This window comes from Marmota flaviventris, chromosome 12 (genome assembly GCF_047511675.1).
Source record: "Marmota flaviventris isolate mMarFla1 chromosome 12, mMarFla1.hap1, whole genome shotgun sequence".
Classification (NCBI taxonomy): domain Eukaryota; kingdom Metazoa; phylum Chordata; class Mammalia; order Rodentia; family Sciuridae; genus Marmota; species Marmota flaviventris.
Genome location: NC_092509.1, coordinates 49,758,074 through 49,830,162, shown reverse-complemented (window position 1 = coordinate 49,830,162; position 72,089 = coordinate 49,758,074). Strand labels below are relative to the sequence as shown.

The 72,089-nt window shown below is 39.5% G+C and overlaps 2 pseudogenes; one reads left to right on the top strand and one right to left on the bottom strand.

The window, feature by feature from the left end:
- Nucleotides 1–11,914: 11,914 nt before the first annotated feature.
- LOC114087016 (short coiled-coil protein pseudogene) lies at nucleotides 11,915–12,158 on the top strand (annotated as a pseudogene).
- An 18,433-nt stretch (nucleotides 12,159–30,591) lies between these two features.
- Nucleotides 30,592–47,740, bottom strand: LOC114087091 (melanoma inhibitory activity protein 2-like; annotated as a pseudogene).
- Between the last annotated feature and the right edge of the window lie 24,349 nt (nucleotides 47,741–72,089).

The window sequence follows — 72,089 nt, the reverse complement described above, 5'->3', positions numbered from 1 at the left end:
GATTATCACCTCCCTTTCCATTCATCACTATAGGGAAAAATGAAGTGAAATATGAAAATTCAAACTACTCCTGAAAATGAACTGTTGAACCTAGAAGACCCAAACTTGGTTGGCCTAGTGGGGTTAGGTGATGGATGAATCCCTTTTCATATCAAAGAAAACCGACCAAAAAAATTTGCAGCTATTTCAGTACATGAGTATTTGTCTGCTTTCTTTTAAAGCACTCAGAGATAAAGGTATTTCTTTCCACTTTTGCTTTGGAGTACTTCAAGATGTAACAAATCAGAGAGTGCACACTGAGAAATGATTGAGTGAGTGAAGTTTCAAGCAGCTAGCAATAACCCTGTTTGATTTCCACCTTGTTTTCCATTCAGAGCAAACATAAGTGAAACACTGAAATTCAAACTTATTCTGCTAGTGAACCAGTGAACCTAGAAGACCCAAACTTGGGGATCTGAGTGTAGTTAGGTAAAGAATGAATCTTGCCCAGTATCAAAAAAATCAAACCAAAAATTTTTGCAGTGATTTCAGTACATGTGTAATTGCCTGCTTTCTACTGAAGCACTAACACATAAATCTGTTTCTTTCTAACTCAGCTTAGGTCTACTTCAACAAGGAACAAGCCAGAGAGTGTGCACTGAGAACTGATTGAGTGAGTTAAGTTTTAAGCAGGCAGCACAAACTCTGTTTGATTTCTACCTCCATTTTCATTCATCCCTATTAGGACAAACGAATTGAAACATGAAAGTTCAAACTGTTCCTGACAGTGAACCAGTAAACTGACAAATCCCAAACTTAATTAACCTACTGGGCATAGGAAAATAATGAATCCTGTGCAGTATCAATGAAGTCCCATCAAACTTAACCCTAACCTGAATGCAAAACCTAACCATAAACATAACGCTAACCCTAAACTTAACTCTAATCTATTAGCAAATCATTGAACCTAGAAGACCCAAACTTGGGGAGCCATTGTGGGGTTAGGTAAGATGAACCCTGCCAAGTTTCAAAGAAATCTGACAAAGAAAATTTGCAGCTATTTCAGTACATGACTATTTGCCTGATATCTCCTAACACACTCACAGATAAAGCTGTTTCTTCCTATTCAGCTTAGGGCTATTTTAACAAGGAGAAAACCAGAGTGTGCACAAGAGAACTGATTAGTGAGTGAAGTTTCAAGCAGCTAGCACAAAGCCTGTTTGATTTCCATCTCCTTTTTCCTTCATCCTTGTAGAGCAAATAAAGTCAAACATAAAAATTCAAACTGTTCCTGACAGTGAATCATTGAACATAGAAGTCCCAAAGGTGGGAAAACTAGTGGGCCTAGGTAAAGAATGAATCCTTCCCAGTATCAACAGAATCTGAGAAAACTTAACCCAACCCTAAGCTAATTCTAACCCTAAAACTAACTCTAACACTAACCCTAATCCTAACCTGTTAGCAAACCATTGAACCTATGAGACCCAAACTTGAGGAGCCCAGTGAGGTTAGGTAAAGGATGAATCCTCTCCAGTAAAAAGAAATCCAACCAAAAATTTTTTTGCATCTATTTCAATATATGGGTATGACTTCTCATAAAGCACTCAAAGATAAAGCTGCTTCTTTCTACTTCAGCTTAGGGCTAATTCAAAAAGGAACAAACCAGACAGTGTGCATTGAGAACTGACTGAGTGAGTGAAGTTTCAAGGAGGTAGCATAAGTTCTGCTTGATTTACACCTCCCTTTCCATTCATCCCTATAGCACAAATTGAATTGAAACATGAAAATTCCATTTTCTCCAGAGAGCAAACTTTAAACCTAGAAAACCCAAGCTTGGGGAGACCAGTGTGGTTATGTAAAGGACAAATCCTTTCCAGTATCAAAGAAAGCTGAATAAAAATATTTAACACGTATTTCAGTACATAGGTATTTGCCTGCTTTCTCCTAAAGAAGTTATAGATAAAGCTGTTTCTTTCTACTTGAGCTTTGGGCTACTCCAACATAGAACAAACAAGAGATTGCACAGTGAGTACTGATTGCATGAGTGAAGTTTCAAGAAGCTAGCACAAACCCTGTTTGATTTCCACCTACTTTCCATTCAGGTCACACTGAAGTGAAACATGAAAATTCAAACTGCTCCTGAAAGTGAACATTAGACATAGAATACCAAAATTTGGGGAGCCCACTGGAGTTAGTAAAGGATGAATCCTGCCCAGTATCAAAGAAATGAGAAAATTTTTTTCAGCTATTTCAATACATGTGTATTTGCCTGCATTCTCCTAAAGCACTCACAGATAAAGCTGTTTCTTTCTAATTTAATGTAGGGCTACTTCAACAAGGAATAAACCAGAGAGTGTGCACTGAGAACAGATTGAGTGCGTAAAGTTTCAAGCAGCTAGCACAAAACCTGTTTGATTTCCACTTCCTTTGCATGCATCCCTATATGGCAAAATGAATTGAAACATGAAAATTCAAACTGCTCCTTACGGCAAACCATTGAAATTAAAAGACCCAAACTTGGAGAGCCTAATGGGCTTAGGGCAAGGATGAAACCTGCCCTGTATAAAAGATATACAACCAAAAAAAAATTTACAGCTATTTCAGTACATCGGTATTTGTCTGCTTTCTCCTAAAGCAATCATAGATAAAGATGTTTTATTCTACTTCAGCTAAGGGCTACTTCAGCAAAAACAAACCAAGGAGTGGGCACTGAGAATTGATTAAGTGAGTGAAATTTTAATCAGCTGGCACAAACTCTGTTTGGTTTCCACCTCCCTTTCCATTCATTTCTATAGGGAAAAATGAAGTGAAACATGAAAACTCAAACTGCTCCTGACAGTGAATCATTGAACCTAGAAGATGCAAACCATTGAACCTAGAAGGGGCGCCTAGTGGGGGTTAGGCCAAGGATAAATTTTGACAAGTATCATAGAAATCCAACCAAAAAATTTTGGCTGATATTTGAGTATATGTGTATTTGCCTTCTTTCTCCTAAAGCACACAGAGATAAAACTTCTTTCTACTTCAACTTAGGACTACTTCACACAAAAAAAGAAAAAAAAAACAGAAAGTACACACTGAGAACTGATTGAGAGAGTGACGTTTTAAGCAGCTAGCACAAACACTGTTTGATTTCCACCTCCCTTTCCAATCATTCCAAAGGGAAAATGAAGTGAAATATGAAAATTCAAACTGCTCCTGACAGCAAACACTTGAAACTAGAAGATCCAAACTTGGGGAGCCATGTGGAGATAGGTACAGGATAAATTCTGTCCAGTATCAAAGAAATCTGACCAAAAAATTTTGCAGCTATTTCACTAAATGGGTTTTTGCCTGTGTTTTTCTAAGGCACTCACAGATAAAGCTGTTTCTTTCTACTTCAGCTTAGGATTTCTTCAAAAAAGAAAACAGGATAGAGTGCACACTGAGAACTGATTGAGTGAAGTTTCAAGCAGCTATCACAAACCCTGTTTGATTTCCATTTCTCTTTTCAATCCTAAAGATTAAAATGAAGTAAAACATGAAAATTCAAACTGCTCCTGACAGCTAACAGTTGAAACTGGAAGACCCAACTTGGGAAGCCTAGTGGGATTATGACAGGATAAATCCTGCCAACTATCAAAGAAATCCTACCACAAAAATTAGGCAGCTTTTCCAGTACACTGGTATTCGCCTGATTTATCCAAAAGCACTAACCGATAAAGCTATTTCTTTCTAATTTAGCTTAGGGCTACTACAACAAAAAACAAATTAGAGAGTTCACACTGAGAACTGATTGAGTGAGTGAAGTTTCAAGGAGCTAGCACAAATCCTATTTGTTTTCTACATTTTTTCTATGCATTCCTATAGGGCAAAATGAAGTGAAACATGAAAATTCAAACTGCTCATGACAGAGAACTGATAAACTTAAAAGACCCAAACTTGAGGAGCCTAGTGGGGTTAGGTCAAGCATGAAACCTGCCCAGTATCAAAGATATCCCACCAAAATTTTTTTGCAGCTATTTCAGTACATGGGTATTTGCCTGCTTTCTCCTAAAGCACTCACAGATACAGCTGTTTAGTTCTACTTCAGCTTAGGGCTACTTCAACAAAAACAAACCAGGGAGTGTGCACTGAGAATTGATTGAGTGAGTGAAGTTTCAAGCAGCTGGAACAACCCTTGTTTGATTTCCATCTCACTTTCTATTCATCCCTATAGTGTAAAATGAAGTGAAACACAAAAATTCAAACCGCTCCTGACAGCAAACCATAGAACCTATAAACTTGGGCATTCAAGGGGAGTTAGGTAAAGGATGAATCCTATCTAGTGTCAAAGAAATCCAACCAAAAATTTTTGAAGGTATTTCAGCAAATTGGTTTTTGCCTGTGTTCTTCTGAAGCACTCACAGATAAAGCTGTTTCTTTCTACTTCAGCTTAGTTCTACTTCACCAAGGGGAAAAAAAAACAGAGTGAGCTCTGAGAACTGATTGAATGAGTGAAGTTTCAAGAAGCTAGAACAAACCATGTTTGTTTTCTACCTCCCATTCTATTCATCCCTATAGGGCATTTCTAAGACAGGGTAGGGTCACCTTTATTTTAATGTGTTTGAAAAACTTGCACAAAACTCCAAGTTTACTAGAAACTCTCCAAATATTTTTTTCCACCAGATTTTGTTTATACTTGGCAGGAATGATCCTTACACAGGTCTCACTTTACCACTTAAATTTGGTTCTCCTAGGTTGAAGTGTTCATTTGCAGGAGCACTTTTAATTTTTATGTTTCACTTCATTGTGCGCTATAGGGATGAATGCATTTGAAACTGTAAATCAAACACAGTTTGTGCTAGCTGCTTGAAACTTCACCAAAGAAATTAGTTCTTAGTGGACACTCTATGTTTTTTTCTTTTGCTGTTAAAGTGACCCTAAGCAGACACATTTCTCAGCCAAGGCAGAAACACCTTCATTTGAAAGCATTTGGGAAGCTTGCACAAAGCTCCTAGTTTACTGAAAATTCTGCAAATAATTTTTAACTGAATTTTGATTATACTTGGCAGAAAGGATCCTTACAGAGGTCTCACTTTAACCCCCAAACTTGCTTTTCCTAGGTTGAAGTGTTCACTTACAGGAAAACTTTTAATTTCTAAGTTTTGCATCCTTTTGCCCTAAAGGAATGAATGCATTTGGAACTGGAAATCAAACACGGTTTATTGTAGCTGCATGAAACTTCACCCACATAATTAGTTCTCACTGGGCACTCTATGTTTTGTTGCCTGTTGAAGTAGCCCTAAGAAGAGGCATTTCTCAATCAAGGCAGGATCACCTGCATTTGAAACCATTTGAGACGCTTGGACAATACTACGAGTTTACTGAAAAGTCTGCAAAAATTTTTTCACCGGATTTTGTTCATACTTTGCAGGTCTGAACCTTACACTAGTCCTACTTTGCATCCCACATTTGGCTCTCTGAGGTTGAAGAGTTTGCTTGCAGGATCACTTTTAATTTTTAGGTTTCAATTTCTTTTGCCCCATACAGGTTTATGCATTTAGAACTGGAAATCAAACATGGTTTGCACTAGCTGCTTGATACTCACCCAGGCAATTTGTTCTCAGTGGGCACTCTATGTTTTTTCCCTGTTGAAGTAGACCTAAGCAGACACATTTCTCAGGCAAGGCAGTAACACCTTCATTTAAAACCATTTGAGAAGCTTGGACAAACTCTGAGTTTACTGAAACCTCTGCAAAAAAAAAAAAATTTTTTTTTTTACTGGATTTTGTTGATAGTTGGAAGGAAGGATCCTTACACCATCCAACTTTGGTTCTTCTTGATTGAAGCATTCACTTGCAGGATCACTTTAAATTTTTAGTTTTTTTACTTTGTTTTGCCCCATACGAGTTTATGCTTTTGTAACTGGAAATCAAACACGGTTTGTGCTAGGTGCTTGAAACTTCACCCACACAATCATTTCTTTGTGGGCACTCTATGTATTGTTCCCTGTTCATGTAACCCTGAGCAGAAGTATTTCTAAGCCAAGGTAGGAAAACCTTCAACTGAAACCGTTTGAGAAGATTGAACAAAACTCTAAGTTTACTGAAAACTCTGCACATATTTTTTCACCAGATTTTGTAGATACTTGGCAGTAAGGATTTGTACACAAGTCCCACTTTGCCAACTGAATTTGGTTCTCCTAGGTTGAAGTGTTTTATTGGAGGACAACTTTTAAATTTTAGGTTTCATTTCATTTTGCCCATTATGGGTTTATGCATTTGGAACTAAAAATCAAACATGTTTTGTGCTAGCTGATTGAAACTTTACCCACACTATTAGTTCTCAGTGGACACTCTGTGTTTTGTTCCCTGTTGAAGTAGCCCTAATAAGAGGCATTTCTCAGCCAAGGAAGGAGCACATTTATTGGAAACCCTCCTACAAACATGGAAAAAACTCTGAGTTTACTGAATACTCTGGAAATATTTTTTGACCTGATTTGTTGATACTGGGCAGAAAATATTTTTACACAAGTCCCATTTGACCCCCAAAATTTGGTTCTTCTAGGTTGAAGCTTTCTCTTGCAGAAACACTTTTAATTTTTAGGTTTCATTTCATTTTGCCCAATAAGGGTTTATGCATTTGGAACTGGAAATCAAACATGGTGTGTGCTAGCTGCTTTAAATTTTACCCACACAATTAATTCTTAGTGGAAACTCTATGTTTGGTTTCCTGTTGAAATAGCCCTAATAAGAGGCATTTCTCGGCCAAGGAAGAAACATGTTCATTTGAAACCCTTTGAGAACCTTGGACAAAACTCTGAGTTTACTGAAAACCCTGTAAACATTTTTCACTGGATATTTTTGATACTGGGCAGGAAGGATTTTTACACCATCCCACATTGCCCCCCAAATTTGGTTCTTCTTTGTTGAAGCATTTGCTTGAAGGAACACTTTTAATTTTTAGATTTCATTTTGTTTTGCCCCATACATGTTTATGTATTTGGAACTGGAAATCAAACATGGTTTGTGCTACCTGCTTGAAACTTCACCCACACAATTAGTTTTCAGTGGGCACTTTTTGTTTCATGTTGAAGTAGCCCTAATCAGAGGTATTTCTCAGCCAAGGCAGGAACACCTTTATTTGAATCCCTTTGAGAAGCTTGGACCAAACTCCTAGTTTACTGAAGAATCTGCAAATATTTTTCAAACTGTTTTTGTTCATACTTGGTAGGAAGGATTCATACACTAGTCACAATTTGTCCCTCAAATTTGGTTTTCCTATGTTGAAGCATTCGCTTGCAAGAACACTTTAAATTTTTAGGTTTCACTTTGTTTTGCCCCATACCGGTTTATGCATTTGGAACTGAAAATCAAACATGGTTTGTGCTAGCTGATTGAAACTTCACCCACACAATTAGTTGTCAGTGGGCACTCTGTGTTTTCTTCTCTGTTAAAGTAGCCCTGAGCAGAAGCATTCTCAGCCAAGGCAGGAACAACTTCATTTGAAACTCTTTGAGAAGCTTGGACAAAACTCCAAGTTTACTGAAAACTCTGCACATATTTTTTTCATCAAATTTTGTGATACTTGGCAGTAAGGATCAATACACCAGTCCCACTTTGATGCCAAAATTTGTTTTTTCTAGGTTAAAGCATTCGCTTGCAGGAATGCTTTTAATTTTTAGGTTTCACTTAACTTTGCCCCATATGGGTTTATGCATTTAGAACTGGAAATCAAACATGGTTTGTGCTAGATACTTGAAACATCACCCGCACAGTTAATTCTCAGTGGGCACTCTATGTTTGGTTCCCCATTGAAGTATCCCTAAAAACAGGCATTTCTCAGTCAAGGCAGGAACATGTTCATTTGAAACCCTTTGAGAAGTTTGGACAAAAGTCTGATTTTACTGAAGTATCTGCAAATATTTTCAACCTGTTTTTGTTGATACTTTGTATGAAGGATCTGTACACTAGTCCCACTTTGTCCCTCGAATTTGGTTCTCCTAGGTTGAAGCATTTGCTTGAAGGAACACTTTTATTTTTTAGATTTCACTTTGTTTTGCCCCATATGGGTTTATGCATTTGGAAGTGGAAATAAAACCCGTATTGTGCTAGCTGCTTGAAACTTCACCCACACAATTAATTCTCAGTGGGCACTCTATATTTGGTTCCTCATTGAAGTAGCCCTAATAAGAGGCATTTCTCAGCCAACGAAGGAACACCTTCATTTGAAACTGTTTGAGAAGCTGGGACAAAACACCAAATTTACTGAAAACCCTGCAAATATTTTTTTATCAGATATTCTTGATACTTGGCTGGAAGAATCATTACTTTGCCTCCCAAATTTGGTTCTCCTAGGTTGAAGCTTTATCTTGCAGGACCACTTTTAATTTTTAGGTTTCACTTCGTTTTGCCCCATATGGGTTTATGCATTTGGAACTGCAAATCAAACATGGTTTGTACTAGCTGCTAGAAACTTCACCCACACAATTAATTCTCAGTGGTCACTCTATGTTTGGTTCACAGTTGAAGTAGCCCTAATAAGGGGCATTTATCAGCAAAGGCTGGAACACCTTCATTTGAAACCCTTTGAGAAGTTTAAACAAAATTCCAGTTTACTGAAAACTCTGCAAATATTTTTTACTGGATTTTGTGGATACTTGGCACAAAGGATCCTTACACATCCCACTTTTCCTCCCAAATTTGTTTCTCTTAGGTTGAAGCTTTCTCTTGCAGGACCACTTTTAATTTTTAGGTTTCACTTCACTTTACCCCATATGGGTTTATGCATTTGGAACTGGAAATCAAACACGGTTTGTTTTAGCTGCTTGAAACTTCACCCAAACAATTAATTCTCAATGGGCACTCTATGTTTGGTTCCCTGTTGAAGTAGTTTTAATAAGAGGCATTTTTTAGCCAAGGCAGCAACACCTTCATTTGAAACCTTTTGAGAACCTTGGACAAAACTCTGAGTTTACTGAAGAATCTGCAAATATTTTTCAACCTGTTTTTGTTGATACTTGTCAGGAAGGATCCAGACACTAGTCCCACTTTGTCCCCCAGATTTGGTTCTTCTAGGTTGAAGTATTCACTTGCAGGAGAACTTTTAATTTTTATGTTTCATTTTGTTTTGCCTCATACAGGTTTATTCATTTGGAACTGGAAATCAAAATGGGTTTGTTCTAGCTGCTTGAAACTTCACTCACACAATTAATTCTCAGTGGGCACTCTATGTTTGTTTCCCTATTGAAGTAGCCCTAATCAGAGGCATTTCTCAGCCAAGGGTGGAACACCTTCATTTGAAACAGTTTGAGAAGCTTGGACAAAACCCCAAGTGTACTGTACAGGTCAATGGAAGGGACTGTTGGACATTCGGGCCCAAAGGATTTCTGGACTGGACCTGTACCCAGCAGCAGCAGCAGCAGCAGCAGCAGCTCCCACTGCCTCCACTGCCACCATTGCCCCTGCCACCAATGTGGGGCCTGGCTGGTGCAAAGGGTGCACTGCGTTGGAAGTTCCCTTGCTCTCTGGCTCCTTCCCTCTGACACCCATGTTCAGGGACTCCCTCCCTCTGCCATCCCTAGAAAGCAAGGGGGCCCACCCACCTGCCCTTAACCTTCATTCTGCCCGGGGTGGCAGTGATCTCCTGGATTGGCTTTCTAGGAATGGCTGGACACCCCAACCAAGTTAGTGGGATGTTATTGAGCTCATAGTTCCCACAACCCACCGAGCTGCCTTGGATACTTCTCTGCCCTCAGATGTCTGCAGCAGCTGCTCCCTGGGGCTGGGTGAGCCAACTCTCAGCAGAGCCAGGACTTGGAGGAGCAGGACAGGAGGGCAAAGCTGCTAGGGCTGGTGCTACCTGTAGTGATCCTTGCGTCCTCCCCATGCTTGCTGGACCTGCAGAGCCCCCAATGCTGGCGCCAGGATAAGGGTGTCAGGGGCGATCCGCCTGCCTAGTGTGACCAACCACAGACTGCGCCTCCTAGCGGTACTGCAGGGTGGTGCTGGCAGGAGAGCGACAGCTGGGTCCCAGGGACCTGGAAGGAGCAGGAGTGCCCAGAGGGCACATTGGACACGCCAGCAGCAGAACTATGCTCTACCTCAAGGGGCTGAAGGAGTTGGGGTCGCATGTGTTGAAAAGAACATGCCCTCATGGGGTTCAGTTCCAAGGTCTCCCCTCTTAACATGACCGCTGAGCTGCTGCTTGTGTTGGATCTTCCTGGGATGCCACCAGAACAGGAAGCACCTTGGCTGGCTTGGCACATGGTGACTTCATTGTGTTGTCAGTCCCTCTGTCCTGTGACACCTGCAGGTATCTGGAGAGTGGCCAGATGGCAAAGTAGCCACTCAGCAGGACCCTTGGTGCACAAGGCCCAGAAAGACCCACAGGGGACACAAAACAGTGCACTCTCCTGCCAGAGCCTAGGATCTCCAGGCCTTTGACTCTGAAGTGGATGGATGTGGGACGCTTCCACTCTGTGTGCAGGACTTTTCCCCTGCTCTGCAGACATTTCATGGGAGCATTGTTCACACACTCAGGCATTTCCTTGACAAGAATAGAAACCAGGGTGAGAGGATTTTTGAGAGGAGTGCATATTGAGATGTTTGGGGACAAAGACTGGAAACTCACGTCATCCCTTTTGTGGGTTGCTGAAAATCAGAACTTCTGGAGGATCAAAGTTCAGTGAGCCTTTTTGTTGTTCCTTTTCTTTTCTTTTTTCTTTCTTCTTTGTTACCACATATTGTATCCAGGGATGATTGTCCACTGACTGTGGGGTGTTACTCTGCCTCTTCTTGAAGAAGAAAGGATGCTCACAATTACTCCATGGCATGAAATCAAAGGAGAACCTGCACCAGTATTTGTTCTGGAGTACCTTTCTGAGGCAGGCTCCCTGGCTGTATGTAAAATTAGGTGGCCTAACACTAGTTGTCAGCATGGAAGTCCAATTCCATGTGAGCTGAGCAACCTAGAGGTGATGACAAAAGAAAGCTGGTCCTCGGCACTGCCTTTTCTCCCTTTCCTCTGTTTAGAATTTGTACCATTTGATATTTCTTTGAGAAATGAGGAAGAGCTGGTGCAGGGATATCTTAGTTGTTCTCATCGGACTGAGCAGCAATGGCAGGTATTGACAAAGGTGGCTTGTTTGTAACATATTCATCTGGTCACAACTCTTTAGATACATTTTTATATAGTCTTTTGTGGTTTTGTTGGATATTTCCCAAACATGCTGTGTAGTGTTGGGTGTAGGAGGCTGTTTTCTCCTCTGGTAAATACTTCTTAGAGTCTTTGGATAGTAGAAGTTAATTGGGCATTAAGAGCCTTAACCCAATCTGTGAACTACTGACCTGCTGGGATTGGTTGACTGGTAACTGAAGGCAGGTGGGGTGCCTCCAGACCTGGAGGAGGTCTGTCTTTGGGGTCAAGGCTGTGGGGTGTCTATCTGTATGTGGAAAGTGGAAATATCTTTCTCTGCTTCTTGATGATCCTGTCAGCTACTTCCCTCTGCCACACTCTTCTGCCATGATGTTCTGCCTCTTCTGAGGTTCCAAAGACTGGAACCTGCTCTTTATGGACTGAGACCTCTGAACTCGTAAGCCCCCAAATAAACTTTTGCTCCCCAATACATTTGGGGCCAGGGGCTGTAGCTCAGTGGTAGAGCACTCACCTTACATGTGTGAAGTACTGTGTTCAATCCAGTGCACCACTCAACAATAAGTAAATAAAGTTACTGTGTTCATGTACAACTAAAAAAAATACATTTTGGTATCTGTTCCTCCATCAATCTCTCCATTGATCTATCCATGCAGACATATTTCCAGATGGTTAAATAGACCTCCATATACATGGATATTTAGATAGATAAGTAGGTACACAGGTAATGGGATGTGGTGTACGTATTCAGTGTAAGAGGTCATTCATTGCAGCATTGTTTAAAATAGCTGAAGTCTGAATATTACCTTGAAGACTATGAAAAGAAAACATGGACGCAGTTGATATGAAAATCAGGTGGATGTTGAAGATAAAAACATGAATTTATTAACCAAATGTTGGAACTCCAACACACACTTGAAGATCTCTCTGCAAGAGTGGTTGCAGTTGAAGAAAAAAATATGAAGCTAAAATCAGAAAACCAGGTTCTTGGACAATATATAGAAAACCTCATATCTGCTTCTAGTGGTTTTCAAACAACTGACACAAAAAGCAAAAGAAGGTAAGGGATTTGTTTCCCTTTTCTTTTATGGAATTGCTGCTGACTACTTTTTTTCCTTTTAAAACTTGGATAGATTCCAAATGTTACAGTACCTTTGTTTGTGTCTTCATCAAATATTTATGAGGATAAAGGCATATCTAGGCAAAATTAACTGTACAGCAAGAGACTTCCATGAGTTTGTTTATTAGGTTAGTCTATGAAAATGTGCAAATGTATTATAGGGACTTTATAATTAGAACTGCATATATTTATGAGACTTGAAGATGAATGTTTTATCAAATTTGCTTTCTTATATAGGTTTAGCACTGTCTTTTATTATGTAGGCTTAGTAACATATATAAGAAAATAACCACCATGTTGTGAAAAAGTGACCAAAATCATGTACTAAATGCACAGCTTTATGTATGTACCCTGTTCACCATCTTGTGCCTACCATTTCCCTTTCACTAAGGAAAAAAAAAAGATTTCACATTTTAAATGTAATTTTAATAGCTAATCACTTATGAGAGTAACCTGACTCTAATTGTTGAAACTTAACCAAAATAAGATACTGCTTTAGCTAGGGCTTGTCCTGTGTGATATTTAATAGTGTGATATGATTGTTGGCTTCTCTTTAAGCGATTGAAGATAGACTGTAACTATAAAAATGGTCTCATACTGGGAAGATTTGTTTAAAACTTTGTTTTGCGCAGAATAACCCACTTGGTATCGGAAAAGATAGGAGTTCTGGTCATGTGTGTGTTCAAGATAGAAAATCTGAGAAAAAATAGAAATGGGGCAGGAAAGAACTTGGTAAGTACTAGTAAGCAACTCCGAATTCTTTCACTCCAGATTTGTGTTCTCTCTGGCGGAATAGACTTTTGGTGGACAAAAGCTATATGTGAAAGTGCATTAAGTTTGAATAAATTTATGTAAGCCACATATTAGGGAGATCAGTTACCATTTGGTCTCAAGAACATTTACCCAGTAGGTCAACTCTTGAAAAATACCTTACAAGAGTTTATTAGTAACAGAATCATGTACACATGGTAGAATATACATGTACAATAATGGCAATTTTAATCTTAGTATTTGAACTCACCTATTCTCCTAGAATTTTCTGTAAATTCAACCATTTATTATTCTTTAATAATTTTTTACCAAATTCCATTTGGTAAGGGAATCAGTATTGGAAATAATATTAAGATAAGAGGAAAATAGACCCACTATTATAGCTTATGATTTTTAGATTTGGGTTACTTTTAATCATGGAATAATCTTATGTATTAGTGTAAGATTCGATATGTGACTTTATCTGTATGAATATATAATTAAACTGCAAACATTTTGTATTCCTTTTATGACCTAATTTACAAATATTTGAAATTGTGTTGCAGTTCTGCTTTGTTGTTTAATAAAAAGCTATTACAGGGGTGGGAAACATTTTGACATTTCCACCTTATAGAATACTTAAAAAACAAAACAGCTTTATGTGAAAGGATAGTGATCTTAAGGTTGTATTATCAAATCAAAAGAGGAAGTTATAGAGAAATACCTCTTGTATACTCCCATTTGTGGGAAAGGCAGAAACCCCACCAATTATGTATGTGTGTGCATGCACATGTGCACACACACAAACACACACACACACACATGCAGACTCTAGGCAGATGTTCAGATGTTGATAAACCCAGCCTAATTCCCTCTTAAAATTGGGAGCCATCTCATCAAAAGTCATAAAAAGTACATTTCTGTTTTTGGTAATTACCTGGTTTTGTATATGGCCTGGCCAGATTTTGATGTTTTAAACTTGCTTGGAATGCCTGCCTGTGCCTTGAGCTCACCCATACATGGCTTTCCCTGACCAGGTAACAACCCTCTCTGAAAACTTAGTGGTGCCTCATAAATGCTGGATTTCCCTGACCAGATAACAACCCTCTCATAAATTCAGTACCTCATAAATTCTGATGTTGGGATCTGAATTTATTTCCTAACTTGAAGTGTTGAACCATGTAGATCATTAACCTACTCTCTGCTTTTGTATTATGCTTGTCAAAATCTTGTTAGCTGTAAGTTCTCAAGACACCACACTTAGCAACTTTTTGCACTATAAAACCTCTTTCCTGGAGAACTGGGGTGCTGATCTCTAGCCCATGTTGGGAGAGACAGCTGATGATCAGCTCTTTTTGTGTACACAAATACAAGCTTGCTTTCATTTGAGTTAAAAATGGAGTTGGTAGTGTTTTCTTTGCATGGGGATTCAACAATGTACAAGAACCAGCAGCAGTCCAGTGTCTCTGGAGAAGGAAAATGCACTAAACAGAAGGACCTGGGGGAGATTTATCTATCCAGTATTTCCTTTTTGTGCCATTTCAATATTCAGGGTCTTACACTTCATTCAAAAGTAAAAAAATTGAAAATAAAAAAGGTTTTGTTTAGCTTTAAAACAACTGACTAATGCTGTGATTTGAAGTTGGATAACTATCCCCTTCACAGCCATTAGGTTGGGTTATCTGGACACAGGGAAGGCACCTGTACCTCATGTTTACTTTTGTTTTTCAGGACTTTATTAGCACTAGGATGTCATGTGAGTATATTGGATGAATACACTGAAGAAATGGTGAAAAAAATGAAGCCCTCCCCAAGAAGTAAGTTGAGTGACAGGCTGTATCCCCCCACCAAGGTGTCGTTGGTGCAGCCCCCTCCAGGGTGTCGTTGGTGGAGGGTGACCTGGGTGCCTTGCTTGTACTTGACCATCCACTGCAGATTTAAAAATTCATATGAGTTTAATCACATGTGCTTCTTCACATCTGTAGTGGACAGTAGACTCTCAGGTTGCTAAGAGGAGGAGAAAAGCTCAGTGTGTGTTTGAGAGTGTTTCATAAAAAGAGTCTTATTCCTAGTATTTGTGTGTATGAGCACTTATATCCAAATTTATGACTTTATGTGAGTTTCTGTTTCTTATCAATTATTTATGATTTTATTTACTTTTATAAAGAAAACATGTTTGAGGAATAATTATAAAGTAAATTTTGTTATCCCTTTTTGAAGATGAGAAAGCCAAGCAGACACATGCTGTCTGAGTGGCTCTGCCTGCAGTGCTGTGACCTGTACCTGTGGCAATGCTTAGCCTTGTAATCCTCTACATCCTCACTGCTAACAGTCCTTGAATGTACCTGCTTCATAGGAAAGTGTTAGTTACTAAATGAATGGTAGCTATTTTGTGATGTTATTATTTTCTTATTTATATTTACTTAAATATTCAAGCCACTATTTGCAATTCACACATTATTTTTTCCCACTTTTTTATTGGTACATTATATTTGTATATAATTATGGGATTTGTTGTTACATATTTGCACATGCACACAATATAACAATATCAGTTGGCCAATATCACTCCCCAGCATTTCTCCCCTACCTCCACACTTCCCACCCCTTGGTCTCTTTCCTTTATAGATATCATTTTGATTTTAATGAGATCCACTCCCACCTTTTCTTTTTTCCTCTCTAGCTTCTGCATATCAGAGAAAACATATGAGTTTGATTTAGTTCACTTAAAATGATGGTCTCTAGTTCCATACATTTTAATGCAAATGACATAATTTCTTTTTTCTTTATGCCAGAATAAAGAAAAATTTATATTAAATTTTTGTATATTGTGAGGCATGGTGGTGCATGCCTGTAGTGCCAGCTACTTGGGAGGATGAGGCAGGAGAATCGCACATTCAAACCCAGTCTCAGCAACTCAGTGAGGCTCTGAGCAACTCAGCAAGACCTGTATCTAATAAAATATTAAAATAAAGGGCTGGGGATTTTGCTCAGCATTAAGTGCCCCTGAGTTCAATTCCTGGTAACAAAAAAGAAATAGTAAGTGTGTATAAATACCACATTTTCTTTTTCCATTCATCCATTGATGAACACAAAGGCTGGTTCCATAGCTTGGCTACTGTGTACTATACTGCTATAAATATGGGTATGCATTTTTTGCTGTAGTAAGTTGACTGCCATCCCTACTGAAGAGTTGTGTAGTGGGGTCATATGGTGGTTCCAATTCTTAGTCTTTTGAGGAGTGCCTCCATACAGATTTCTATACTTGTACTAATTTGCAATTATACCAACAGTGTAAATGTGTTTATTTTTCTCTATATCATTTCTAGCATTTATTATTATTTTTTTGTCTTGATGACTACCATTCTGAATGGTGTGCAATATTAATCCTATATCAGAAATCTGCTAGGGTAGCTAGCAGATTTTCTCCCATTTTGTATGTTCTTTCTTCACTTTATTCACTGTTTTAATTTGCTGTCCAGAAGCTTTGTAATTTAATGCCATTCCATTTATTAACTCTATTATTTCCTGAGCTTTAGGGGTCCTATTGAAAAAGTCATTGTGCCTAAAAATTGGAGTATTTACTCTATGTTTTCTTTTAGGAGTTGCATAATTTCTGGTCTAATTTTTAGGGCTTTGATTGACTCTGAGTTGATTTTTGTTCAGGGTGAGAGATACGAGTCTTTTTTTATTCTTCTACATATGAATAACCATTTGTTTAAAAATTCTGTCTTTTCTCCAGTGTATGGTTGTTACCTTTGTTAAGGATCAGATAGATGTCTTCAGATGTGTGGGTTTGTCTCTTTTTCTGTACCATTGGTGAAAAACACTCGTTATTAGTAGCAAGTGTAGGAATGTGGTAAATAATACCATGGAGATGAAAACAAAGTATCCCCTGATTATCTCTGTTGTACCCCCAGGCCTCAGGCTCCCCCAGATAAACATGAAACCCAATTGGAAATGATGTACCTGCTGAAAATGCAGCCTTGCCAGCCAGGGCCTACCCCAGCAGGCTGCATACACCAAGCTCAGTGCTTCCAGAGAGAGCTGATGGAAGCTGTGCCAGGACCTTGCACATTCTTATGTTCTAGACGTGTTTTCCAAATGTGTGAACAGTCTCAATGATGTAATTTTATGGTATATTTTATACATTTATGTTTTGAAGTAATCCTTTCTGCTCAGTTTCTAGAGTATCTAATGGTAAGAGATGAGCTATCTGCCATTAGAATCTACTTAAAAAAACATAAGAAAATATTGATAACTGGGAATTTTATATTGCTTATTTTTCTCTGAACTGTATTTCCAGTTCATTTTCCCAACTCTAGATCATATCTTTGGGTGATGTTCTTTTGTCCTGCAGTCTTTGCCTTTGAATCAAATTGTAAGATCAGTTGCAGTGTTTGTTCACATACACAATTTTTGTTATTAAAAAGCTCATTCTATTCAGTGAACCAAAAATTGTTGCTCTTTATCACAAAAACTTCCTGTATAATGATCTTTCTGGTGACAACTCAGTCAAGCCTTTGATGAATTTTTTTAAGAACAAAATAATCGGAAACCACCTAACTTGCAAAAGAATTCATTATTCTCTCATTAGAGCCATTTATATTCTTTCAGGTTTGGGGAATATATATATGAAAAGGGCATTATTAGTGCTAAAAAGTTTTAAAAAATAAAAACCCAAACACAACAAATAAGTACTCCTGTTTCTCTTTCACCTGATAAGAAAATGAAATTATTAATTTCATGTTATTTTGCAAACATAATATAGTTAATTTTTATACTGTTCTCTGTGAGTGTACAGTGTGTGTTATGTGTGTGTTTGTGTTTCACTAAAACCTTGGGGTATAATTTACCTTGTTCCATTAGTTAATTTTTCCCCCATGTAACCTAGTTGGTAAAAACTGGCTTTCACTTTCAAAAGAAATTTTTAAAATAATTATCTTTTGTCATAAAAAAAATCTTTGAGTTTCTTTCTGTTGAATCAAATGTGTTAATATATGTCTATGTTACAACCATCTCGGTTCTGATTTCTAAATTTAAGATAGTGTTTGCAGTATGTCTGCTAAAGGAGACCAGTCCTTTCCCTGTGGTATTAAACAAGAACTCCTCTCATCTGTTTTTGGTACTATTTCTTAATTCACCATGAGACACCATTTAATTTTTACTCCATTTTCCACAGTTAGGGAATTAATAGTAACTGGCATCAACATGGATGCAGGTCAGCATAACCTGAAAAGTTCAAGAGTTTCAGAACCATTTTAAAGAATTTTGGCATCATCACACAAAGTTGTACATTCACACACTTTCTTGGCAGGCAGCTTCACCCTTGGAGAGATGCCCTGGAGAAAGGGTGTTCCAACAGACTTGCAAGTATTGCCTTAGCGATATTATTTGCCATAGCAAAAATAAATAAATAAAGGCAGGTTATTGGGGTGGGTGGAATATTCTTCAGTAGAAAAATGAATGATTTTCAATATAGTCTAATAAATGAATGAATTATAGTTATAAATGTCAATATAGATGAACATAAAATATAGTGTTGAGGGTAAAAAAAACATCTCACCAGATGATATAAAGTTGAGGCACACCAGACAAAGGCAATCACAAACTACATATGTGCACATATGGAAATTTGTTATACACTGAATGTGTTCTTGCAGGTAAGTAGGAAAATGATGGACTACTCAATCAGTGGGGCTCAGATCATTGATTTCAAAGTGGCAAAAGTACTAAATTTCTCCCTTGAACCATACAGATATTTGCAGGAAGAGATCCAATTGCATAAGGCAGAAGTTTTTGAAGACAACAGCATAGGCTATCTTTATTACCTTGGAGTGGGGAAGGATTTTTTGAAAGCAGAAAAAACACTCATCCTCATTTCATTTAAAACATTAATTCAATGAAATATTCTTGGAGATGCCTTTTCTCTATATTCTGTGTAGTGTGTGGTCATTTCTTTTGCCTAGCTTTATCTTTCCAATTATACTTGTGATGTGGTGACACTTATTTGCCTATTTTCTACCTTGGCTTACTTCTGTGTAAAACCCCATGCTTGTAATTAATGGCTCCACAGATATTGTTGAGTAAACAGAAAATCTAATAAATTTGACTATATTGAAAAAGTTATGTACATCAAATGAAACGATAAACTAAGTGAAAAGACTTGCAAAACAATACCAAGGCTCCTAAAATTAATTAGATGTTCTGACAGAATAATTAGCAGAGGGTACAGATAATTCACTTCTAATAAACATGAAAGACACTCAGTCTTACTAATATCAAGACAATGTATGATAAAATCACAATGAAAAGCTATTTTGCCCCCACCAGGTTGGCAAAAACTGAGTAAATTGGTGGGACTATTAATTAGTACAATTACTGTGAGAACAAATATAGCCTGATCTCATAAAGCTGGAGAGGACCCAGTTATTTCTTATCCAGATATGAGCCATAGAGAGGATTTTGCATACAAAACAAACCTGAAAAGACAATTATTGTAGCATAGATTGTAGTGGCAGGATATTGGAAAGAACTTAAATGTCTACTGACTTGAGAATTTAAAACTAAATTTCAGAAGTGTGAATTGGAATACTATAGAGTACTTAAAACAAATTCATTATAGCTAACTAGCAGAACCAATCTCAAATACATTGCCTTGAGAAAAACAAAATGCTAATGGTGGGCACACTATAATGCTGTTTAAATTTTCGGAACATGACATGCAGCTTAGATCTGTTTCTCAGAGCCCAGTATGCCTAAGAAAATTGCATCTAGTGTTCAACCCTGACACAAAGAAAAGTCCACCAACTCCAATTTTAAATCAAATTAAAGCAAGCTTGCATTGTGTACACACACAAAAAAGAGCTGATCAGTAGCTGTCTCTCCCAATCCAGGCTACAGATCAGCACTCCAGCTGTCCAGGAACAAGGTTTTATAGCACAAAAAGTTGCAAATGGGGGTGTCTTGAGAACTTATGGATAGCAGGATTTTTGACAAGCATAATACAAAGGCAGGTAGTAAGTTAATGATCTACATGGCTTAATATTTAAAGATAGGGCGTACATTTAGATCCCAACATCAGAATTTATGAGGTGCTGCTGATGTTTCAGGGAGGGTTGTTTTCTGTTCAGGGGGAGCCAGGATTATGAGGTGTCACTAAGATTTTAGAGAGGCTTGTTATCTGGTCCAGGAAAACAAGGCATGAGTGAGTTCAAGGCATAGGCAGGAACTGCAAACAAGTTTAGAAATCACAGTAATTTTTAGTAAAACAGAAATTAACATTTCATGACTTTGTGATGAGATGGCTTCCAATATTAAAATGGAATTAGGCTAGGTTCATCACTAGGAGTACTCAACTTCAAATTCAGGGCATTGTAGATATGTATGGAAATGTCATGAGGTACCCCATAAACAATTATTTTTATGTGTCAGCTTAAAAATAAATTTAAATGTGAACACTTGCTACCAGCACATTATTCTCTTTGGTAGTCTTGCCAATCAAAACCATCCTCAATACCAGATGGTTTTGGGCTGGGATTGTCACTCAGTTGTAGAGCAGTTGCCTTGCACATGTGAGGCACTGGGTTCAATCCTGAACACCACATAAAAATAAATAAATAAAAGTATTTTGTTCATCTACAACTTAAACAACAACAACAACAACAAAAAATTACGGTTGGTTGCCCTGTTCTCAGAGGTGAAGTTTCCTATACATTTTTGTACCACTTCCACATGAAATATTCCTCAGTTGAAATTTTCCTACAAACTCTAATGTGTCTGTCAGGCAGCCAATTTAGCAATTCATTCTAAAAAATACTCTCTGACTTCCAACTATAGGTTAAATTAATGTAAGGTCTGATTTGTATAGTGAATATCTGTGTTTTTAGTGCCAGATACTCTGTTTCATATTGTATGGCAGCTACAGTGATGATAAAAAAAGGAAACTAGATGAGGGGCTGGGGGTGTAGCTCAGTAGAGCACTGCCTAGCATGTACAGTGACTGTAACTGCTTCTATCTAAGGAGACTGGATGGAACGTTCTGGGTGTTTTCCTATTCCTCACAGCTTAATATGGTCATTCTGCTAATTTTTAGTTATGTTTTATTTGCTAGTTAAAAATATTGAAACTTTTTCTCAAGCTGAATTTCTATACATATTTCTAAGTAATATCTTATGGAATATGTTCAAGTAATTTGTATACTAACAAATATTGTCTTTTTAATTTATTGAGATATATTAAAATATCCCATTGCATTGTGGATCAGATCAACTTTATAATTTTGCCAAGTTATTCATTTAACTTTATTCATGTGCTACCTTGTTAAAAATAGTGGCCTCAAGAATGCTGAATGTGGTGTTGTTTATAATAACACTTTTCATTTTCAACATTATTAGTAATTTTTATTCCTTAAGCTGAGTGGAAACTGGTCACATGCTTATTTTATTAAAAATGAATATTTAAAGATCACTTTATGTATATAAAATGTTTTACAAAATATGAATATGCTTTTAGCACAATAGGATAAAAATAGTTACTTTGTATTAATAAAATTATGCATTTTAAATCCCTTTTAACATTTTCTTTGTGAAATTTTATTTCTTTTTCACTTGGAAGAAAACTATTTTGAATTTAAAAAAATTACAGTAAATAATCATGAAGAGGTTAACATTTGGGTATTTCAGCTGTGTGATGTCCCTTGTGGGGCAGTGTTTCTAAGCTATAAATTAGGACAGGTGGGCCACTTTGTTCTGAAACCTCATATTTACTAAATCTTCTTTTCTTTTTCAGATGAGAAATTTCACTCCCACCATCCTTTTTTGGCCAAAAGAAAAATTATGTAAATTTCAAAGTAAAGTATAAAATAAAAGGCAGCCTTTGTTTCATTTTTGCTGAAGATCAGCTGTAAGTAACAGCAGAACCTTCTCCTGGGGAGTCAAAGTACCCCTTCACCCCTGGCAAAAAAAGGACTCTTTGGGGACAGAGTGGGGTAATATAAAGATGTCACCAGAGCCAGGTACATTGTTTATGAATTTCTATGCTTTTTGATACTTACTTTATAAAATTTTAAGAAATACAATATGTTATGAGAATTATATCACTGTTTTACATTTGTGACTGTATTCTATTTTGTATCAATCCACAGTGAAGGTGGTGCTGAGCAAAAATTTAAAATATCTGACAAAACAATTAATGTTAGTGATTGTGTACCTAGAAATCAATGGAATATGTTTGTAGATCCAAAATTCAAAACTATTTTCAATGCATTCATGAGATTTCACTTTTATATTAAAAAGGTTGATATTTGTATACAATTTTTGTCTTCTTATTTTAGCAGATATCTTAAGAATTTATCAAGTTTGGAAGAAGTATTTTTAAATTCAATTCAATTTTTTTCTTTCTTTTTGGAATTTTATTTTGTTCACTATTATTGCCATTGCTTCCAAGGAATGAGATTTTATTTTGAAATGGATGAAATCTAGAATGTCATTTTTTATGATAAGTTCCCAGCTTCTTGATGTCCATGTCATAATTCTTTGTATTTGTGAAATTATAGAAAAACTATCCATTTTCAGGAAAGTAGTCATTGAAAAAACCCACCAAGTAAATGTATATATATGTATATATGAAAATATGTGGTGTTTTTGTTAATATTCAACAATATATCATGTGAGCATTAGAGACTGTGGATTCCTGGACATCTCCACCTGGGTCAGGACCATACTGAGGGCTGTTTCCAAGCTGGCTTTCAAGAACTTCAATGTTGGTGATTGTGACTGTGCTCATTTGGCTCATTTTTAAGATTGTGGTACAGTGAAACTGTGGTTCTGATTCCTGGTGTTGGAGGGTAAGATGATCTGGAACACCACATGGCCAATTGGATCAGGCAACCTTGAAATATCTGTAGCAGAAAGGCTGTGCTGCTAGCTTGGGATTTCATAAGGTGGAAATGTCTTTGATGAGTGTAAGAAAACAAAGGTTGGGACAAAGTATGGAGTTCCACAGTCCTGGAAGACTCACTTGAATTCCTCTGGTTAATGAGCTGCTTGTAGCCTTTTTTCTTCAGTTCATAAAACTGAAATGAGAATCCACCACAAATTAGGCCTTCTGGAAGCTGAGGTAACTAAGAAGGAAAGAACCTGGTCCTCTCTTTATGTAGATTGCAGCGTGCTAGCAGACAGTGTTGCTTACATAATCTCTATAGTACAGAAATGCTCCATAGGAGCTCCATGCTCAGGCAGTCTTCTCCTGTGGCCTTGAGACAGGTCCAGGAGCCTAGTTCTACAGTAAAGTTCAGGACCTTGGCAAAGCAAGGGGGATAGGGCTTGTCTTTCAGAGATGTACTTCTATGTGGTGGCCAATGGCCACATAAGCCTGTGTAGGTTTAAATTAAAACCCGTTAATAATTGCACTTCTCCATCACACTAGCTACATGTCAAGTGCTCTGTGTCCATGAGTGGCTGGTGCTGTCTTTAAGTTCTAAGTTAAGTAGCTTTCAGTTGGGAATCATTGTAATAAAGCTGCAGTGAACACTTAGTACATCAGCCTTTGTTAGTACCTTATTTGTTTCATGATCCACCAGAGGTGGAATTACTGCATACATTCTGTTTCTGTTTTATGGTTCCCTAATGATCCAGAGTAGAGGTGTCATATATAAATATTTTTCAAAGAATGGTAAAGAAGAGGGCAGGTCTTACTGAATTCTCACCTTCTAGACTTGAATACTTGGTCTGAATCCTTGCTAAGTGGCTAGGCAAGAAGCACTATTTCATGTCCAATCAGATGCAAGGTCCAAGTCAGATGCCATGCTCACAGGTCCATGACTACTGTGGAACAGCTGTGGAGACTTCCTTCTTTGGGTTTTGATGTGGATCATTTACCACCACAGTATTACATTTGGGGTGAAACTAGCTATGGAGGGCACTGAAACTGTACTTGCATTGACACTTGCACTCTGCTCTTTTATGACTATTTATAGTACCACTTCTTTAAAGTGTCACTTCACAATACATAGAAAGAAACTGTAGTCTGTACATTCCCTCCACCTGACTCCTCCTGTAGATTCTGATATTTACTCTTATTCCTCCAGGTCCTTGGTCTATTGTCTCCTTTTGCCTGAGAGCCTCAGTGCTGAAGATGCATTACCACCATACATTTGCCAGTACATCTCATACATGGCTGGCCTGTGATTTTCAGGTCCCAAAATGATGAACTACTTAATGGAAATTATCTGATGGACTCACTCTCATAGAACTTTAACTCTGGTAGGGAGGGCCTGGGGATGGGAGGGAGGATTGATGGAGTGAGATGTGGGTGTCCTTCTGTCTTCCAGTTGCCACCTGGGAGGCATAAGTGCTGTGAAGCTGTTCCAGTCCTGAGGCTTACAAGTAAGTGGATCATTTTGTTTCCATTCTCTTTTCCTTGCTTAAGAAACTCCACTAAATGTAACATGCCTAGGGAGTTTTCCTTGAACCTTAAAGTATGGGGTAGAAATTAAAAGCTTATTAATTTTCATGTAATTATGAGTCTGTGATATGTACATTTAAGACTATTCACATCTTGAAGAAATCTAATATTTAAAATAAAACAGTGTTTCTTATTAATGTTTGTGAAGCCAGTATGCTCTGTGAGCTATGGCATGTAAAACTGTTATGAAATTTTGAACAAAAGTTAAAATACAAATACAATTGTGGGAATACTTACATACATAAAATATGTTTCAGAGAAATAAAATTTGCATGATTGTCTTTGCAAATTTTGAGAGAAAAAGTGAACAGAATGAGGAGCACTTCTGCCAAGGAGTTGATCCTGATAGAAAAGGAGCAGAAAGTTCTGTGCACATAGATGAATGGGTGATCAATTTCCAGAGATGAGCAGGTGCAGGGTACAGAGTTAGCTCTCGTAGAGTTCTGAGTGTTTGGGTAGGAAGGCTCCAGGTGCCATCCTAGGAGGAAGGACCACTTCAGGGTCTTGGGGAGGTTCACACAGGAAGCCAATCTATAGGGTTTCAGTTCATTAGCTGCCCACACTTCCCCATGCCATCTCAAGCCTGCCCCCTGCCTCAAAGGAATCCCCTTAGCAGAAAAATTGGAGTCCAAAGTGTCAAGGGCCCTACCTATACAATTAATAACTGATTGCTACATGGATGGATTAGAACATAATGTGCTCCTGTGCCCCTTTGGATGACATCCTAGGAAGAGATCAGTGTTGTAGCCACCTGGAGCTATGCACTTGAGGGGACTAACAGTCCATTTTGGTTCAATGAGCCTGGGTCTCTGGTCAGTCTAGATGGACATGTGCTTTGTAGCAACTAGGGTGTCATATGGCAGAGGTGCTAATCTGTCATGTGGACACAGAGGGATGGGCATGAGTGCTCAATGGAAGTGGAGTCCTCAGGGCCTGAGGCCCAGAGACAGCCCAGCCTCTGGAAGCATAGGCTGCACCTATAGCTGCAGGTGGGCACTGTACAGTGAGCTAGGAAGGCTGGAGAGAGCAAACCTGTCACCAAGGAGCTTTTATGGCTTCTTATCCTGAAGAGCAAATCATGAATGAATTTTGGCAGAAAACCCTTATGTGTATAGTCAATATTATGATGTGCTAAGGCATCACCCAGAATGCATGGGCATGCCAATGATGAAGAACCTTTTCAACAAAGGATGCTGTGAGAACAGACAAACACATAGAAGAGAATGGAGTCAGACTCCCTCTCTCACTTCATACACAGACACACAGACACACACACACACACACACACATAAAAAAATCACACACTCTCAAAATATGTCACAGAACTCAATGCAAAATTAAAACTACAAACTCTCAGAAAAAACAGGAATACATTGTTTTGGCCTTACATTTTTTAGTAGTGGTTACTAATATAAGGCACCAGCTAAGTAACATAAGAAGTAATAAGTAAATTGAACTTCATTGAAAATAAAAGTTTTTGAGCATTAAAGAATTCACTAAGAAATTGAATTGACAACTCACAAAATGGAAGAAAATATTTGCAAATCGTAGGTTATAACTCAGAAATGATGGTTACCCCAAATATAGAAAGAACTGTTACAATTAAACAACACAGAAAATCCAATAAAAAGTGTTCAAAGACTTGAATATGCAGTTCTCAAAAGATCATTATGTTTGCAAAACAGTCATCATTTATCATTTATCATTAAGGATTTGCAAATCAAAGTCATAACAAGAGACCACTTTATGATTAGAAGGATGGCTACAATCAAAGACATGGACAATGGCATATGTTCTCAGGGATAAGGACACACAGTGACCTGGGGAAGGAAATGTAAAGGATGTGCCTACTTTCTAGCACAGTCTGGCAACTCCTTCCATGTTAGACACAGACTTACTAAATGACCCAGCAATCCCACTCCTAGGTGTACACCCAAGAGAAACAAATGTAGACATGCACACGAAAGTTTGTATATGAGTGTTCACAAGCAGTGTTATTCAAATAGCCAAAAGTACACGTGACTCACTCAACTAACAAAATAGATTAATAAATATGGCATATCCATCTAATGGAATATTGTTCTGCAATAGAAAGGAATGGAGTACTGATAACATGCTACAGCATGAATGAACCTTTAAAATATTAGGCCAACTCAAAGAAGCCAGTCACAAAAAAAGACAGGGTCTCACTTAAGGCCCTGATTTCACCCTTGATGAAGGAAGTGTCACTTGGCACTTTGTCCCATGTGCAGGCAGCCACACACCTCTCCAGGCACATTTAAGAGACAGGCTTACTGAAAAGTTTCTAGGAGAAGCCAGGTTTCACAGCATACTTTGCATGGTTCCTCCTCCAAATTCCCTGGTACCACAATTCATTTCAACACCTGTTGCTCCATCAGGTTCTCCAGACAGAAGGCAGCATCTTCCAGAATATTCTTTGTCATGCCATGCCATTTTCCTGCCCAGACTTCTCCATTCCTGCCTTCTTCTGGACCTCACCAGAGAGCCAATTTCAAGTTTTCTCAGGGCAGATCTCACTGCTCTCAGGCAGCAGACCCTGCAGCCTCCAGCTGGTCTCCTTAGAAGCATGGGCTAATGGAAGAGAGGGGACTCAGGAAAAAGTGCATCATGTAATTTTTATCACAGAATTTTCCTATGAGTACATAAAGTATATTCATGTTTTGAATAGAGGTTTACATGTCCCAAAGGAAGTTGTCATTTCTTATTCTCAATAATCTGTCACTTTAAAACACTCTAAAAATAGGAGGCCACACTTGTCATATTTTTGACCTTCATAAAGTTGTATGTTGAAAAAAAAAAGACAAAAAAATAAAGTTGTATGTTGTCCTCTGACCCAATATTGATATAGCTAATGGCATAATGAGTCATTCAACCAAAATTTCAGGCAAGGATTTATGAACAGCATGCCATCACTAACCAAGCCCCCCCAAATGAATCCTCAAATGGACACCTCACCAGACTGGATATCCCAGGATGCAGCTCTGTTACTGCTGTTTACCGGTGATGAGTCCTTGCTTCCCCAATGTTGAAGTATAACACCAGAGAAGAACGCTGAGGCACGTTTAGAATGGAAAGTAGAAGCTTTATTATAGGACAGCAGAAAAGACTTCTCCCAGAGGAAGAAGGGGACCCAAGAGGTGGAATCCTTGGAAGGGCGATGTCTTCCCCTTTTTATAGCTAAGGTCTTCATTCAGCTTTCCCACATTCCTGTCGCATTCCTGTCCTTTGTTCTGTTAACTTTCAGTGATGGAATGTAGGTGGGAATGCCCAAAGGGTGGAGCACAGGTGGACCAAAGGAGTAATCTGGGCAGGAAGGACTTTTGGATAAGCATCTCCATGTTTGCTGGGAGGTGTTTCATTAACATTTCTTTGGGAGGGGTTCTGGGTCTTGGGACATTAACATTTCAAGAGTTGTTCTGCTTTTCTTGGACTCCATCCTCAACATGGCCTTCATTTTTAATTTTATTTGATATTAGACCCAATTTATCTAACTACACTGACTACCTATCTTTAAATCTGGCTTCAGCACCATCTGAAACACCTATTGAAATCAGGCCACATGCCATCCTCACTGAGAACCCACTTGTCTGTTCCTTTAGACTCACAGTTCCCTCACTGGTATCCCTCAGTTGTTTTCCATTTTAAATATTTTATTGTGGTTAAAATATACATGATGTAAAATTTGCCATGTTAACCATTTTTTTAAAAAAAAATATATATATTTTTTGTTGTAGATAGACTCAATACCTTTATTTATCTATATGCAGTGCTGAGGATAGAACCCAGGACCTTGCACATTCTAGGTGAGTGCTCTATCACTGAGTCACAACCCCAGACCTCAAATTTTTTTAAACACAATCCTTTTACTCAATATTGATACTCTCAGGTCCATAGCATATTTAAGGAATATTGATATCCCTGAATATATGAATTTAATTCATTTCAGCAAAATTCTACCACACCCATTTCCTCTATTGTAGAAGAGTAGATGCTGGCCAAGTGCTAGGACATATTTCAGGCCTTTGGTAAAACCAACATAGAATCAAAGAATCCATTTAATGAATAGAACATTAAAAATAATTCAGGTCTAGTTGTTGTTGGTTATCTATTTGGGGCTTTTATTTCTTTGATAATGGAGATATACTCATTTCCTTTTTAGATTATTGTTAGTAGTTATTAAAACATAATCATGGCTGGGGTTGTGGCTCAGTGGCAGAGTGTGTGAGGTACTGGATTTTATTCTCTGTACTACATATAAATAAATAAATAGAGGCCAATCAACAACTAAAAATTGTTTATAAATAAAACACCTAATCATATACCTATCAGTTTAATTCACTCATTCTATATGTAAAAAAAGTCTATTCCTTTAATTATAACAGCTCAAATATCAGGAGGATTCTTCTTTAGTTGTGGGAATTTTGATTTTTACAATAACAGCTGAATTATTTAGGTAAAGTGTATATAAATATGTACTGTATATATGACTTCATTTTTGGATTTAATATTTCCTTATTTTTCTATAAATTGCCAATTTTTAATATTGTTTATTTTATTTAAATGTCATTTTTTAAGAGCTGTAAACAATGTTGGAACCTGATTCAATAAATGGTGTCATATTTAGAAGGGCCTTTCAGGTTTTTCTTCTGAAGCTATAACTTTTTATAGGACTGTATCATGGTATTTAGGCATTTCAGTTCTGTTTTTAATCTGAAATGACCTTATTTCCAGTTTCTTGCTGTAAAACAAGAAATATACTAGCAACTATTTTCCTGTAGTGGTTAGGGCAGAAGTAGTTCTGGATCAACATCAGTGGGGGATCATCAAGTCCATTTTATACACACCATGGATGTAGACTGCCATCCACTCATTTAGAGTGAGGAATGTTTTATGATGGAAAGTAAAAATTATTCATATGATTGATTTAACAACCATGTTACTCTCAAGGGAAAACAGATTAGATTTATTGAACTTTTAGAGTTTCTTTTTCAAGGCCCAACATTTTTCTCATTTAAATTAATTGTGGGCTCAAGTATCATTGAATGTCTTCACTGGCCATCAATTTTGATAAAGCTGCTGCTTATATTTAAGAATAAAGTTATATTACTGCATTTGTTTTAGAGTTAAATGTATACTCTTTACAAAAAAACTGAAGAGCATATTTAATACTTGAAAAAAGCTTTAACCACTAATTCTTAATTAGGGTATTTTTAATAAATGTTCTTTCTTGGTTTCTATCAGGGAAACATTGTGTGAATTGTCATCTCTGGACTGGTGCAGTTTTGCAAATTGTTATTTACTTGCAATAATCTAGAAATTGAGATTAAAAACTTCAAACACTTATAGTAGTTTAGCAGAGTCATTTTATAGCTATCAAATCTAACAACAAAATTTGAAGTTATGTCTTTGTTCTTCATTTTAGTGTCCTAATAATCCATTTCTATTTTACAAATGTCTCCCTGAAAACAAAACAAAGACTAGGACACTCCACATATCAGTAAACCACAGAAAAATGGGTATAAAATATAAGACTGTATATGTAAGGGAAATCAGGGACAGAGTGAACTTAAATTATGGTTTCCAATTTCTACAAGTTTTCTAAGAACTGAATTTTTTCTTTGTTTGTATTTGAAATCTCCTAATTTCCATGACATGTATAGTTGCTTTTTTCTGATTTACTCTTAACATGCTCTAGTTATTCTTTTTTTTATGGAAAAAGTAGCTGATTTTTATTATTATTGCCAAACAAGACTTTAAATCAATTAAAATCTTTCATTATGCATAAAGTTACTTTCACATTTGTTACAATCACAGTAAATATGTTTCTTTGTATAAAAAGATAGCCTTTATTTGAAGTCTAAAATATCCCCAACTGCAAGATTACATATATAAAACTCCATTTGTTTCTCATATAATAGTGCATTAATCAAATTAAATGTTGTACTCTCTATAATAAGATAAAATGGAAATAATTTACTTATAATATTTATATTTAAACCATCTTTATTTTCAAAATACTATCCTAAAAAATATTTCCATTAAGCTTCAATTGGAGCAAAAGTATAATCACTTAAATAAAAGCAGTTACTTAAACTAAAAATGAGAGATAAAATACTTTTGAAGGCAGATAAATGATATTGTCAGGTTTCTTGCTGTTCTTCTGGATGTTCAGTAGCAGGCTCATTTGAAGGTGGAATCAATCCTAAAGGATACTCACTTCTACTTTCAGGATGCGGGGGTGAGTGGCAGGGGAAGAAATACAGATCTTGGGGGGAGATAATGAGGAAAACATTGTGGTCCCATTGGGAATGGAGGGGGTGGTGGGCCCAGTGGAAAATATTCTAGAGATGCTCCATACATGTTTCCTGGAGGAGGTGGAGGAAAAAGAGGTCCTTTTCTCATAAACTGACTACTTGGATCCACTGTATACAATGGACTTCTTATTGGAGGGAAAGGTGAGAAAGCAAAGCCAGAGCCAGTTGCTTCATTTTCAACAGGGAGAGATGAATCAGGCACATTGGAATCACCAAGATCAAATTTGGTATCATTTCTACTGGATTCAATATCTGAAGAAGTAGACCCATCCATTTTATACAAAGGCAGCATAGTGGAACTTTTGAATTCTGATCCAGATGGTCTACCATGATTAAAATAACATCCATCTTGCCTTTGTAGAGGAAGCTGTGGATCAAAATATGGTTGGCCTGGTGGAGGGATCATTATATGGGCCTGTTGACATGGAGGTGCCAGGGGCCCAGTGTCAGAAGGTGCTCTTTGAGGATCAGTTAACCTACCACAGTTTGATTCTCTTCTTTCATTGCTAGTCAGATGGTTCAGAGAATTCTCTGGGCCCCTTGAGGCTCTTCCTTCTCCCACTGGCACGAAAGGTTAGAGTCTGAGTGGACCATTCTTTTCCAAAAGTGGAGATCTCATTTCAGATGAAGTTTGACCCAATGGTGAGGGACCATTTGGGGAATGCTGTCTGCCAGAATCTGTATTTGAAATATCAAGTGTAGAAGGATCTTTTTCTGCAAGTTTAAATTTGAACTCCATTTCAGTTAATTTTTGTGAGTATTTTGTTTTCTTAAATCATTGAGGTATCTTTCAGTGCTCTGAGCTGCCAACTCATCACCATGTGCTTTTTTCTCATAGTACATAATATGCCCCTGATAAAAATGAATGGTTTTCTCCAATTATTCTTCAAGATCTTTGGCTCACTTTCTATAGGTCTCCAGCAGTATAGTTGTATGGCTGATCTTTTTTTTTTACACTTTGGAAAGTTTCTCCTCTTGCTCTACCTGGTAATTTTTCTCTCCTATTAATTTTCTTTGGAGTTCCATTACGTTTTCTTGATATAGTTCCATCATGACTTTAAATTTCTGCTGAAGACTCTGATTCTTATTTTCAAACTGTGTATTTTCTGCTTGCAAAGATTCTTGTTCTGTCTTAAGATTTTTAATGTTTTATAACGTCTTCCTTTGTTTCAATTACTTCAGATAATAAAGCAAAAATTTGATTTCTTTCTCTTTCTAAGGTTTTAAAAGAGGCCTTTAACTTAGCAACATAAATCAGTTTCTTCAAAGCCTCTTTTGGCTGATCTTCTAAGTGAGCACAAATTTAAGATTCACTCTCTATTTCCAACTCCAAGTTACACATCATTTGTTAGGACTTCTGCAAGCACAGGAGCCCAATCTTTTATCTGCAGCAAGTGTTCAGTCAGAGACTTAATGTGATTTTCTTTATCTCTTAGAACTTGTTCTGCATGTACTTTAGAGTGTTCAAATGTCATTTTCTGTTTATTGAGTCCATTCACTTTTTCTTTCCATACCTCAACTTCTTTTAAAAGCTGTTTCTGACTTTCCTGAAGTTGGGAATTTTCATTCAAAGCCTCTTTTATTGCTACTGCAACTGCTTCTTTATTCATTTTAAACATTCTCAAGATTGTTTTAGCTTGAAATTTGAGGGATTTTGACTCATCTTCTAGGGACTTAATTCTTTTTAATATATCCACCATCAATTCATCCTGCTGAAAATGTTTAGTTTTCTCTTCTTTTCGCTCTTTTTCTAAAAAGAGTATTTCATCCTCAAGTTTAGATACAGACCTATCCAGGTTTTCATATATTATCTCCAAGTTTTCTGTTTCTACTGACTCCTTCTCCAAAATGGCATCCTTTAAAGATGACTCTAAGCCTTCATACTCTTTTTGAACAAGGCTAACTTTTTCAAGTAGTTCACATTTTTCTTCAATTAGTCCAGAAAGTTTTAGAGCAAGCTTTTCTTCTCTTCTCAAGTAACACCTGCTTCTCACAGGCTGATAAATTCTCCACAAAAACAAGAGAACAACAAAAAATACAATAGCTGTACATATCACCAACTCCGACAGACAGCCATAAGGACTAGGGTGTGTTTCCATGTCTTCTGACAAGGCAGACCACAACTCTGCTTACTTCTTCCAGGACCACCTCCATGTTTGGCTGAGGGGCAGCTGTTGCCCCTTCATTACATTAAGGCTACTTTGGCTATTCCCTCCAGAACCACACCATGCCCAGCCAAGCTGAAACAGGCTGTGGACACTCAGGCCTTGGGTTAGGAACAAACCTGCACCAGGCAACAGAGCAGACCACTGTGAACCAGTGAGGGAGGAGGGGTGTAGGCATGGGCATGAGGAGCCCTGGTCATGGGCTCTCAGGGGCCTAGCACACTGCCTGTCAGAGAAGTCTTGGCGTTTTCACTATGTTGTGCATCTTGAAGCAGCACAGGTTCAAGCCTGCTCCAATCAAGACAGAGAGAAGTCCTCTCCAGGTCACCCACCCATTGGTTTGGTTTAGGCCAGGCCAAGGCAGAACTTCTATATAGTCATAATATCACCCAGTTTGATGTCACTAAAATTCTAAAGCTCTGTAAAATTTTTAAAGAGCTAGTACATCATATATTTATATTTGTACCATTTGCCCTTGTGTTTCAATGTCTCATTCCTTTCCCTCTCCTCCTGTCACTGTTCTTTTTTCCTTCCTTCCTTATTTCCTCCTTTCCTTTTATTGCAGTGTTGGTGACTAAATTTCAAGGCCTAGTACATGCTGGGCAAGCTCTCTAGCACTGATCTACATCTCCAGGCCTGTTGACACTTTCTATAGAAGCCATGTGAATTATTGCCATAGAAAAACTCTTATGTTAGGCTATTTTTTAAAAAAATTTTATTTCTTACATATATGAAAATAGTGGAATGCATAACAATCATAATTATTGTGTTAGGCTATTTTAAAAGTAATTTTAGAGGAGTTGCAAACATGGGCACAGATCAGTTTGGATAAGTTATTTTTATGTAGTTTAGCATATGTAATGTTTCTAAAAAGAAGGAGCTTAAAACTTGAGTTGGTTTTCATGTCAGTTTTTGTACACTACTATTTATTTAAGAATCTTCAAAATCTTTTTTAAGATGTTCTTTTCACTTCTCATAGGATGTAAACACTTCTAAGAAAGCTGGTCATTATGAATGTATAACAATGAGAGGGCTAAGATAAGTGAGATCCTGTCTCAAACCAAACAAAATAAAATGTTACATGGGATTCTCACACAGACAGGGGACACCAGGGTATTCAATAGGAAGCAATGTTTATTTGTATGCATCCAGCCTTAGTGGATTATTGTCTAAAGGCTGAGCATTTAGTGTAGGGAGTGATCCCTTATATATTCTGGTTAGTTTCCTTTTACATACTAACTTTGTCTTCATATAAGGTAATATACATTCCTGTTTGGGCATTCTATTTATATACTACAAAGTAGTAAGAATGTTCAAAAACTGATTTCTGGAGGGCTCACAATGATACAGATGGCATCATGTTCTCTTTCCTTTGTTCTGAGAAATCTGTACCACAAAATGTAGCTCAGTGGTAAAACACCTCTGGCTTCTATTCCCAATAGGAAACCAAACAAATGGCAGATGCACTTCATTTAAGGCAGAGAATTTAGCATTATAATGAGTTAGAGTGAGCAAGTTTACCCTAGGCCACTTAGAAGAGGAGCTGTATATCTTTGACTGATTTAAGCTGGTTATTCCAGGCCTTTTCTAAAGAGTAGTGTCTGTAACAAAGAAACAACTTTAAGTGAAGTTAGCAGTAAGCACCTCTCTCCCTGCAGTCACAAGTGTTCCTAAATTCCTGCCTGGCAGCTGACCACATTGCAGACTGTTTGCTGATGGGAAGAAAAGTCTGAAGGGGGACAGAACTTAACATCTGGATCCCTTGTGGGATATCCTTCCTCTTAGCCTATTCTAACCAACTCGCTGGCAGCACCTCTAGTATCTGAGATGCAGAGAGTTTGAATGACCTCCGAAGCTAGGGCTTTGAGCCCTGATCCCAGGCCCTGACTTCATTCCACTTCCCTGGGTTGTGGTTGTTTTCTGAGGCACCTCAAGGCCCTGATTGTGGAGGATTACACTTCCATCCCAAGTCTTTGCCCTCCAGTTCACTGAGGGCTTCAATTGCAGTACCTGGAATTAGGGAGGTTCTCCAGGCAGGGGATTCAGTCTTCCTAGCAGTCTGTCTTGACCTTGACCCTACAGAAGGCAGTGCCCTTGGGGCTACCCAGTAGACCACCTTTGGGCTGTTACTTATGGGGTTGAGTCTTAGCAGTTGTTGCCAGACAGGCATTTCTCCCTTGTGCCCACAATCTCCCTCCCTGAGTTAGTGGTTACTTTTTGATGGAGGCTGAAGGCTATCTAGATGCCAGCCACTCACTTTTCTCATTTCCTCTGCCCACTGGTATCAGAGTCAGCTTTCTTTCTCACAGCCCATTGCCCAAGGCCCAGGTAACCTAGGAGGCTTTAAAGGCTAGTTGTGTGGGAGTGGGTGCAAAGGGACACCATTTTTTTGAGGCTGCAGTGATAGGAATCACCTTCAGGTTTTCTTCTAGACCATCTTGTCAGTGGGGTTGTGATGGATGCAGTCAGAAATACCTTTAAATCAGCTGTCATTTGTGGCTAGAAATGGAGCCAGAATCATGTAGTCCGGGGTTAGAGAGGAGAAAGCATATTGGGGCACATTGTACAGGAGAGAAATTGCTGGTTAGGGATATAAAGGGTGTGGGGAAGCTTGAAAACACCTCTGAAGACCTTCCTGGGACACTTGGTGAGAAATGCCAAGATGACAGGCAGGGCTCCTGACCCACCAGCTCATGAGCCATCACTGCTCAATAGCCATAGATTCAAAGCCACATCTTCATGCTGACTGCAAAATGGTGACTGAAGTACAGAAGGCCAGAGCAGTTCAGGTCTTGATGGGATTATTTCAGGGTCCAGCAGTGATGTCAGGCTTGCTGGCCACTCACAGGTATTAATCAAGAGGTGGTAGCTAAGCTCTCCAGGCCAATAGTGCAGATAAGGGCAGAGATACAGCCTGATACAAAGAGCTCCTTCATGTTTTGGGACTTCTGACCTGTTCTGAGTATCACAGCTAGATTCTGGCATGAGCAGGATCATATGTAATAGAAGAGAAACTATCACCAAGAGAAGACTTGTGTGTTGCCCAAGTCACAAATCCCAGGAGTGGCTCAACCCAGGTTAAATTCAGGCATTTTATCTTGACTCAGTCCTTCACATACTCAGCTCAGGGAGCTGCTGTCAGTGGGGGGTCAGCAGCTCTAGGGGATGGTCCTGGTGACCACTGTGTGCTGTCCATAGTGGCAGGATTTTGCACTCACTGTGCTCTGCCATCCTCATAAGTAAAGGTGATCTGCATGGTATAGGAGAGAAAATAGAAGCCCCAAGGTATGCTGGGATTTGGTAATGAGCACACAATTAGTAAGCAGCAAACAGGGACTAGACCAGGGCATCTACAAGCTCTTTGTTCATGGGCCTGGCCTCATGACTTCTTATTGATGAGGAAGCTCATGGAAATCAGGACTAGACCTGCCTGTGTGGGAGGGAGATGGAGGTGGAAGGTGGACTCTGACTCACTTCCTGTGTCTGTAACACCTGTGAGATTGGCTTTTACTACTGTGGGTCATGTCCTGTGGCCAGGTGGGGAATCCACTATATGTTTTTCTTTCCCCTTTGATATTACCATAATGGGAGGTTGCTTAACATTATTTTTTTTGTAAATGTTTAAAATATTTATTTATTGGTGCTGGGACAAGATCCAGAGTCCTTCTGCATACTATGTGCAGACTCATCACTGAGCCACTTCCCTAGCTCCTGATCAGATTTAGGAGGAAGCTTTCCTATTTCCAGAGGTTAGCCAAGATGAACTTAATGAATATAGTCAATTCCTGAGACTAATGGGAAAAGTATTTGCCAAAGTGTAAGATGTGTAAGTTTTCTCTATCACTGCCAATTTCTCTCTTCAGAAGGCTAGTGTTGACATACATCACAGCAGTGTGAGTGTAGAAGAAGCCCTCTTGAGTGCTGTTAATGAGCCAGAATGAGTTTCTGTTTCTAATGTCTTGCTGCAGGGAACACCCAGTTGCTATGGAGTGACAGGACATCTAGTCCAGGGCTTCTCCTGACTCCAGGCTGAAGGGTGACCTTTTAAGCCTATCCAAACTGTTGCACACCAACACTGGTGTCACATACAATGGAAGTGAGTAACTAAGTAAATGAAGTGGAAGAAGCCAAGGACTCTCTCAAACCAAGCCTTTGGGTCATCTGATGGATGGTGTGGCTATGAGGGTGCTGTAGAGGATCCTAGGTGTTCAGTTTGGTCCTCTGTGCTGACCATTTATGAAGCATTCATGATTGTGGAGCAGCAGCACCTCAGCCCCCAGGTGGAGGAGCAGCCATCGCCCATGTGAGTCCCCAATATGCTGTTAGCCAGGTCTCAGACAGGTGGCTGCCCCTCCTGAGCAGCCCCCTGGACAGGTACCCGATACAAGGTTCACCAGAGCCTTTTCCCAACACTGAGGACCCCAAAGAGCTCTGTTTATGTGTGTGTCCTCTTTCATATTTGCCCTGATAGAAATTAAAACTGAGAAATTTAAACAATAATATGTTCATTTATGATATATTTATGATAATAATATGTTCATTCATTTGAAGGTAGTATAAACCTGTTGATGTTAACATAAACATTATCTTTTTAAATTAATTAATTTATTTATTTTAATTAGGTATATATGACAGCAGAATGCATTTTGATTTCTTCTATACAATTGCAGCAAAATTTTTGTTTCTCTGGTTGTACCCCATGTAGCGTCGCATCATATGTGCAGTCATATATATATTTAGGTTAATGATGTCCATCTCATTCCAGTGTCTTTCCTCTCCCCATGCTCCTTCCCCACCCTCCCTCCCCTCTGAGCCATCAAAGTTTTCCATTCCCCCCAATTATGTATCAGCATCCACTTATCAGAGAGAACACTCAGCCTTTCTTTACTTTTCTTTCTTTCTTTCTTTCTTTCTGTAATTGGTTTACTTTGCTTAGTATAATATTCTCTGGCTCCATCCATTTACCTACAAATGCTATAATTTTATTTTCTTTTAAATAATTTTATTTCTGAGTAATATTCCATTGTGTGTATGTGTGTGTGTGTGTGTGTGTGTGTGTGTGTGTGTATCACAGTTTCATTATCCATTTATCTATTGAAGAGCATCTAGGATGCTTCCACAGTTTAGCTATTGTGAATTGAACTGCTATAAACATTGGCTGCATTACTAAGCCATAACCCCAGCCCATTTTAACCATTTTTAAGTGCACATAGAATTCAGAAATGCTAAGTACATTCACTATCACCACCATCTGTTGCTAGACTTCATCTTTATAATAGAAACTCTATACCCATGAAATAATGCCACCCCATTGTCCCTCATCCAGTCCCCTGCTTTCTGTTTCTGTGGGTTTGATGACTCTAGATACATCATCTACAGAATCACATACTAAGTGTTCTTTTGTGATTGTGTGACTACACTTAACATAATGTATGGTGAATTATATTCCATTGTGTGTATGGACAACATGTTTATCCATTCCTCCATCAATGGATGCTTGCATTACTTACACTCTTCAGTTCTGGGGAACTCCTACTTGGCATTTCTGGAAGCTTGAGCACTAGAGGAGGTGGAGAATCTACAGGAAATGAGCTGTGGTTGGGATCTCATGGGTCTATGACTTTCATCTCTATATAATCTGTAGGCAAGAGGAGATATGAGCTGATCCAGGTGAGGGCACCTGCAGTTAACACAAATGCTACAGGGAAGGCCAGAACAACCTCTTCACTCTGCAGAAAGAGAGGAAATAATGAAACTCAGAGACAGACTTGATAAGAGGGCCCAAACCTAAGGAAAAGGGAAGTGGAGCCATACAAAGAACACTAAGAAGTAATGAATGTGAGTGAAGGATGAGCAAAGCCCAGGTACACTCTTCTTCCCAACATCACAGGTTGCACCTGCCATCCTTTGTTTTCAGTTGATGAGCAGAAGGCTTAGTGCATACTACATTTAAACACTCCAGTTTCCAAGATCACTGCTACCTGCACCATTTAACAGAGGGGTACCTTTTACAGACTTTCCTTTTAAGGACTTAGAAGTTCCTTAAGTACAAGGGCTGAGTCTAATCTTTGCATGTCCCAAAGTGCCTGATGCATAGTCAGCACTGGGTCTTTCTGCAGTGTCAGACTGAGGACAGGGGTCAGGCCCAAGAAGCAAGATGTAGGAATCCATCAGTTGGAGGAAGATGCAAGGCACTGTGGGAATATTGGTCATCATTTATTCAGAGGTGGCAATAGCCCCAGGGTCATTTCCATACTTCTTTTTAATATAAAGGCCAAACAAAAAAGGCACATAGCCAAGAAGCTGGTGCATCCCTACAAGCAAATGTTTATGACCTTGGTTACATATGCTGAATCACCATGTTTCTGACCTTGACCACACGCTGACCATAAAATAGCCCATTCATAGCCTCAGGCACTCACTAAAAGCATAACAGCTTACTGGAAGTCTGGCAAGGGAGCCATTTTGGCCCTGCCCCAAAACATGGCTTCAGCTTAAACACTGATCTCCTGCACACTGTTCGACAGTTTCCACACACAGAGGCAAGGACAACTTGTGCTTTCCTCCTTAGGAGCTGACAGCACTGACAGAGAGGACACAGCAGCAACAAGTCACCAGGACCAGCTCCTTGAGGGCAGTTTAGCATTATGAGGAGAGAGAGGCCTGGTTGCTGCTCACACTGAGAGGAAGGGCCTTGAGAATTGTGCTGGTGGTGGGAATGAGTTTTATGACAGGATAAAACAACAATAAAAGCAAATGATTTTTTGCTTGCATATATTGTCAGAGGTTTTGATAATATAATAAGAAATAATAATTATTTAAAAAGTCAGCTGACTCTTCTCAAGTGAGATCTTTCAGGGGTTGCTCAGGGATATTTGCTATAAGCAATCAACCTTCTTCTTCCCTGATTATTAAGTCATCTTGAAAGCAAGACAAGGAACATCAACGAAACATAAATATTAGTTGTCTGGCATTTCTTTTGAGATGATGAAGATTTTGGGAAAAATAGAAACATTGTAATAATTCAATATAAATATTTATGTCAGAGAAAAATAGGTAAAACTGGAAGACTCTCAATTTCCTTCAATGTTCAAAACCTCTGTTTTATTTCTATATTTAAGGTCAGTCAATAGCACTTTGAAGTGAAAACCACTTTTGTTTGATCCAGTATTCAATAGCCATTTTAGTCCAAGTTTCCCATTGAAGGGGGAAAAATTACAATTATTTTATAAATACAACAAAGAAGTACATAGTTGCTATACAAACATAAAGTAAAGGACATTTGGAGACAACGGAGTGTCCAATATGCAGGCAAATCAGAACACAAAGTGATGACTTGTTTTTACTCTTTAAAGGTCTGCATCCCAGCCACATGGTATGGTAAGTCACTGAAGCTGGGCTGACCATAGATGGCTGCACTATCCCAAGTAAATATAAAATTAAAATAAACAAAATATAAAGTTACATATTCATCGGGGAACCTAAAACTATGCATCACACTGATAGTATAACTACAAAGATGAAGGGGGGAAAATAAGAATTAATATAAGTAACTTTATAACCAATCACTCTAGCAGGATATTACTGGTGAGATTTATTTAAAAAAAATAAGCAACCTTGAACTGAACTTAAAGACTTGTCTATGCAGTGTTAGGGAGTATGAGTCCCATGTGTACCTGGGTTCAGGAGATGATATTCTAACCAACCAGAGTTCTCACTGTGGGAGAAACAGATGCAATGTGGAGTGGTACTGGATTGGATTCAAAGTCTCAGAATAAAATCTCAGTCAGTTGATTGATCATGCAATCAGTAGATCAGTCATTCTACCAGCTCTATCCACTGAAAGGTCTAGAGGCAAATACAACCCAGTAGCCATGACCACATGACTGTTCCCCTATCATTTTGTTTCCAAATGCCATCCACCATGCAAAATAAGGCTCCTTGGAGAAATGGTTGATTTTTCCAGGGCTTGAGCAAGGAAAGCACAAGCTAAGCCCGCAGCATCCTGCTGAGGAAGAAAGTAAGAGCATATTCATCAACCCATGGGATACATCCAAAGGACTTGGGAACTGCTTCAATGGTCCCACTTGCAAATTATGAATACTTTGAACACAAAAGGAATAAAATCATTATACAAAATTCATGTATAAAGATGTGAATTTGGTGTCAACATACCTTATATACAAACAGAAATTTGATAAATTGTGGTATAAAGATGTATTAAGAATTGCAATGCAAAAAATTATGAATGTAATGCATGTAATATAATGAGTGAAAGAGTATTGGGAATGCAATATATGCAGACTCAGGTTTTGCTTCACAGATGGCTTACTAAATACAGAGGGAATACAAGTAGCTTTGCAATACAGATGACATCTGGGTGACACCAGCATCACAGTGGCCACACTGAACAGCACCAGGAATGGGCTGGGCAGAGGGAAGGGAAAGGATGACATCAAGTCCCTCTGAGGTGGTACACAGGGACATAGCACTTCCCTAGTGGGAACAATGACCAAAAAAATGCATAATCATGCCTCCAGTCTCAAAGGGATCAATCAAAAGAGTACATGTTCATACTTTTTGCAAAACAATTGTCAATGCCATAAGAGGAACAGAAAGGTATGGAGAACTTTTTCTAGAAAAAGGGCTAACCAAACAACCCAAAGCCATGAATGATCTATGACTACATTTTGGATGGAGAAAAACAAAAATTCCAGTCACACAGGATATTGTCAAGGAAATTTGTACAAGCTCTCTATTAGACACAACAGTGTGTCAGTCCCTAAGTTCACTATAGAGCCCCCAAGCCTCCTCCATGTGGTGCATGTCAGGTGCTACTCAGGGTCTGCCCATCCTTGTCTGCTAACCTTATCAGGGTTGAGGTCAGTCTACCTTCTTCTGCAGTTCCCAGTAAACCCAGGGCATCTGGCATTTGGTTGACTGCTGCCACGAACATTAGTTCTGTCCCACAGATGCTCCAGCACTTCCTTGGGGCACAGTTGGGACTGCAGTCCTCTCTCTTGAGGTCAGGTGTGCCATGTGGCTTGCCCTGATTTCAATGTCTGAGTGAAAATCTTATCTGCCACTTCCAGGCAAAAGGTCAGGAGTCAGTGCATGAAGCCACTCTCTCTGCCTCTGCCACCCTGTCTGGCAATTATTAGTTAGGGTCAGATGAGGAGGATGATAGAGCAGCTAACCCAAAGTGGAGCTTCAATCAGTCTCATTACACGCCTACAATGAGCTTAACCTCCTAATCATGTCCCTCAAGCCCCCTGACCACACTCGACATGTAGCCTGAATAAGAGTAAAGTCAGAGAGATACTGAGTTGGCTGTTATATTAGCACTCACCAGCTTATCTCAGGTGATACATGTGTGTTCAACTCTGAGTGCAAATTCAAATAGCCAAATAGGTTACCTAAACACCAAATAAGTCAGAGAGTTTACCTTTATATGTGGTGACACACCACATGGACATAGGAGCTCTCTAGAGCCAGGAGTTCTGTCAAGTGGGAAAATAAGATTGCACACCCAGGAATAACTGAATATGTGCCATATTCTGAAGCCCCAGGACAGTTTATCACTATGTCCATCAGCCAAGAAAGCCCTGCTCTCCACCACAAGGACATGGGAAATGTGAGTCCCTGTGTAAGGGAGGAGGAAGGTGCCATCCTCCTACCCCTTCCTGCCTAGGGATTTCACTGAGCACTTGTATCTTTGATTACTTTGATTGCTGTGTAGAGCTAGACATTCTGAAATCCAGGTCAATTCTTTGTGTCTCTGAGAGCAGGAATAGAATGTGGGTGTATATCACCATAACGCTTGCCCATATTTTGCACTCAGGGTAGGGAAAACCTTACAGAACACATCAAATGGGACACTGGGGGACAAAGGTACTATATGATCAAACCTGGGGCCATCACATGCAAACATCCACTCACCTGTGTACAATGGCATTGGAGGAGAACACAGGAGGCTGGCAGAGGCTGCCCCTCCAGGGGCACACTGGGACCAAGCATGGCAGGAAAATCCACTTTCTGCCCCTTGTCAGTATTGTGTGTCTTCCTGCCCATGTATGCCAATACAAGCACATGCTGTGAAATGACCTGGGAGAGGTGGGAAGACTTGGTGGGTAAGAACTGCAGCTGCTTGGTGAGGGCATGCCTGCCTGTGCATCTACAAACATGTTAATCAACATTTCTGTGCCAGTTTTATCAGCTTGGAAATGGAATATGGACAGGGCCTCCCCAGGGCATGATGAGGATGTGATGACATAGTTCACACAAAACTCTTTCAAAGGCATCTGCCTCATGTGTACTCAACAGGCATTATCAATTGTTGTTACCTGTCTCAGTAATAATAGTAATATAATACAATTTACAGGACGAAGGGGTAAGATCCATTAGGAAAAATGAAATCTAGCACCATGAAGAGCCACTCCATGTTTTGCTTTCATAGGGAGCAAGAAGGGATTTAGGACAAATAAAATGGGAATGAGCCTGGGTGATAATTAGAGTTCATCATTTGAGAGATTAAAGTCAGAAAATAATAATCACCTGTAAGTACCTAGTACCATGCAAAAGAGATCAAACTGAGTGAGCTGTGTCTCCAGTTAAAACAAAATGATGGGGCACAAGAGCATTGAAGAGTACAGGAAACATGGTTTATCCCAGGAAAGCACTACCCAATCCATAACCAGTATCTAAGGGGGATCTCAGGAAGCCCCAGTAGGGAATGGGGGTACGGACACAATTCTAGCTGCCAGGAACCTAGTGGGGAACTTGTGCAACTACAACAGAAAGGAAACTGACCCATTATGGAGGGTGTTTCACCCAACCTCCCAATGCAGCAGGGGCTGGGCCCTTTGTGGAAGATACAGAAACACAAGCTGAGTGCAGAGACCCTACTGCAGATGTGCCTGGTCTATTGGGAGGGTGAGAGTACATGGGAGGGATTTTGTGGAAGACTGGGTTCATCACTCATGGGAGGTGGCATCAGCACGAGAAGAGTGAAGATGAGTGCCCTGGGGACTATGGGTGAAGTTCCTCATCAGAGTGTGTACTTCGGGAAAGTGGATCCTGGCACAGAGCTGGCCCTTTGCACCCACATTCAAGTAGTCATTTAAAGCAGGGCATTTTAGGACAACTATCAGAGGTGGCATTCACCCCAAATCCAGCTGGTGGTCTGCACTTCTTGTAGAGGCCCAGGGACCAGGGAATAATGTCTTTTCGGCATTGCCTGGCTTTGAGCTCTTCACCTCAAACCCCACTCTACCTCATGCAGGGTAGGGCAGGAGGAGGGAGTTGCCATGTTCCAGTGAATTACAGGAAAAGTGCCAAGGGTCAGGAATCTCAATGCAAGAGTAAATGAAGGCCTAGAGGTGGAAGGCCCAGATAATGAGGTTCTGGGAGTCCAAGGAGTAAAGAAAATGTGGAACACAAGATTCAATTACATCAAGAGGCTTTCTGACAGAGAAACTGAATATAAATGCTAGGAATGACCAAGATGAGAGGCAATCCTTTTGGAAACAGCAACACATCAAGCAGTTGGTCAAAATAACATTGAGTGGAACAGGCCAGACTTGCTACATAAGGGTGTGCAGGTAGTATCCTACACAGAGGCCTCCAGATGCTGCAGTCAAATGTGCTAGCAAAGGATAACTTTTGGTGGAGCCCTCCTTTCCATAATTCACACAAAATCATCTGCTAAAGTTTAAAAGTCCTCCAAAGACCCATGTGCTTTAGACTTGGTCACCAGCCTGTGGTGCTACTGGGAGATAGTGGAACCTATAGGAGCTGGAGCCTGGTAGAAGGAAGTTAGATCACCAGGGTCATGCCCTCAAAAGGAATATTGGGAGTCCAGTCCTTCCTCTCTCTTTTGCTTCCTGGCTGCCATGATATGAGCAGCCTCATATGGCCTCCACATTTGGCCATGGGCTCTCACCATGATGTACTGCCTTGGCTCAGGCCCAAAGCAACAGGGCCAACAGACCAGGAACTGAAACTCTGAAACCATGAGACATATAAATCTTCACTCTTTTAAGCTGATTTTTCTTAGTTGTTTTTGACAGAAATGGAAATCTGACATCTATGATCACTATGAGAAGTGGGGTGGAAGAAAGAATAGCCAAAGAAATGTAGGACCTAAGCAGAGAGTTGCTGCTGCTGCAGAATGAGGGAGTGGCTGCAGTATACCATGAAAAAGCCATCAACTAGGTGTGAAAATAACCATTAGCTGCCCAGGGCTTGCTCTATGTACAGGGCTATGCTAGGACTTGACAGAGTATCCTATTTAATTAGAATTATAGCAATTAGAAATAAAGGGGTTCTTACCAAGAAAATTTCCTAGGGCAAAATTAAAAAATCACAACTGGAAAAATAGCACATTTGATTCAAATGAAGGCACAAGAAAGGCAACAATGCTTCAACTATGAGAAAACACAGGCTCTCTACAGGGAAGAAGGGGTAGCCCATCTTACCAGGCCTGGCCCTTTGCACCCACATTCAAGTAGTCATTGTATATGCTGCTGCCTCATTGGGTCATGAAGGATGTGTATGCCCCTCCATTCTTCACTATTTGTTCTTCCTCTCTACTAAGGCTGACCATGATGCCCCACAATTGTCATAACCCAAATGTAGGTGAGTCTCCTGTTTCTTGGAGCTCATAGTGGTCTGGTGTACACCATGTCAGACAGCATGGTGTTGTGTAAAGCCAAAGACCTGGACACTACAGGACCTTGGCTAACATTCCAAGTCCTGTCACTTCCTCTCTATAGAACCTTGGGCTCTCTTGGGACCTCAGATGCTACATTACCAAATGAAACCCAGTGTCCCTGTATTACAGATGGTAGAACAATACCTGAAGAAGTGGGATAACTTACACAAGGCCATACAACTGATGAGCTGAAGACTGGGAAAAATGTCTTTGGACATGAGCCAAGGCTCATGGAGCACATAGGAGGTCAGCATCAGGCCCCCAGTGCTCCTGTTCCAAGCTCCACCTGCACCTCTCTCAGTGTTAAACTTCAAAGAATACACACAGGATCATGTGCAAAAAACGGAAGTCTAAATATCTCTGTATACAGTTCATTTTTCAGAAAATTAGCTTGTTAATAAAGCAGATTAAAACCTGAAAATTGCCCAACTTGGCCTAATGCTTTAGTTTTGTATTTTTAGCATTAATCATAAACATATAAGTCATTTGTAAACAAATAACTTATTTTCCATATTACCAACAAAATCTGAATAAATTATAGGGCTAAGAAGTGTTTGAATAATTAGTAATTAATAAAATTTTTTACATAGGTATTCAAGGTTCCTATTTAATTAAAAGGTGAATCCTTCCAACAGTGGGACTATCTTGATTAAAGATCTTTAAAATTGTGCAAAACCCACAAATGTTCAGGACATATTAAATAACAGAACTAAGAATATGTCCCTGCTATCAGTACATAGTCAGGTATTGTTTTTAACCAAATTTGTATCAAAAGAACAAACTGAAAAAGGTGTTAACAATCACAAGCAACACTGAAGTGCCGAAGAATATAGTTAAGGCTCAAGACCAGAGAAGAGAAGTTTTGGTGGGGTAGGGACCCTTCTTTTATTTTTTATTTTTTACTTGTAGATGAAGACAATACCTTGATTTTATTCATTTGTTTTTTATATGACCAAACCCAGTGTTTCATACACGCCAGGTAAGTGCTTTACCATGAGCCACAACCTCAGCCCAGGGCCCTTCTTTTTCTGAGAGCACTTTCAGAAACCAGAAGGCCAGAGTAAGGATAGGCTGACAAGCATTGTTTCAATAAGACAGATGATGCATGAAAAAGAAGCCTCACAACAAACATGCCCACCTACAACTCCTCTCTAATAACTAAAATCACACTGGCACCAGGATATGAAAATTTTGGTATTGCTGTTTTGATTTTTTAAAGGTTCAATATTAAGTTAGTTAGATATATTTAACTTAGGTAAGAAGTTCATCAACATAAATATTCAGCAAGAAATCACCTATCACAACCTCATGAAAGCATCAAACTCCAACAAGGGGCTGCAATACTTATTTAGCATAAACTACTTTACATTGATCCTTTACATCTTTCTACAGATCACTATCCCCCAGTGGTTTGGAAATTGAAAGGTGAGTAAGTGATCACTGAACCTACCTTCTCAAAGCAAAATGGGAAGAGTGGAGGGCCAACCACTGAAATAGGCTAGCTCTGACATTTTCTTTTGACTTTTGGTTATCTTGTACAACATTTTATACCAAATACAGTCCCAAGATAACAAGCTATGAGGCCTCAGGTTATGCACCTACAAAATAGGGTCAATACTCCTGGTGACAAGCAGAGTCTGACTCATTCTTTCACCCAGCATCAATTTAATGAGTTCCGACCCCCAAGTCATCTTTATGTCTTTCCTTCCTAGTGAATCCCAGTGCGCCTGCAATTCTCTGTCCCAAATTCCAGAAGTTCTTCTGTTCTCATCTTTTAAGAATCATGACACCTCCCCCACACACCAGCTTTCTTCCTTGAGACAGACCTGGGTCTGTAGTGCCTTCCTACTCTTCCACCTACCCTAAGTGCTGAGGGACTCACCAGGTGCTGATGCAGCAGCAGCAGCAGCAGCAGCAGCAGCAGCAGCAGGAACAGTCCCAGGCAGAGTTTGCAGCTTTTGGAGAAACTTCCTCTACTGGTGGTCCTGGTACCAGCCCCTGTTGAGTGGGCCCCACATGTGAGAGCAGCTGTTGCCCCTGGGACACCATACCAAAGGTGTACCCGGAGGGTTCCCAGCACTTTTGCAAGTTCCCACATGCCCTCGGGCCTCACATGCTCCACACAGGTTGCATACTGCCACTTCTGCACTTTCCTCCCCAGGACTGAAGTTCCAATTCATCTTCTGCCTGTGCCTGTGGACTGTAGCACTAGTGCCCACAGCTACTGCTAACTAACAGGGTGCCACAACCAAGGGAGGAAAGATTTTCTCCTTGTACTCTTCTGTGGCTATTTAGAGGATACTCCAAGGCTCCTCTCCATGCTCTGCCTGCACAGACCTTAAACCAAGAGGTAATTTTGTTGCTTAAAGATCCATGTTGCTCAAGAGCAACACCTCATCCTCAGTCTGCATTTAGCCCTGGACCCCAGGGAGCCCTGCTTGCTAACTTTATTCCACAAGGCCTCCCAGTATAAGCAGATGAGTGAAATCATACCTGCCATAGAAATTTTAGAAAATTTATCACAGAGGTAATTCTAACTACAGATGATAAGTCTAGAGGTCCTCATTCATAATTCTGAACAAAAAATCAAAAATTTTTAATATAATTAAGTCTGAGCCCTTGTGGTTGAGCTGCCTATAATTTCCTTGACTCTGGAGGCTGAGGCAGGAGGATTCTAAGTTGAAAGCCAGCCTCAGAAACTTAATGAGGCCCTAAACAAGTCAGTGAGACCCTGGCTCTAATAATAATAATAAGGCAGGGGATGTGGCACATGCTTAAGTGTGTCTGGATTCAATCCCAGGAATAACAAAAAAAGTTTGAAAGCTAAAAACCCTGAGAAAATGACCCCCATGAATGATGAATAAGAAAAGCAAAAGAAATGCTTAAAAATTATAATGATTGGTCTTCCTAAGATTTAAAGGACAGTTCCTTTGATTGAAAGTAGAATAACAGGTCGTTATTACAGAGGAACAGTTGTTAAATGAAAGGTAATTGTGACTCTTAACAGAGCTGTGATTCTCATCTGCAAACATTTTCAGAAAATAGGGAAGAATGAACACTTGCCAACTCATTCTACAAGGCAAATATTCTCTTATAGAAAATCAAGAGCAAACATGACAAGAAAACCACAGACCACTTATTGTCCCTCCTTAAGAAAAGCAAAAACCATTAATAAAATGCTGGTCATCTGAATGAAGCCACACTGACAAGGAGTATATAACATGAACAGGTAGAATTTACCCAAGAATTCCAGGTTGGCTTAATATCCCCAAACCAGTCAGGCACTGAGGTTGACCTTCATCTGCACCACAGAGGGCACCACAGGCCGGCTACATGCCTGTCACCTTCCCTCAGAGCTGCATGAAAAGGAGACAATACTTTTGAGAAGAAGAAGTCTGGGACCAAGGAGCAAGCTGTGGAAACAGGAAAAAGAAATTTCAAAAAATTCCCTGAACCAAAGAGGAGGCCTAGAGAATAACTACTCCTGAGAAGCAAGCAGGTAGAGTTTGAATGCAGTATCTTTAATGATTTTAGCCTATTTTAATATTTATTTTGTCTTTTGGAAAATGCATTTTTCTAGGAATTTTGTCCACTTTACAGAAATTGCCTGCTGTGTTGCTATAAAAGTTTTCATAAATATATTTTTCTAGGAATTTGTCTACTTCATCAGAGAGTCTTGCTGTGTGGATATAAAGTTTTCCATACTGTCTTCTTATGGAATTTTAAAATGTCTGTGAGCCAGGTGATGATGTGAGCCTTTTCATCCTCCTTCAGCCCCTTGCCCTTCTCACTGCCCAGGATCAGTCACCAGGGATCCATCCCCTGCTTACTTTTTCCCTCGCAAAAACTTTGGACTTTGTATACCTTCTCCATCAAGGGTTGTTTTCTATTTGTTAATTTGTGTTCTTTGTGTTTCCATACCTGCCACCATGTCTGAGCTCTATTGTTCCTCTTTTTCTTACTTCTTGAGACAGGTGCTTCTCATCTGGGTTTGTTCTCTCTGTCCACCCTGTGTACACAGGCAAACCTGTATGTTTTCCCTTAACAGTGGCATTAGGTGCAGCCTGAAAATTTTGATAGCCTTTCTTATGGTTCAGTTCAAAATAATATCTATACTATATTGGGATTCTTTATATCCTTATGTTATTTGAAAGTATATTGCTTCTAAATAGGTACAAGTACACAGGAGCATTTTATAAAAATGTATGATTCCTCATTGAATTCAAAAGAACAAACTCTGAGTGATTGATGAAAATCTATGATGAAGAATATGATCAGTTTTGAAAATGTGCTTAAAAAGAATGGTTTATATGCCCTGAAAGGTTGCATTATTCTCTAAGTGTATGTATGGTTAAATCTGCTAAAATTTATTCCATTATTTATTTATAACAATTTGTGTTCTACATGGATGTGTCCATGTGCGTGTGTGCATGTGTGTACTGTTGCAGATGGAACCCAGGACCTTATGCCTGCTAGAGAAGTGTTCTACCACTGAGCTACATTTCTAGACCTGCTTTTCTATCAGACAAAATCTTCTAGGGCTGGGGTTGTGGCTCAGCAGTAGAGCACTTGCCTAGCAACTACAAAAGTGAGGCACTGGGTTTGATCCTCAGCACCACATAAAAATAAAATTAAGGTTATTTTTCACCTACAACTAAAAACCAAATATTTAAAAAGAAAACTTCTATGTTTTACTTGTCTGTCTCTTTTTAAGTTTTGTTCAATTCATATACATACACAAAAATGTCTGCAAAATATTTTCACATTAGACTATATTCTTCAACATAAATCAAACCTCAATGAATTTCAAATAAGTGAAATCATTCAGCTTTCATAGTATTTTCTCTAGAACAAATGAGAAATCAAAAAAAATATATTAGAAAATCAGGGCTGGGGCTGTAGCTCAGTAGTAGAGCATTTGCCTAGCATGTGTGGGCACTGGCTTGTATCCTCAGCACCACATAAAAATAAAAAATAAAATAAAGGCATTCTGTCCATCTACAACTTTTTTATTTTAATTTTTAAATATGAGAAAATCATCATACCCATAATAGGTATCTATAAAATATACACATATACACATATGCACACCAGGTTATTAGCTAGACAATGTTCATTTGATCCACAAAACTTGTCCCTGCCAAAGGACAGGTTTATGTGTAATGACATATGTATATGTGCTGTATATGTGTAATAAGGTTACAAGGTTATTTTAAAAAATCTTCTGAAGAACCAAGGCTTCTGTGATCATGCAGCTTCTCTCCAGTAATATTTGTACTTAAATTCTATTTTGTGTGATATTTCATAGTCAACCACTGATTTTAGGTTAGTATTTGTATGGCTTATCTTTCTGCATCATTTTCTTTTCAATTTTCTGTGTCCTTTTGTTCTAGGTTTTTTCATATAAGAAGCATGAGTTTTTATTTAGTCTGATTGATTTATGGCTTTTAATTAGAATATTTACCCTACTGCATTTAGCATAGCTCTTGTAAGAATTCTGGATTTAATTAAATCATCTTGTCATATATATACTCATCCTTCTTTTTCTTTGCTCTCTTTTGGCTTCTTTTGAATGGATTATTTTTTAATTTTTCAATTTTCTTTACATCAGCTTTAAAGTCAGAAACCCTGAAACCTTTGTTAAAACCCTGAAACCTTTGCTTGTGGGACAGTATATGTCCCACAAGCAAAGGTTCAGGAACAGAAAGTGATGTGTTTCTGATAGGCATAGAGCTGGAAGAGGATAGAAGTGTGACAAGTTTAATTTAGAAAATATTGACTTAGAAAATTATTACAGGAGAAAGGAAGAGTGTGGGGAGGAGGAGTGGAGGGAATAGTTAGTAAAGTTAGCCAATCCCAACCAAACAAATGCTGAACTTTTTCTCTGATATAAAGAGGCTGACTCATAGTGGGGTAGGGAGGGGGAGCATGGGAGGAATATACAAACTCTAGATAGGGCAAAGGGGTGGGAGGGGAAGGGAGGTGGCATGGGGTTAGAAATGATGGTGGAATATGATGAACATCATTATCCAAAGTACATGTATAAAAACACGAATTGCTGTGAACATACTTTATATACAACCAGAGATGAAAAGTGTGCTGTATATGTGTAATAAGAATTGTAATGCATTCTGCTGTCATTTATTTTTTTAAAAAATGAATTAAAAAAATAGAAAAAAAGAGAAAAAGCTAAAGGGAAGTGGCTTTTACTCATTAGTAGCACTAGAGGGTGTCAGAACACTGGAATTCAGTAACAGAAAGCCCATGATCTGCATTGCAAAGAAAAGAAGGACTTCAAACAGGGTGAATTCAATACTGCACAAAACTTGTCTCTGCCAAAGGACAGCTTGGCTTTTAACCCAGTTAGTTTGCTCACATCTTGTGAATTCTATGTGTCTGTTCTTGGGGATTTTATTATTGACTTTTTTAGGTTATTGTTTTTTTAAGCTTCTATACAATAATTGTCCCTGAAACACAGTATAGAAATAACAGAACTCAAGAAATACTCTGATTTTAAAATTAAAGAACATTTGGAGAAATAAAAGAGGATTTTACCTAGTTATTAAAAGGGAACATCATGTCCCCACCCCCAAAGTTACAAAAACAGATGAACCAAAAACATTAAAATACATCCTAAGGGGGCTGGGTTGTGGCTCAGTGGTAGAGGACTTGCCTAGCATGTGTGAGACACTGGGTTCAATTCTCAGAACTGCATATATATAAATGAATAAAATAAAGGCTCATCAACAACTAAAAAAAAATTAAAAAAATACATCCTAGGACAATGGTCATCTGTAAACAGAGAACAAGGACCTGGTAGACACATACTATCCCACAAGCAAAGTAACTACAATCATCCATTTCTGAACTGTGAAATTAACTGAGGCTGTGGATCAAATGAACATTGTCTATCCAAGAGAAAGTAATGTAGGTAAGACAGTGATATCTGTTACATCTTCACAGGGGCTTCCTCCTGTCCTCTCCATCTCAAGACCAGTAACCTGCTTACAAAGTTATGAAAGGCTGTCCCTTCGAATTAAAGGACACTACACATAACTCGAATCCAAACAGAGAAATAAAAAGCAGCAGCAAAGGCAGTTGGGCCCCTGGGGAATATGGAACAGGATGCACACATCATACCTATAACTCTTTTCTTCCAATAGTTGTTTTAAAAGACTACTGCAGAAAGCAACAAGAGTTATAAAACTGTGTTGAAGGATTAAAATGAACAAAGAGAAAAGTTGTTTTACAAAATAGCCCAAAGGAAGTGGGAGGAAATGGAGTTATATTGGAGTCAGTTTTTGTACAATATTGAACTTAATATTAATCTGAATTAGATTGTTTTTAAAAGCTCATAATACTCCCTAGGACAATTACTAAGAAGTTGAATTTTAAAATTCAATAAAATAAACAAAAAGAGACTTAAAATAGTACACTAGAATGTACCCACTTAGCAGTAAAGAAGGTATAAGTGGGGGGTTGTGGCTCAGTAGTAGAGCACTGGCCTAGCACATGTGAGCCACTGGGTTCTACCCTCAGAACCACACAAAAGTAAAGGTTAAAAAAAAGAAAGAAGAAGGCATAAGTGGAGAAACAGAGAAACATCATACACATGCCATATTGAAACATGAACCAGATGTGAATTATACCTCCTCAGTAATCATGCCAAATGGAAATGGACTAAACACTAAAATCAAAAGGTATAGATTGCCAGAGTGGATTGAAAAATAGGATCATGTAACATATTGCTATTGAAGACACACCTTAGATTCAAGAATACAAATAGGTGCAAAGCAATAGGGAGGAAAAAGACATGGCAAATAAGCAAAGTTGGCGTGACTCCACTGACACAGAATAATAGACTTTGGAACATAATTGTTTACAAAGAAAAAGAAGAACATCTTATGGCAAATGGCCAATTTACTAAGAACATAAGTAGGAATAAACAAATGTGCATAAAACAGCAGAGCGCCATTAGGAAGGAAAAGTGAGAAGATTCAGGGAGCAACCAATCATTCGATGTTAACAGTGGAGACTTTGAAATCTCACCCTAAGTATGAGAGAGAACAACCAGGAAGATCCATGAGGAGTAGAATCCTGAGCAACAGCATGTGGGCATCTATAGCCACAGCATGGACCCCGTCCAGAGCCTAGCTGGGCTGTGAAGCCCTGTGACTAGGTAACAATAATGCAGGTGCCATCACTGCACCCTTGGGGGAGGGACCACCTATCCAGAGATCCTCAAAGGTTTGGAGGGCACAAAGGCACAGAGGAGTGTCCTTGTGGCAAGGAAGTGTGTGCCTTCAGGGGTGATTTGTATGTTGTGCTGTTTAAAACACAAAAGCAATCCAAAATGATGTTTGAAGATCTGACAAACTTCACATGATAGTGAAGAATTAAACAGCTAAGATTTTTTTTAATATTTATTTTTTTTTAGTTGTAGTTGGATACAATACCTTCATTTTATTTATTTTTATGTGGTTCTGAGGATCGAACCCAGGGCCTTGCATGTGCTAGGCAAGACCTCTACAGCTGAGCCACAACCCCACCCCAACAGTTTAGATTTTTGAGGTTTGATTTTCCTGGGAGTGTTCACCAAATCTACTAGAGGCACGTCTACAAACTTGTGATTTGAAGTCCATGTGGGGGCTTCTGGTATATAAAGATATTCCCTATCTTTTCCTGGGTCCCAATTACAAGGATCTGTGTTTTATAACAAGTCATTAAGCTGCATGATTTAAGGTTCAGTTCTCCTTTCTGTATCCATTGCAGATTACATAAGTACAAAATTATTACCTAATATTAAATAACTATACACACACATATATGAACAGTGTACCCATTTATATAGAATGTTCCATCACTTCAAACATTCTCAAGGATTCACAAAATCAGGTCATAAACTCCAAAAAAGCAAATCTCAACTCACAAGAGAAGAAACAATACAAATACTATGTGCTGATCATAATTTAATAAAAGTAGAAGCTAATCGCCCAACTAGAAAATACAACTTTTGTTCAAAAACCTTTTTTAAACTCAATAAAAACCTAGTATTTTTTAAGTGCTACATATAGAACATCTAGAAAATAATGTATGCAGTCTATCAGAACAAATGAGACACAAGAAAAAAAAGAAAATTATTTCAAGGAAAATGTGCAGTACCCAAAGACATACACTAGTAAAAATGTGCAGAGGGGCTGGGGATGTGGCTCAAGCTGTAAGGTGCTCACCTGGCATGCGTGGTGCGCTGGGTTCGATCTTCAGCACCACATAAAATAAAGATGTGTGTCCACCAAAAAACTGAAAAATAAATTAAAAAGATGTGCAGAGGATAGCACTGCCTGTTCACTAAAAGCCACTGTCCCCTTATTCATGAAGAACAGTATGGGGTTCATCCCCCAGAACTTGTGGGTTGGCTGTGGTGGATGACTAAGCTAGGGAATGCCAGTGGACAAACTTGGTGCCACCTCAGGGCTGTACTGCCACCTTCTGGGTATTCCTAAAGGTCCTCTACTGGCTTGGTGCATGTGACAGTTCCATGTTCCATGATTTATTTAACTAATTTTCTATTAATGGATGCTGATTCTTTATCAGGGGTTTATTTTGTTGCTTTTGTATGTTTGATTATTTGGTCACTAGAAACAATGCCATAAGCCAGGTTTGGTGGCACACAACTATATTCCCAGTTACTTGGGAGACTGAGGTAGGAGGATCACAAGTTTGATGCTAGCAAGACCTTATCTCAAAATAAAAAGTGGTGAGGATGTAGCTTACTATTAGGGTACTTGTCTTGCATGCATGATCCAAGGGTTAGATCTCAAGTACCACAAAAACAAAGAAAATAAAGCTGTAGTATAGAGTCTTGTACGTACACTTTAGCATACATTGGAAAATATAGCCTTAATTTAAATTCACAGAACTGACATTCAAATAAACCATAATAAGAAGGCTGTTCAGGAATTGAACACAATCCAACTGTCTCCCTTTAGAGTTGATAAAATACATAGAAGTCAGTACATAATTTCATAAGACTCCCTAGCTTGTCAGAACTGGCACATGTGACTTGGACAAGTCACAAATTTATAATGGCAAAGAACTCATCTCCCATTTATTTTATTATCTCATTTAACCTGCAAGCTTAAGCAAAGAAAAGCAGGTCATCTTGCATTGTTTAAATCATCTAACTGAAAAGAAAGTGTGAAAAAGGACTCCCGAGGAGCTTCAGATGATCTAGTTTTAAACATACTAGGGCTGAACTCCAGATCATGTGTGTGGCTACTCCCTCCCTGGGGAGCTGGGGCTCACTTCACTCACTCTTGGGAATGACCTGCTTCTGAGGAGTGGGGAAAGAAGTGAGGAAAGTATCTTCACAGTGGAGAAACCTGTGAACAAGCTTATTCTCACATGTGATGAGTCATGTTAACTGCCTGTGTCCTCCAAGAAATGACAAGAATATTACCAGTAGGCTTTTCTTACCCAAAATCCATAATCAAGAGACTAAACATTATGTACATTATATATCATACGTATTATAGAACTGGGGCTCCTGTTATAGTTGCCTAGGTATAACTCACTTGTTGAGAAGCAACAAATGTTCTATATATACTTACACTTGCCTGGGTACAACTCATAGTAGTTTCCTCACACATTGGTCCCAAAGACATTTTTCATTTTATAATAAGAATAAGGAAGGACTTCAGAAGTTTCTGACTTCAGAGGGTTATAGAGGCTGATATTTACCCATTTAGAAATTAAGATCTGTAGGAGGCTTCAATGGCTCTTCCATTCCAAGTCTGAAAATCTGTAATGACTTTTGACTTTTAAAGAACTGATCATACCTACACTCAAAGTGTGCAATTTCTTTTTCTTCCAAGTCAAAACAATTGGTGTCCAAAGGATGGTAGTACTTCATTCACATCCTGACACTGGCACAAATGCTTAATTACCTAAGGCACTACAGGCCATGTTGTTCACATCTATGGGACTGAGAGGAAGTGTACTTGGTTATCATTTCCTCATAAGGTCCTCATTTCTCCTCAGAAACTCTGAAACACAGAAGACATTAGGTTGAAATATTCAAAGTGATGAGAGACAAACCTGACAGCCAAGAATCCTCTGGTCAGCCCATATGTCCTTCCCACAGCAGGAAGCATTGAATGGATTCACTGTTCAACTATGTCAGACAAGAGAAAAATAAACTTGAGTGAATTACAAACTCAAATTCAAATCATTACAAAAAAATCATATATGCTGAATGAGAAATGAAATGAATAAGCATTATGCAATTAAAAACAACCAGAAATAGAACGTTGACAGTGAAAGAAATAAAACAAGACACAAGAAGACTCCCAGCTTCTGGTTCTACCTAAAAGAAGATTGGAAGTTGTCGACCCTTGTAATAAGTCAAACACTGAACTAACCCAAAATTAGCCACTCTTCTTACATCCACCAAAGAATTGAGATCTCAGTGCAAACTGTTGGCCAAAAAATGGTGGATACAAGGGCTGAGGCTGTAGATAGTGGTAGAGTGTGTGCTTAGCATACATGAGGCCCTGGGTGAACTCTGGAAAGACACATTGATGGGGAGAATTACAACTTACCACAGCCATAATCTATAAGCACAAACTTGGGTAGAGTTTCTACAGGATAGGAAATCCCAACCTATAATAGACAAATTGCTGGAGTCTCAAAGGTGGCAAGTCCCAGAATTAAAATCTTCAAGCTGCTTACACTGAGAATAGGTTCCACACATTTTCAGGTCATCTTCAGGAGCCTACCAGGTCCTCAGAGTGAATTGTGGAGAAAAAACACTTCTTGAAGAGCAGTGTGAACAATTGTTTTCAAATATTCCCAGAACATTTCTTGCTTCTCAATGAGGCCTGCCACCAAGAGAAAGTATTTGGACTGACCTCACCTGACTGGGTTAAATCAGGGAAACACAAACACAGTTTATTTCTGCTCCTGATGGGGTGTGGATTTTCCTGACCAGCAGTCACAGGTGGCTCAGTCCCTGGGGCTGAGGTGGCTGGTTTCAGAGTATCCTCTCCTGTGGATCAAGTGAAGTGCAGTTTTAAAAAAAATTGGTGTTCCTGTGGGTGAGGGGTTCAGAATTCTTGGAATTCTTTGATATTTTCTGTTTCTGTGGGACTCTTATTTTCAGCCCCTCTCTATTTTCCCTACCAAACCTCCAAGAGACTTTTTCCCTTTCCACAATGTCCCTCTCTGACCTGAAAATGTCTTTCCAGCCCTAGGCCTGTGTCCCCCCAAGCTTTCCAAGTCCTCTCCTGTCTACAGTCACCCTTGTTCTAACAGCAGGTCTCACATGAGTTCATGCTGCCATTGGAAGAGAGCCCTATAATTCATGCATGAATATACTTTTTCAAAACAAGTGGAAGTAGTACTTTTATAGGTTTTTTAGTCAAGCTAAATGCTTAATATATACATTAAAAGCCATTGCTTCAAACAATTTTTCAAACGATGGATATATGAAAATGTATAATACCACAACTCTGACCATGGCCACTGCTCCCCTTAAGGAGTACAGCAGTCCCAATGTAAGTGAAGTCTCCATGTCCCCAATGACATGTCCCCTCTTTCTTCACTCTTGGGCTAAGTTGCCCAAGCTGGCATCAAAATTTCAATCATCCTGCCTCATCCTCCCCAGTAGCTAGGATTATAGTTGTGTGCCACTGTGGCCAGTTACTCTTGTTTTCTTAAGTGTGCAAACTCTTTAATACGATGTTCTTATTCTTCTCCTGGGATGGATGGATGGATGGATGAATGGATGAATGGATGAATGGATGGATGGATGGATAGATAAATATACATGTATATATTTAACTCAGGGGCACTTTACCATTGTAGCTATATCCTCTGACCTTTTTATTTTTTATTTTTATTTTTTAATTTTATTAGAGAATTATAATTATACATAGAATTTGAGTTCATTTTGACAAAATAATACGTTCAAGGATTTTGATTAAAATCTTCATTCTCCTCGCCCTTTTCCTTACCTCCTCCTTCTCCCTATTCTCCTTCCTCTCCTTTATTAATCTTACTTTCACTCCTTTATTTAATTTTGCTTGATATTTTCTATATGTACATACAGGTGAAATTCTTTTTGTTACATTGATATATGTATATAATATAATATTGTTGAATTCATTTCATATTTCTACCCATTTCCTCTCTTTCTTCCATCCCTCTTATTCTTCTCCTCTACTGATTGACCCTATATCTTCATGATATCTTATTCTCTCCCCCACCACCTTCTTTCCCTTATTTGGCCCTAGCTTCCACATATGTGAGAAAACACTTCGCTCTTGATTTTCTAAGTTTGACTTATTTTGCTTAGCATGAATTTCTACATTTCCTTCCATTACCTGCAAATACCATTACTACATTCTTCTTTATGGCTGAGTAAAACTTCATTGTGTGGATATATCTATATCTATATATCTATATCTTTATATTATTATATATAGATATTTTCTTGACTCATTCATTTGTTGATGGGCATCAAGGTGGATTCCATAATTTGGCTCTTGTAAATTGTGCTGCTCTAAACAATGAAGTGGCTGTATGGCTATAGTGTGCTGATTTTAGTTCTTTTGGACAAATATCAAGGAGTGAGATAGTTGAGTCATATTGTGCTTCTTTTCCTAGATTTTTTTTTGTGTGTTTGTTTTTGTTTATTTGAGGAGTTTCCACACTGCTTTCCACAGTGCTTGTACTAATTTTTAGTTTGTATTTTAAGACAGTGTCTCACTAAGTTGCTGGGGGGTCTCACTAAGTTCTGAGCCTGGCCTCAACCTTCTTGCCTCAGTCTCCCAAGTCACTAGGGTTACAGGTGTGCACCGTTGCAGCCAGCCTCTTATTTTCAAGTCTTTTGTGTTGTTGTTCTGATACTAATTATAGCCATTCCAATTTTTTTATTATTGTTTGCATGGTTTATCTTATCCCATTCTTGTACTTTTTCTCTGTGATTTATACTTAAAAATGTGTCCCTTGTTGACAGCATGTAGATAGATTTTGCTTTGCAAGTCAGTCTAGTCATCTTTGCCTTTCAGCTGTAGTATTGAAATCTATCATAATATTAATTATTAATATGGTTACATTTAAGTCTACCATCTTGCAATTTGTTTTAAATTTGTCCCATGGTTTTGTTTTTCCTTTTAATTTTTTAAAATTTTTACTCCTTCATTGGGTTTTTAGCTATAGACCATTGTTTTATTCCTTAGGTGTTTATTTAGAACCCAAAACATGCATCTTTAATTTACCTCAATCTACTTCAATTTATTTTACCACTTCATTTTTAATAAAAGTACCTTACAAGAGGGAAAAGAATGTCACTCCATTCCCTATCTTGAACTTTGTGCTTTCATAATATACAAATTCTACATATAGTTTTTGTGTAGTCACTGGTGTTTTATAGTGACTTAAAAATTAGAAAAATCCATATATATATATATATATATATATATATATATATATATATATATATATATATAATTTTCTTTGTTCAAGTAGATCCAAATTTTATCTGATATTTTTGTTCTGTCTAAAAGAAGTTCTTTTCAGTATTTAAGTGCAAGTCTGATGCATTGAATTCTCTTGGATTTTGTGTCTAAAAATGCCTTTAACTTTCACTTTAGAAATATAGTCACAAGTTATAGAATTCCAGCTTGACAATTGTCCTCCCCCTATATTGTCCTCTGTTTTTTTTTAATTGTATTTTTAGCAATTTGATTACAACCTGTTTCCATGTATTTTTCACTGCTTATTCTGTTTGGGTTTCTTGAGCTCCATGGATGTGTGACTTTATAATTTTTGTCAAATTTGGAAATATTCAGCCATTATTTCTTCAAACGTCTTCCTATTTTGTTCTTCTCTACTGTCCTTGGACTTGAGCTACACTTTTGTTGAACTAAATGGTATTATACCCACAGGACACCTTTTGTTTTGTTTTGTTTTTGTTTGTTTATTTGTTTGGTTTTTGGCCATGTTCCCACTATGCTTAATTTTAGGTGGTTTCATTTTCAGTATGCTCTAAGTTCACTATCATTGTCTCCAACCCCTGTCAAAACTCTAGCTGTTTTTAGAGCCTCTTTGTGCACTCCTCTTTGTGCTCTCAGCTGCACTCCACTTCCTTATGGAGACCCACCTTCAGCCTAGCCTTTCCCCACTCCTGTCCGATGCTCTCCAATCACCTGGCTTGGTAGTACTTCTGTCTATCTTCAGTTGTCTGATTATTTCATTCACATCTCTCTTCCCAGCCAGTCTGTCAGATGTAGGAGGGTGGGGCCTATATTTGTATATTTGCAGGTCCCCAGCACCCATGATCCTGCTCAGTAAATATATCTGTGTTGTGGTGAAACAGAGGTCGAACCCACTCTTGTTCTTTACATGAGAACCTTCACTGGGCCATGGATAGAGCTGGGACAAATCAGGGAGGTCATATCTGGGCTACAACAGCTAATAGCATCGGTTGAAACCAGCCTCACCCTGACTCTGGGTCCCCCAGCACCATCCTGCTGCCAGCTGTACATTCTAGAACTTAGATGAGGTTGGAAAATGGCCTGGGTCACAGTGAGTCTCAGGCAGTTTCTGATACAAAGAAAGGCCCCAGTGAAAAAATGTTTTCACTGTCAGAAGAGCAAAAGATGAGGCCTCCTGTTTCATGTCAGTGGTGCTATTAACAGGAAAAGGTTCTGGAGTGTTGCTTAACTAGCTCTTTCTTGCTTATAGCTCTTACACACCCTCTAAGGCCATTCTTTCTTGTGACTTAACAGGATTTATTGGATCTAAAGACCTAGAAAAGGATGTAGTAGGGAAAATTATTTTTATAGTTTTGGGTATTTGTTAAAATGTGTGTTTTATGATTTTCAGCAAATATCAACTAATAGTTACTGCCATGAATAGAGAGTTCATCCCAGATTTATGTAGTGTAAGTGGTGACATACTCATCTCATATAAAATAAGAGAATATGAGTAAGACTTAGGTTTCTCTTAGACTCTGGTAGGTTTTAGATAAATTAAAGATATAGGACACAAAGAACCTGACATCTTGAAAATAACTCTACCACTGGGTATCAACACTTAGAAAAATAATATGTGGAAATAAGTCTTTAGTTGTACTAGTAAATATAATTTATTATCAAATACAATTTTATTTTAGTCTGCAAAGATATAATCATTGGAAATATTGATACTCATGTGTTCTCAGGAGATCACTTTTATCTTCTGGAACTTGACAATGAAAACTTCATCAAGAACTACATAACCAAGTGTCTGGAACTATGATTGCTTGCCAACTTTGAGGTATTTTTCCTTTTGGCCTTACAATAATTTTCTTGTTTATACAGATGTAGCTCAGCAGTTTTAGAGATTGGGAGTCACACATTTTCTACTGTCAGGGTGATTTATTACATATGAATAAATGTATTTCTTCATGGATTATTTATGTATCTGTATAATTTCATATATAGCCTACAATCATTTTTAAAATTAGCAATAGATCAAAAAATACAGGTAAATTTTTTTCTCCTGGGAAAGACTGGGTGCCACATGGTTCTATCTTTCCTGGTTATTCTCACATGGGTGCCTGGTGGCTGCCAACCTTCTCCTCCTTGGAGACTGTGATCATATGTAGATTCTTTATCTCTCCTGGTCTCTGCTTTGGCTGGTGGTCCTCAGCTGGTGCTGCTCATTCCAGGTCCTGCTCTATATTGACCTGGTCTTTTTCTCTGTCTGCCTGTGTCCTCTCCTTTACTTAGAAGGTTACTTGTCTTTGATTTGGGGTACACCCTTAATCTTGATGATTCACCTTATTATCCTTAATGAACTACATCTGCAAAGACCATGAACCTCACATTCTAAAGTTCAAAGTGAACATGAATTGGGGAGTACATCATCCAACCCATTATAAAGACCAAGCAAAATAAATTACTAAAGGCACATGCTCCAAATATAATTCTTGCTTCAAACGAAGAAGGACATGGGTTAAACACAGGCCCACTTGAGAGAACTCTAAAACAACACTGGCCATACATACACACACACACACACACACACACACAAAAACTGTTTAACTTTTCCAAAATAACCAAATCAATTCTGATGTGATCTATGTACCCACCACCTATAAATCTAAAGATGTACTTATCAATATGAGAACTGAATACCTTCATGATTTTACACTGTTCCAGGTATATTCACTTGTAACAGAAACTGAACCTTGACAAGAATCAAGTTCAGCAGAAAATAATCTCATTCACCTTCCAATTGGCAAACAGAAACTTTGTTATATAATGGACAAGGCACTAGCATAGTATTTGTAGGTATAATTATAAAAATATGCTGTAGGTGTACTATTCTCTTTGAAGTCATGTGTATGTCTGTGTGTGTGTGTGTGTGTGTGTGCACATGGGGGTGGGGGAGTGGATAGACAGATATTGAGGGGCACTGGACAGAATCAAGGTGTACAGCTAGGTGGGTGCTCTCAAGTCCTGCCATCTCTCTCTGCCACAGCTCCCTTTGAAGTTGTGCTGGGTGCATGTGACTGTGTCCTCACAGTAGATTGGATGGATCACTCCCTCACTTTCAGGCATAGATCAAATTCCTCCTGTTTCTCTCTTCTGAAGAGAACACACAGCCAATGCACCACAGGTGACTGTAGTGCCAGAGAGAACTAGCACGGATCCCTGGGTCAGCATGGGTGGAGAGACCACAGAGCCACTAGACTTGCAACTGGGATGGGAGTGAGAAACAGCCATGCTTGTCCATTTCACAGATCCTTTAAGTATCTTTCCTTGCTATAGTCTGGGTATTGACAGATCCTCCAAGGCCCATTTACTAAGGCCTTGTCCCTGGGTGGGGTTACTGGGAGAAGGTGGAACCTTTGACAGGTGGGCCTAGTGGGAGGTCCTGAGGTCCCTGGGGTGTTACTGTTAAGAGGAGAGTGGGATTCTAGCCATTCCCTCCTCCCTTTTGACTTCCTGGCTGATGACAGGATCAGTTCTGCATTGCCACACCCTCCCACCATGATGGGCCATCTCACAACAGTCCCAGAGCAACAGCAACAACCCATTGTGGACTGGCATCTCTAGAACTATGGGCCTCCAAAACCCTTTCTATTCATAAGCTGATTAGCACACATATTTGTTACAGTGAAGGAAAGTAGACTATCAGAATTATCAACTTTCTAGAGATTCTGAAGCAGTCACACATGCCCTCCTCTTTGCTCTTACAGCCCAGCCTCCACAGTGCCTCCTAGCAGCAGGCCTGGGTCTGTGCATGGCCTGTCTCCCCTGTAGATAGAGCTCTTTCATAAGGCTGGATTCTCTGCCTTAATTGTTGTTATTGCCCAGCCCCAAGCATAATGAGCACACAACTTTCTGATTTGTCTTTCTGCATGAAAGAGGAAGAATTTGTCAAAACATCATTTATAACCAAAATTTCAAGAAGAATTTATTATAAAAGTAGACATTTCTCATGGCTGAGTCATCACAGGCTCAGCTGGGTCTTTAGCCCCTGACGATGCACTGTCTGCACTGGTTTCCAGTCACCTCCTCTCTGTGCTTCCCCATCCCAACTCGTGTCTGTCCACCTCTCTGGGCAGACATCTTTCCACTTCTCAGGAATGAAGGTGACCTAGTGGGAATGGCCCCTTTCCCATCTTGGCATACACAGTTGCAGGAAGTCACACTCCTGTTCAAGTCACTTCCTGCAGCTTCAAGAATTCCACTTCCTATCTTTACCAGTGGCTTCTGCTCTGTAGAGTCTCTTGCTTGATTGTTTCTCCATGCAGTGTGAAAAAATTCTCAAGATTTTCGTTTCTTAAAGCAAAATTCCCCCCTCTAAATCCTACTGGTGACAGGAAGGACAGGGGAGCTACACTTGCCCCAGCCCTCAGACAAACTCATGGGTACCAGGACAGAGAGAATTCCCTTTTGGCTGGGTCCTCTTTTCCAAAAGGATGCTGTTTAGCTGATGGAGAAGGCCAGTGGACACTAGAAGAGGTTCCTACCATCACTGGCTTGACCACAGTCAGGGAGACTGACAACACTCAGAAACTTTCCTAAGCTCACAGGCTCAGATTAATCCTTGTGTTCACAAAAACTTTCCTACTTCTTTCTGCACAGCCTATCCCCTAACAGTGGAGCTGCAAGGAGAGTGGAGGGTAAAATAGGCAGCCTCCAGCCAGGCCCTCTGCCTAGTGGTCACAAAGCCAAGCCCTGCTCTTCATGACCCTCACTCCTGTGGTCAGAGTGCACACAGCTCTGCTGCTGTCTGCTGGCCAAGCTTTTAATCCACCTGTGCAGTTTACCTGGATTGGGTAGCTCAAATCCTTCTTCCTTCCAGTTACATTTTGTATTTTACTCCTGGGCGATCAATTCCCCTCTTGAACTATGGCTTTGATAAACATGGTATCCCAACATGCTCTTGCCACCAAAGCACCTTGCCAAAAGCCTATCATGTCCTTCTGTGGTCTGAATTCCTTCTTGGAATGTGAGACCCCTGAGCTGGGTGTGACAATATGCTAGGTTCCTAGTGAATTTTTGGTAAATCAGTGAATGAGTGGAAGGAACAAAATTACTCCCTTTTTATCCCCACAGCTTTTCACTGAGTTTGATCCATTCTGTTTCCTCAACAACTCTTAAGTCCATCAGCTCCTCTCCTTGCCTGCCTGGAGTGACTTAGCCCAGGGCTCATTTCTTCCTGCTGAGCTTGGAGTACAGCTGTTGTTACACCTGTCACTCAGCATCCCATCCTCCTTCTCAACACCACTTCAGATGGCCTGGGACATAACACCCATCACAATGCTGTGCCCCTCAGAGCCTCTGCACAGCTGCCAATGTCCAAACTGAGTGGAGCATGAGGCCAAAGCAGGCTGTGAGGCCCTGAGTGATGGGATCCACTCCTATTAATAGTGTCTCCTGCATCACCTCCCACTCACTCTTGTTGCACCAGCCAAATGAAAGTATCTTCTGAGCCCCAAGCCCAGGCTTCTTTTCTGAAGACAAACTTTTAGTTTTAGTACAGTCTTAGTTTATAGAAAAACTGAAAGGCAATACAGAATGTTAATGATAACTCTCAGCTAGTTTCACCAAAGGTTAGCATAGACATGGCTTTGAACATCTGTGAAATTAATGAATCTACTCTGACATATTGACTAATGTCTGTGCATTACTCATCTGTAATTCTCCCCTAACTGTTGAGAGCCACAGCTGAAGGGGCCCCAGTAAACTTCCAGCTGATTGGCTCACAGCGGCCCCAGCAAACTTCCAGCTGCCAGCTGATTGGCTCCTCTGTGGTGATGCTCATTGGGCTGTTTCCCCGCCCTTTCAGACCACGGAGCTGCTCATTGGGGGACTCTTTTGGCTCCGCCCATGCGACCCAGCCAATTGGCCTCAAGAGCAGGAGGGGTAGGGGGGAGGTAGAGAGGCTTGTGGGAAGCCCGTGGTGGCAGTTGGGCTCTGAAGAAATTCCTGAAGAGCTCATGTGGTGTGGCGTGTGTGTTCTAAAAATAAAGTTCGTTTCTGCTTGATAAGTGGCTCATGAATTGTGCCCAGCCAGACTGCGGCACCTAACATCTTTCTTCTGTCTGGAGATCCCAAGTAGGATGCTATGTTATGGGGTGTGGTCATGTTGTGTGGGCTCCTCTGGGCAGTCATGGTATCTCAGACTTCCCTGGTTTTGAGGACCTTCCCAGAAGCATTTAGAGGCACTGGTCAGAGGTTTGTAGAACATCCTCAACTGCTCTGCTTTGAAGCCATTTCCCAGCCTACAATCTTGGGCTTTTACTCTGTTCAGAAGAAAGAAATTAACTCACAATAAAAATAATTTCTGTAGCATTTAATGAATTTCTGCTATTTACAATATTCTCAACCTAATGATCCTGGGAGTTATTTAAAGAGAAAGAATGAAAGTCAAGAATAGTTATAATTTTAGCTAACAGCTAATCCTCCAACTGCTAGTTTAAAATCCAGGAAAAGTACAATTTCTAAAACATGAAAAAAACAGGAAGGAAGGAAAGAAAGGAGGCTGTGAAAGGGAAGGAACAAGAGGAGGAAAGAGGAAAAAGGAGGTATACCACCTCCATTGAATGTTATAATTTTCAATTTGGGAAGAACAAGAAGAACCAGGACTTGGTAATAATAATCCACTTGTGCCCATGATTTTATGAAGACTTCTAAGTACAAAGACAGAAGTTTGTTATGACAGAAGTGGAAATCCATCTGTAAAGGCCTTCATCCAGGGACAAACAAATAGGAACCACAGAGGAATGTGGAGCCTTTGAAAATCCATAAAGATGAGTAGGAACAAAACATGTTAAAAGTTAGTCAGAAAGACTGAAACTGCACCACTGTGACATCTGGATAAGAGTAAGATAAAGCCCCCTTGTAGCTAGGGGTTCAGTCTTGTATTGGGGGGAGGCTGCTGTGTAGGACTTACCCAAATGGCTTCAGAAGGGCCCCAGAGGCACAGATCAACCCTGTTTTCTGACTCAATGTCATTGTGTCAATCTTTTGTTCCTGCTTGACAGTTTCCTAAAGCAGCAGATACCAGGCTACCTTGCAAGTGAACCTGCCCTTGAGTGGACCAGGGAGTCTGCCACTGACCCACTCTCCTCTTCTTGGAACTACAGACTTCACATTCCTCAGGTCAACCATCCACCCAGCAGGAGACCTTGATGCCAAGCACAGTGGGAGTGTGTGTTTTTTCTGAGGCCTGGGTTTTAATCACAGGCTGATCCACGGGTGATGGTTTTGAATATACCTGGAGAAAGGCAGGGTGTGTGATGGTCAATCCTGTATGTTCACTTGGACAGACTATGGTGCCCACGTGGTCAGTCAGCCTGGATGTTGCTGCAAAGATATTTTAAAGATGTGATTGACACTGAAGTCTGCAGATGGAGAGTCAAGCAGATTGCCTTCCATAATGTAAGTGGGCCTCAGCAAATGAAAGGTCTTAAGAAATAAGACTGGGCTTCCCTCTGGAAAATAAACCTCTGCCCACAGACTGCTTCCAGATTAACCTGCAACCTCAGCACTTCCCTGGGCCTCCAGCCTGCAATCTGCCCTGCACATCACATTAAACTTGCTACTTTCCACATTTAGTGAGCCAGTTCCATAAAATAAGGCTCTCTCTCTCTCCCTCTACCTTTCAGTACTGCAACTCCACATTTCAGGAGATCCATCCTTTCTGACATGTGACCATTGTGACCCTACAGATAGGTTGGGACATGCTACTGACAGGGAGTTCACTATGGTGCAGAGGCAATGAAATAAGCAGAGGTCTCTTCTCAGGCCTGGCAGGAAGTCACCTTGCCTCAGACTCTGGTTCTGGCAGGCCTACACTGGACACACACTCTGGTGATGTTGCACTTGCTTCTATCTGTCCAGGTTGGGATGTGCACAGGAACAAAGATTTTGCTCTTCTATCATCTTCAAACCTTAGGATGCTACTCTTTGAACTATCAATTTAAGTGATGCTTGCAATTCATCCTCTCCAGAAAGGCAGTCTGTCATCCAGGAACACAACCAACAAGAAAATTACACTCAGAGAAAAAGTAGATGCTTAAGAAAATTTGTGAGAAAATCAAAGAACTTCCCAGATGGCCCCGGACATCTGTCAAGGTGGGATCTGTGTTGAGGAGTATCCCCAGAATTGAACTCTGGCCAGGGATCAAGTTTCTGTTCATATGACTGAGTCTCCTGGCCAAGCAGGACAGGGAGGTCAGAAGGATGATGTGGGGATCTCCACCTGGGCTCAGCAATATGTACACAAGTTCACATGTCTCCTGCAGCTTGGCAGTGGCATGATTTCTTATATTCCCAGCACCCAGCACTATGGCTCCTGGGAGATGGGAGATGGCTTGTGTTCTTTGTAGCCACTGTTCTACTTCAAGCCAGACCCTTGTAAATGGCAAGAAGTATGGAAGAAAGGGAAGGAAAAGAGAAAGTATAGGAGGAAAGTTGGGGATGGTTGGTGCAGAGCAACCTGGAGATGGATTCCTATTTCCCATGCTCCCCTGGGGCATCCTGCAGAACTGCAAGATGAAAGGAAGGTCTCGCAATGCCCCTGTCCTTTAGTGCCTTTTTGATGAGAGCAGTGGTAACAGTGAACATTTTCCAGAAGTTACCACCTTAGGTGTAGCCAATATTCATTATTCATGTCCTGTATTTGCAAGTTTACTGCTTGCTAAACCTTACTTGTAACCCCCAAATAAGTGCCCACGTGCACAGAGCCACCTGATATCTATGCACCAGCTGAGGCTGAATGAGACCCCTGTCTTCCTTTTTGTTCTTGCACTGTAAACAAGTGTATTTTTCTCCACCTGCCCAGTGCCCTGTTTTTTTGTTTGTTTTTTAAAAAAAAACCCTTCACACATCATGCTGAATGCTCTTGCATTCCTGAGCAAAGGAAGGCTGAGATGCTCTCATGGAGAACACACACATCACAGAATCTCTCTTCCAGCACAAGCTGTGGCACTGCTGGCCCTGTTTCATGCTAACCAACTAGCAGCATGTATCAGTTAAGGTGTCTCAAACAGAAGCACACATACCACAAGGTGATATATTGGTGGGTGGCTGCAAGCAAGTGCAACCAGACACTGGCAGGCACCTGGCCCTGCTGCACCTAAGATCAGCACCCCAACATTCCCCAGCTTAGGGTTAAAGGTGACTTTACATAGCAGAACTGCCATTGGAAACAAGAACTATTATGCAGTTCACTACTAATTTGGGGCATCCTGATCCTGGCTGGGTGCTGGATCCCATGGGCAGTGGCTCATTGCTCAAGGGGATGTGATGGAGCAGAGTCATCCTGAGTAAAGGTCAAGTGCTTCCCTTGTTGTTCTCTATAACCCTCCCAGGCAATCCTGAAAAGTACACCCTGTTGTTGCTCAGGACTTGAGTGGGTTTCATAGGTTTAATTGATTTGCCCAAGGTAATCACAGAAACCAGTGACTCCTGGGTCCAGAAGTCCAGCCCTGGCAGTCAGACCATGGAGCCCTGGGTGAACCTGAGCGATACTGCCCACTTACCTTCCCTTCCTGCTGGGGTAGAGTCGTGGGTGTCGGGGGACTAAGACAGTTAGTACACAGATGCCACAGTCTGGCTGGGCAAAATAACGGGGGGGGGGGGTGACAAGCAACTTGTGAAGGTTGATACAGTGGGAGCCGCCTTATTGTAGGACAGCAGAGGTATTTATACCTAACTCCTTATACACAGCTTGTTTCAATTAACATCATCTAGATACATCAATTAGTCATTAAGGAATCCTCATCATCTTAATAATTACACACAGCTTAACTTAATTAACATCATCTAGATATAGCAGTCAGTCATTAAGGAATCTCCATCATCTTAATGGCTCGCTGGTGTTACTTCTCAAACCACTCCTCCTGGCAAAGTGTCAGGCACCATCTTGACTTGTCTGTGGCCCTCAACACACAGAGACCCTAGACTGATGCTCCCATGCAAATGACATGTGAACCCTTGGGGACATACTAGACCCACAGCACCTGGTGTGCTTAGGCTCTCTTCTATTTGTGTTTTGTGATTCTGAGGTAGATTTTTGCTTTGTGGTTACCACAGTTGATGTAAAAATCTTAGGCTATTTTATGCAGATAACAATCTCAATTATATACAACTCTGTGCTTCTAGTATCTACTTAAAACACACATTTTATGCTTTTGATGTCAACATTTCCATCACTTTGTACCAAGTATCTTGACAATCTGTTTGATCTATAGTTGTTTTAAATATTTCTCTCTCTCCACATACTAGAGAGAAATATTGACTCAGTATTACTTAGAGTATCAGTGTCTGGGCTTTTATATGTTTTATGTTGCGAATTAGTAATTTTGTTTGTTTGTTTCAACTTCACTCCCTTCAGCAGTTCCAGGGACAGACCTCATGGTGGGGAACTTGGCTTTTCTTTAGGAGAGTCATCACCTACTTCCTCCTCATTTCTGAAGTGCAGTTTTTCTGAATAAAGTATTATTGGCTGGTGAGTTTTTCCTTTTTTCCCATTAGCACATTGAGTTCATCCCCTGCTCTTGCCTAGCCTACAGGGCTTCTGTAGAACAAGTCCTTGAGTGCCACCTTGGGGCTCCTTTGTCTGAGATAAAGAGAAATATTTTTAAAGCACCACAGTTTCTGTGCACTGAAGATAAGCATAGTCTCAAAGAGTAACAGGGTTCTTCCTATACCTGAACCCTGCCAGGTAAGGACTGTGCTAGGAGCTGCAGGAGTCTTGTTTGGAGAAGGGCAGATGTTATGACTCAGCAGAGCAGAGTGAGGTAGTTGGGCTACTCCTTATACCTACAGCATAGAGGCAGGAAATGTGTTCCCTCTAGTTGGCATGCTCTCTCTCTGTGCTTTTTTTTTTTTTTTAAATTGTTGTTGCTCTGATCAGAGAGACAGAAAATGATCTTAGTCTGGGATAAGCCAAAAAAAAAAAAAGTGTAGTTGGAAGGAACCCTATGTGATGCCATTCCTCTAGCCAATATGAGACAGGCACAAATTTTATAGAATTAGGAGCATTGCACTTGAATCAACTTAATCTTGAAATAAATTTGTAGCAGGATACTAAGAAAATTAAGTCCCACAAGAATCTTTACACAGAGTTGCCAGTGACACCCAGCATGGACCTCTGCAATGCTTCCTAAGGCAACTGAAAGTCTGAAAAAGGAGAAAAGGAAGCTGCCTCTGCTTCCTACTCCATGGCCTTGTTTTATTTAAGAAAGTGTATCAAATGGTCTGGTCTGCTTTTGTCAGTAGATAGAAATTTTAGGAAACACATAAAAAGACATCCACTGTGATTCTGGTTAACTTTTAAGCACACCACAAAAGCATGGTTACATAAAAAATGAAGAAAAATACTTTTATAGAATATTAGAATATTTACTTTATTTAAGCCAGGTAAATGATATGTGTCTGTGTCTGCAGGTGCTGTGGCTGCTTTGAAGCAGCAGCAGAAGGACTGAGGGGTTGTGGTAGAGATGCAGGGGTCACAAAACAAAAACAAAACTCAAAACATGGTTTTAGCCTTTATCCACATGCGCTCCACTTCTTAATAAATGGGGTGAGAAACCTGAGGATCAGTCTGAAAACTGTAGGAAGACTTTTGATTCTCTTTCACCCTCCATGTCCATCACAAACTGGAACAACTATCAACTAGGCAGCATCCAGAAATACAAGGTCAGTTTAGAGCTGACTGAGAAAAGATGAGATAGAGAGTCTGAGGGGCAGGATGGTGGCCTGAAATAGATGAAGAAGCAAGAGCTGTCCTAAGGAACATAAGCAGGACAGGGCCAAGACAACACTCCTCCTCTGCTTGCAGCTACCACCCACAGAGCCCAGGGCTGGCTATCGCTCTCCAAGGCTTTCCCAGCTGTCACCTTCTCAGCCCCTTAAAGTTGCATGGCTCATTCACTA